Source organism: Neovison vison, chromosome 2, assembly GCF_020171115.1.
Source record: "Neovison vison isolate M4711 chromosome 2, ASM_NN_V1, whole genome shotgun sequence".
Taxonomy (NCBI): domain Eukaryota; kingdom Metazoa; phylum Chordata; class Mammalia; order Carnivora; family Mustelidae; genus Neogale; species Neogale vison.
In genome coordinates, this window is record NC_058092.1 from 213,581,980 (window position 1) to 213,642,927 (window position 60,948).

The 60,948-nt window shown below is 47.2% G+C and overlaps 3 protein-coding genes and 1 non-coding gene across 8 annotated transcripts; all 4 read right to left on the reverse strand.

Annotated features, from left to right (window-relative positions):
* Positions 1-17,840: 17,840 nt before the first annotated feature.
* Positions 17,841-23,493, reverse strand: FGF8 (fibroblast growth factor 8). Of its 4 annotated transcripts, none has more exons than XM_044236653.1 (6): positions 23,462-23,493; positions 23,321-23,357; positions 22,689-22,784; positions 22,278-22,425; positions 19,008-19,114; positions 17,841-18,131 (listed from the first exon to the last, which is right to left on the reverse strand). In XM_044236653.1, the coding sequence occupies exons 1-6, from the start codon at positions 23,491-23,493 to the stop codon at positions 17,841-17,843; spliced, it is 711 nt and encodes a 236-aa protein (XP_044092588.1). The 4 variants fall into 4 exon arrangements, with proteins under 4 accessions (XP_044092588.1, XP_044092587.1, XP_044092590.1 ...); XM_044236652.1 differs by having other exon boundaries at positions 22,278-22,458; XM_044236655.1 differs by lacking the exon at positions 22,689-22,784.
* Positions 23,494-28,831: 5,338 nt separating this feature from the next.
* NPM3 (nucleophosmin/nucleoplasmin 3) lies at positions 28,832-30,956 on the reverse strand. Its single transcript, XM_044236656.1, is given in 6 exon segments — positions 28,832-28,986; positions 29,251-29,374; positions 29,739-29,832; positions 29,957-30,076; positions 30,242-30,327; positions 30,636-30,956. Coding segments are annotated over 5 exon segments (723 nt in total). The 5' UTR covers positions 30,943-30,956; the 3' UTR covers positions 28,832-28,986; positions 29,251-29,258.
* A 1,260-nt stretch (positions 30,957-32,216) lies between these two features.
* On the reverse strand, positions 32,217-58,895 carry OGA (O-GlcNAcase). 2 transcript variants are annotated; one of them, XM_044240350.1, is made up of 16 exons: positions 58,254-58,895; positions 54,600-54,651; positions 53,833-53,930; positions 52,167-52,297; positions 49,530-49,701; positions 48,282-48,380; positions 47,392-47,676; positions 45,384-45,542; positions 44,304-44,917; positions 43,751-43,925; positions 40,464-40,549; positions 39,407-39,511; positions 38,387-38,472; positions 37,934-38,126; positions 35,696-35,855; positions 32,217-34,378 (listed from the first exon to the last, which is right to left on the reverse strand). In XM_044240350.1, the coding sequence occupies exons 1-16, from the start codon at positions 58,450-58,452 to the stop codon at positions 34,242-34,244; spliced, it is 2,751 nt and encodes a 916-aa protein (XP_044096285.1). In that variant the 5' UTR covers positions 58,453-58,895; the 3' UTR covers positions 32,217-34,241. The 2 variants fall into 2 exon arrangements, with proteins under 2 accessions (XP_044096285.1, XP_044096286.1); XM_044240351.1 differs by lacking the exons at positions 32,217-34,378; positions 35,696-35,855; positions 37,934-38,126; positions 38,387-38,472; positions 40,464-40,549 and having other exon boundaries at positions 39,413-39,511.
* Positions 39,216-39,319, reverse strand: LOC122901577. Its single transcript, XR_006383576.1, has one exon. It is a non-coding gene; the product is annotated as a U6 spliceosomal RNA (small nuclear RNA).
* Positions 58,896-60,948: the final 2,053 nt, after the last annotated feature.

The window sequence follows — 60,948 nt, forward strand, 5'->3', positions numbered from 1 at the left end:
TGGAGGCACCCAGTCAATACCACGCAAAACCAGTGGCCAACCAAAGCACTCAAAGCAAGAGCCTGCTGTTTGTTCCTCCCCTGGTTCATTTTTTAATTCATTAAGGTCTTTTTGTCCAAAAACCTGGCTATAGATTAGACTATTGTCTACTCCCTACTATCAGGGAGTCAAGGACCTCAAAGCCAATAAAAATGCCAACTCAAGAGTCTAAAATCCTAAATGAGGTCATGTCTCTGATTTATCCACGATCCGTGTTTCTTTGCCTTGAGTCAACAGAGCGGCTCCTCCAGCAAGAGACTCAGCCTGGCTCCTCCAACACCTCCGGGTCCTCTTCGGCCCCAGGGGAACATCCGCAATGCAATAGCTACATATTCACAGCTATGTGTATGGTGAGCAAATAATTTATGGTCCAATCACTAATTCATGTTACAGCGTGGATGCACCTTGAAAACATTATGCTAAGTAAAAGAAGCCGACACAAAAGGCCACATATTATGTGAATCCAAACCTATGAAATGTCTAGAATAAGTAAATCCACGGGGACAGAAAGGAGATTAGTAGTTTCCAGAGTCTGGGAGGAGGGAGAGAATGGAGAGTGACTGTTTACAGCATGATGAAAATGTTCTAGAATTAGCTAGTGACAATGATACACTGAAAAACACTGAATTGTACACTTTAAAGGGGAAAAGCTTGGGGCGCCTGGGTGGCTCAGTGGGTTAAGCCTCTCTTCTGATCAGGTCATGATCTCAGGGTCCTGGGATCGAGCCCTGCATCAGGCTCTCTGCTCAGCAGGGAGCCTGCTTCCCCCTCTCTCTGCCTGCCTCTCTGACTACTTGTGATCTTTCTCTCTGCCAAATAAATAAATAAAATCTTTTTTAAAAATGAAATAAAATTAAATATTAGGGGAAAAGTTTGTGCTATGGAAAGCCCAGCAAAAAAGCAAAAAAAAAAAAAAAAAAAAAAAAAGGAAGGGGGAAATGCCACCTAAAAAAAGAAAGTTTGGGGGGTGCCTGGATGGCTCAGTGGGTTGAAGCCTCTGCCTTCACGGGATCGAGCCCCGCATCGGGCTCTCTGCTTGGCAGGGAGCCTGCTTCCCTTCCTCCCTCTCTGCCTGCCTCTCTGCCTACTTGTGATCTCTGTCAAATAAATAATTAAATTAAATTAAATTAAATCTTTAAAAATATAAATAAATAAATAAGAAAGAAAGAAAGTTGGTCATCCAAGCCAGGATCAGGACACTGTTGAAGTATTAATAATTACTCTGGGGAAATATGTATAAACGAGGGCCTACACAGGCAAGGATTCTGTGGCCACTAGTGGTCCCAGGGACCCTGTGGATCACTGTTCTCAGCTCCTAAATCCCCCAAGCCATTTAAGATTCTGTTTCTTCTTGAATGTAACTCCTCTTTTGTAACGGGCTTTAAAAGTTTACTCTGTGACATTGAACCTCTTCCTACTCACCTGGGATCTGCCCATTCATCCGTTCATGCCCTAATCCCACAGTTACGAGGTACCGCTGTGCCACTGTACCTCAGCATAGGGCTGAGGAACACAGATGAAAAAGTCAAGTTTCCTTCACTCCAGGAGTTCACTCACTACCGAGAAGGTTGACATTAAGTAAAAGGAGGTGCATTTGAGACCAAAGAATGTTTTGGGTACCAGAAGGCCCAATGAAGGGGAAAGTTAGTTCTTCCTGAAGCTGGTATTTTCTAGATGCCCACCCACTGCTTGACTTCCCAGAGGGACTGTGATGGCCCCACTCGAGGAAAAAGGAATGCCTTCTTCGTCTTTGGTTTTCTCTCCCATTCCCCATGGTCCCTGCTGGCAAATGGCCTGTCATGTCCAGCACACCTTGGGACACCACCACCTGAACAGCTCTGGAAGGTCTTTCCCTGGGGGTGCCCTGTGCTCCAACTCAGACTCCCATTCTCTGGATGTCATCTGGAGCTCTCCTACCTAAGTGCATTGTGTTCTTGCCCATTTTTCTGCCTACTCCTGAAGGCTTATAAGGTTAAACCCCTTGATCAAGGTCACACAGCTGGTTAGTAACAAAAGCCAGGCTAGAACCCAGATTCAGCCCTCGAAGTGAAGCCCTTTTGAGCTTCCATTGAAGGGTTTTATTTTTCTAACAAAGTGCCTATAGCCTGAAGAGGGAAACCCTAGTCAATCCTAAATCAGTTTTTTGTTTGTTTTGTTTTCTAATTTTTGCTTTAGCTGTCAGCCTGGGCCATCCCAGGGGCAGTGAGGGTAGTCATAAGTAAATGATTAGTGACCCCCCCCACCCCCCGCCGCCCTCACCGAAGGGTGCATGTCAAGGTCTCAGCACAAACATCAGGCTGGAGCTTCTGACCCCTTATAGCCACCTGTGTAACCCTAGGTCCTAGGCCTTGCAGCTCAGAACCCACAGGCCATGGGGCACCTGGGTGGCTCAGCTGGTTAGGCAGCTGCCTTTGGCTCAGATTGTGGTCTCAGGGTCCTGGGATCAAGCCCCGTGTCAGGCTCCCTGCTCAGTGGGGAGCCTGCTTCTCCCTCTCCCTCTGCTACTCTGTCTGCTTGTGCTTTCTCTCTCTCTCTGTCAAATGGACAAATAAAATATTTTAAAAATAACAACAAAAAAAAGAACCCACAGGCCAGTGGTGTTTCTTTTCTTTTTTTTTAAATGGATTAACAATTTTTTTTTTTTTGGACAGAAAGAGAAATCACAAGTAGGCAGAGAGGCAGGCAGAGAGAGAGGGGGAAGCAGGCTCCCCACTGAGCAGAGAGAGCCTGATGTGGGGGCCTGACCCCAGGACCCTGAGACCATGACCTGAGCTGAAGGCAGAGGCTTAACGCACTGAGCCACCCAGGCGCCCCAGTGGTGTTTCTAACTAGGCAGGAGGAGCAATGAGATCCAGTTCCCCTTTAATACAGTAGAAGTTCACAGTTGGAGGAGTCAGAGGCAGAAAAGCTTAGAAGTTAAGCAATTGAATTTTAAAGGCCGACAGATCTGGATTTAAATCCTGGCTGTGTAACTGAAGGGAAAATGTTCCTTCACTTTTCTAAACCTCAGTTTCTCCAATCTTAAAATGAGAATGACCACTTATTTAGGGAATAAAATCCTCCTAGGGATAACAGCTACTAAAATATCGTCATGCAGGTGAAATGAGATGAGGCGTATGAAGGACTTAGCACGGTCCATGGGAGATAGTAAGCACTTAATAAATGCTAGCTATTGTTATTACTTTCCTTTCTAAAACTCCCTCTGGTCTTTGAAGGGTTCCAAACTCTAGAGATGGTTGGTTAAGTTTCCTCAAATCATGTCTGCAGCCCTCTTAGTTGCCCCATCAATGGCAAGACCAAGCACTAAGCCAGCAGATGGGAATTCCTTCATTCATTCATTTACCAAAATTAATGAAACACCTACTATATTCCAAGACCACGTGAAGAATTATAGTTCTCAATAAGTAGTTATACCTCGGTGTTATTACCGAATAATGTATAAGACCACACCACAAAGGATTGCCTAGGTGACACAAAAGGGAAGAGACAATTTTAGGTTTTGAAGGGTGGGTAGGAGTTGGTCTAGATAGAGGGTCCATGGAATAGTACATGAGAAGACAAATGCATGGAAAAGCATGGAGAATTTGGGAAACAGTAAAAAGGTCGATATCACTAGACTCTCCCACAAAAGTAGAAGGAGAGAAGCTGGGAAAGCTGTGGCCAGATTGTGAAAGGCCTCATGTTGAGGAATTTGAATTTCATCCAGTGGGCATGGAGAACGAGTAGAGATTTTTAAGCATGCAGGTGACTTGAAACAGTCCTTGGCTTCATTTAGAAATTTTTGTTCTGGCTACTTTTGCACATGAGCCCCAATCTTTTGGGCAAGGAAGGAGATCGTGACCTACCAGCAAGGTGGAAAAGTGCTGCCGCCACTCGAGCCCCAGGGGACAGAGAGGTCGGTTTCCACTCTGCTATGAGCTTTCCATTCAGCCAAATTTCACACAGATTCTGAGGGACTTGCAAAGGCTTTGGAATTTTTTCTTTATCAGAATAGAGTGGAGGGGAGTTCCTCTCAAAGTTCTTATTGTCGGTAGGATTTAAAACCGGTATTGATGGGGTGCCTGGGTGCCTCAGTGGGTTAAGCCTCTGCCTTTGGCTCAGGTCATGGTCTCCGGGTCCTGGGATTGGTATCGGGCTCTCTGCTCAGCAGGGAGTCTGCTTCCTCCTCCCTCTCTGCCTACTTGTGATCTCTTTCTCTCTGTCAAATAAATAATCTTTATTTGTTCTTTATTCTTTAAATCTTTAAAAAAATAAAAATAAATAAAACCGGTATTGACCTTGGAGTCTAGACACTGGAATCTTACCTCTAACGCCTGAAGAACCAACTGTGTGACCTTGGGCCAGTAGGTCTCTGTTCCTCAGTGCTTCCTCCCTTCTACCAGGTGGGAACCCTTCCCGCACCACACAGGTACCTGTCTTAGGTCACCTTTTCCATTATATCCTGCTCTGTGTTATTAGTCATCGGCGCACTTTGCAGAGTGGAAAGACTAGAGTCCACAGATCTGGCTTCTAATCCTGGCTCAGCCACTTGCCAGCTGTGTGGCTTAGAGACATTATTTTACTCTGCAGAACCCTAATGTCCTCCTCTGTAAATCTGGAATATCGATGTCTAACACACAGGGTCCTTAGGTCAACAGAAGGAATAATTGAAACACAGTGTATAAACACAGTGCCTGAACCATAAAGTACTCACTAAAGAACATTTACATGAACATACTACACACACACACACACACACACACACACACGAACCTAAGCACTTAGCTTAAAACATTTATGAGTATGGACTCAGTGTCAATATTGATATTTCATTTATACCTGGATTTTCTTATCTTTAAAAGGTAATGAGGGTGCCTGGATGGCTAAGTAAGTTAAGCCTCTGCCTTCGGCTCAGGTCATGATCTCAGGGTCCTGGGATCGAGTCCCCCATCGGGCTCTCTGTTCAACGGGGAGCCTGCTTCTTCCCCTCTCTCTCTTTTTGCCTGCCTCTCTGCCTACTTGTGATCTCTCTCCGTCAAATAAACAAATAAAATCTTAAAAAAAAAAAAAAAGTAAAAGGTAATGATACTCTCTGACTCATCCCTGGATAGATGGAATAAAATTAAAAAGCACACGCATTTGTAATTGCCTATTTGACATCCAGCTGTCACTTGTATGTGCAGCTTCTCTCACTAAAGTGTGAACTCCCTGGGGACAGGACCAAAACCACTGCTCTCTCTGTGGATGAGAAACTGGGTGGAGCCTAGGGCCTGGTGCATGGCAGCGGAAAGAATCATTTTTAAGCCCCACATTCCACACGGAGCCTGTCCCCAAGCCGGGAGGTACCCTTTTGTCCAGCCCCACTACACATTCTCAGTCACCACCTTCTGCTGACCACCCAGGCTCATGCACAAGCATCACAAAAGTTGGCTTCCTGGGGCACCTGGGTGGCTGTCGGTGAAGCATCTACCTTCCACTCATGTCATGACCCCAGGGGTCAGGGATCAAGCCTTGCATCAGGCTCCCCGCTCAGTGAGGAATCTGCTTCTTCTTCTGCCCCTCACCCTGCTTGTGCTCCCTCTCTCTCTCTCTCAAATAAATAAATAAAATCTTTTAAAAAAAAAAGAAAGAAAGAAAGAAAAGAAAAATTGTCTTCTTAGCCTAAGCCCAGTCACGAGCCAGGCCTTGAGATGGTTGAAGAAGTGAGCAGGGACCAGCTAAGGTCTCTCTCCACCTATGGGGTGGGACCAGACCTCCACGATGCCCTCGGTGCCGTCTGTGCTGGCCCCAGGGGAGAGTCATCAGAGCAGCCTGAGCTCAGAAAACTTCAGGAGAAAGGCTAGCTGGCAAGACCACAGCCTCTGGCTCAGCTCCTGGCCTTCAGCGTGGCAAACGTCCTCCTTCTCAGAGTCCAAAGCTGCCTGCCACTCAGTGGCACCGCAGGGAGTCCCACACCTACGCAGCAGCCGGCCTCCTGGGACCCAGTCCAACTGCCCTCCCTTTGCCCCGCTCAGCCTCATTCTCGGGATCCTCAGAAACAGAGCACTCTGCTGGGTCAGCTCCGGCAGCCCTCAGCACCACACAGGGCAGGCTAGTAATAATAGCTCAGCTAAGTACTTTATTTACGGGGCAGATCTGGGGGCTCAGCCCCTGGAGAACACAGAGCTGCTCTGCAGGTGGGAGCAGAAGCTTCCCTATGGGCTCCCAGGTTACCTGCAAGGCCTTAGCTCTCTGAGGTGCCTTCTAACTTACATCGGAATCCCTAGGGGCCAGCCGGGAGGGGATGGAGGAAAAGCCACCCAGCCTGCCGGGTGTCTTCCTCAGGGCTGCCCAGGCAAAGGGAGAAAGGAATTCCTCGAACAACAATGAAAGCCTTGACTGTTTCCTCTGGGCCCAGCACTTTCTAAGCACTTTATGTGTGTTATCTTTGGCCCTCCACTTCTAAATAGACACTATTATGAATCCTGTTTTACAAACGAGGAGTCCTCACCCCAGAGAAGTGAATCACTTTCACGTGGCTACAGGAGCCAAGCCAGAGAAGGGACCACTTCCTGGGGTGAAAGGACCACTTTCTTTGTCTCTTACCGTGACATGAAGGGGACGACAGGGTTTATTTTAGGGGGAGGACAAAGAGACAGGGAGAGAGAGAATCTTCGGCAGGCTCCACGCCCATCTGGATCCCACAACCCTGAGATCAGGACCTGAGCCGAAATCAAGAGTCGAACACTCAACCGACTGAGCCACCCAGGCGTCCTGAGAGAGTTTATTTTAAACAAACAAACAAACAAAAAACTCAGGTTCTTGGGCTCTAATGAGGCAGCTTAAGCCTGAAGAGTGCATTGTGGCAGAAGCTGCTTCAGTACTTCTGAATCCAAAAGCCCCGGGTTCAGATCCAAGGTCAACCACTAATTAGCTCTGTCTCTTGGAGCAAATGACTTACTGCATTGAGTCTCAGTTTCCCCATCTGTAAAATGGGGCTAGTAGTGCCCCACTTGCCTGGCTGTCAGGAGGGTTGGGAATGACACAGACAGCACACCTGGCATCTGACGGGTGCTTGACACATGGTAACTGTGCCGGTGACCCTCTCTCCCCTCCCTTGGGTGAGCAGGCGGCCCCCTCGCTGACCAATCCAGCAGCCCACTGGAGTAAGTGGAAGCAGCTGGGAGAGGATGGGGGAGAGAGGGGAAAGGCAGGCAGCTTGAGTGACTGCAGGCCAGCCCTGGGGGCCTCACAGGGGATATTGGCCCTAGCCACAGGTGCACCAATTACTCTCCCCTTGAAAAGCCTGGGGGTGCACCTCCCCTTCGTTTCCCGCTCCGCTCAGCCCTGACCTTTGGTTCTGCAGAAGGCAGTGGCAGCTCCACAGCAACAGTCCACTGGCTGGTCGTTTGTCTTCAGGTTTCACGGCCTCCCTGAGGCTCCCAGTGCTTCTCGAGCTTTCGCTCCCTTTCCCAGCCACTTCCCAGTTAGCCTGGGAGCCTCTCAGTGGCAGCTCGGGTTTCATTCCTGGGAGCTTTGTTCCAAATGGAAGTTTCTGGTTGGGATAATCCCTGGGTGTGAGTGGTCAGTGCAGGAAGAGACCGGAGCCTCTCGGAGGCTGTGGGAACAGACCCGCTGGTCCAGGTGCTCTGAGGAGGTGCTCAGCGGCTCCTCCTGGAGGCACCTTCCCGAGGCGGCGGGGCCCAGGGGGCGGCCCTGGACTGCAGGCCTGGAGCCCACCCGGCCCTTCCTCCCTGGAGGGTCCCCACCCCCATCTTCCCCCTAAAAGCCCCAGAGAACCCTGCAGAGCTCAGACCCTCCATCTCCCTCACTCCCTGCCCCAGCTGACATGTCAGGCACGAAGGAAGAAACTGAGGGGACGTCAGTCCCTCGGCTGACCGAAGCGAGTCTTGTGTACATCTATTTTATGAAATAGACTTCTATGCAAGTTTTCCTCAGGAAATTAGGTTCTGCTGCTAATTTTTTTTTTTTTTCTGAAAACAAATACTTTGGTTCAAACCTTTTTACCTTCTCGATGAGGAAATTAAAAAAGCATTTCCCTGAGGATTCCACAGCTGCTCCTCTTGACTCATCTTCTCTGGGATCTGTCACCATCCAGCCAAGTGGAGTAAGCTACGTCCGCACCACTGGTCCGTGAACCCTGGCGCAAGGGGTGAGGCCTGGAGGCTGGACCGCCCCATCTAGGCCTTTATCTCCAGCAACTCCACACCCACCCCACCCCGTGGGCCCTGAACAAGCTGGCGCTGACCTGAGCTGAGCTGAATTCCCCCGGGGGGCCACCCAGGGTCCCTGCTCCCACCCGGCCGTCTCTGAGGCAGCAAGGCCTCAACCCTGAGCCATGGGACCTCCTCCCCAGGAGCCCTCTGTCCTCATACACCCCTAGCTCCTCAGCTGTCTCAGCCTTCCCCATGCCTCATCAGAAGTGACTAGCCAACTCTGGCCATCTGCGCTGGAAGGGAAGCTTCGAGAGTCGGGGGCCTTTCTGACTTGCTCACTGTTGCCTCTTGATACTTGCTTTCATACCTGGCACAGAGGAGGTCTCCGGAAGGCTTGGCAGGTATCAGTTTGAGGCCCCTGGGGAAAGGAAAAGCTTGGCATCAGCTGGGAAGAAAGAAAGCCTTGAATGTTGGTTCTCCGTGTTCTCTCTGCTCCTCTCTCCTTCCCTTCTTCCAACAGATCACTGCCTCCCCAGCCCCTGTTTTAGGGGTTGGAAGAGGGGAGGCAAGGCCGGGTCCGAGGAGTAGGGAGCTAAGATCACACTGGCCTCCGGGACTGAGCCGGAAGACCATCCCCCTTGCAGGACACTGGGACATCTGTCCTCTCAGTTCTCCCAGACCTTCAGGGCCTGGACCTTTGGCTGGCACACCTACCTGGGCAAGTGGGAGGGAGGGGGCAAGGGTAGGCATTCTGTGCACGGAGGACATTGCCCTTCATCTCTCCCGGCTTCCGGGCTACCTTGGGCCATTGAGCCACTGGAGCTATTTCCCCAGGAAACTAACCTTCCTAGAGACCCTGCCTTTCTCCTGGCTCCTCAGTGGGCTTCTTAGATGATGTCACTGGGCAAACCCAGGCTCACTGGGACTTCACTCTGCCAGCCCAACCCCTCCTCCAGAGTCCCTCCCCACCCTTGTTAGGAACCATTGTTAAGGCCATTCTGCCAGATGCCTCACAAACTCCTCCTGACAACTCTATAGGGAGGAGTTTGTGACCCATTTGGCAGGTGAGGAAGTTGAGGCTCAGAACAGTGAGGCGACTTGCTGTGTACATGGTTATGGAGCTCCAGAGCCAGGATTCAAGGTTAGTTCGGTCTGACTCCAAAGCTCTGACTCCTGACATCACACCGAGCCACAGCCCATCTCTGGTGGCTGCTGTCGCCATTTTTCTGAGTCCCTTCACTGAGTTGCTTAGGCCGGGCCAGGAGCGGGGATGGGAAATCAGTGTCAGTAAGAATTCCAGAGCTGTTGGGAGAATAAGAGAAGATTCCTTTACCCTTCCCTTCCCTCTGTCTACCTGCCCTACCGGGGTGATGGATGTGCCCCCACAGGGAAGCCTGCCACCAATGCCATTCCCTCTCTCCCTCAAATGGCACACGATCCTGCCTTACCAGGCTCCCCAGGGCAAAAAATCACCATTCCAGACACTGCTGAGTGCATAGGCTCTGACCCTGCCCCTCTCCTCCCTCTCAGCACACACCTCTGGCTTTAGTCTTCTGGTCACAGAAGTCACGCCTCACTTAGGAGCTTTCTCCCCGGGCCACTAGCACCTCTCAGGACCCCCTACATTCCCCCCCAAGGGAGGATTGGGCCTGGCTTGATGGAAGTGGCTGGAACTTGAGCCCAAGGGAGAGAAGTCAGCCCAAACCCTTGGAAGCCAAAGACCCAGCACCCTCCTGACCCGGCCTCTCCTATCAGACCTGAGATCAGGCAGATCCTACATGGTGTGTTACCCACGATGAATATTTTATGAGTTTGCTCCTCATTACTGAGAGTTGCAGGAGGCAGGGAAGGGAGGGTGTCCAGAAAGCCCAGGAAGAGACCGGGCAAGACGAGGAGATGGGAGGGCATGCAATGGCCCAGCAGAGGCTGTGATGGGTCGGGGGCACTTGTCCATGAAGAAAGATTTAGCAAGAATTGGTGATGTTTGTCAAGTTGAAATGTTAAATATCAGAGACTAGAAACAAGGAGAAGGACAGAAAGGTAGAGGTTCTGAGCCCGGGGGTTTGGAAGCTGAGTGTCTGCGGGCCGACAGAGACAGTGGGATCTGGTGTTGGCCCTGGTCACTCCCACCCTTGAAAGTCACTGGCTGGATCTTCTGGCTGTTGGCTTGGGTCTCGGCCCTGTGCCCTGGCTCCTCGAGAGCTTGCCATTCTGCCACTCCCAGGCCTCAGGCCCAGACATTTTCTGGTTCTCTGGGCTCAAGGTAACAGGACGTTGAAAAGCTCGGTCCCAGCGTCTTCTTACCTCCTCAAGGCAGTGTCCAGTTCTGGCCCCTTGTTCTGAGTACCTCCAGCAGAGCCCAGGCCAGGGCCCATGTGATTCTTCATGACCAGGGGCCTTCATCCCCTAGTGCCAAAGCTGCAGGCCTCCATGGGTGTAGGTTAACACCCTGACTCTCCTCTTGACCACGTCCTCCCTCCACCATCCACAGCCAAGGAAGGAAGGGAGAAGAGACGCAGCTCCCAGACTAGTCCAGCAGCCTGAGCTCATTTCCCAGAGAGGGGGTGGTGAGGGGGGGTAACAGCCTGCAGGACTGAGCGGGAGCCCTTCTCTGCATCTGCCAGCCGTAAGGAGCACAAGGCTCAGCTCTGGGGCCTGCCCAGAATGCCAATTAGCTCTTGAGGGTCGGCAAGAGATCCAGATGGGGAAGCAGGGCAACCAAAAGGACAGACTGGCACAGCCCCTCACAGTTCCATGGGACTTGGGGATCCCCCAGAGTTCCTATCAGCTCCCCATCTGATTCGCTACTTACTCCCCATCTCTCCTCCACTCTCTAGCTCTTAATTCCCATTCACTCTTTCCTTTGATGTCCCCTGGTTGCTATGGACATCCATGGGTGGGGAAGGAAGCAGAATTTGAGGAGGTTCTGATATACCCCTCCCACCGGGCACTGCCTAGATGCTCCTTTGTCTGGGTTTTGGAAACAGGCATTGTAGCTTGAGGATACTGGGGGTGAGCCCATGTTGGACAGCACTGCATCTCCTTTTAGTAAGATTGTGCATGTCTGGATGGGCTTTAGGGGTCACCCATCCCAGGACCACCCTCAAGTCTCCCTGACCTTCGGGCATTTCCAGCCCAACCCAACCCTGGATACAGAGAACCCCTAACCTGCTGTGTCCACTCAACAGCTTCCCAGTCTCCTCTCATTTTATCAGTTGATTGCTTCCACCAGTGTTTACTGAAAACTCACGACAAGGAGGTGCGAGGCATTGGTTCAGCACTGGATATGCTTCAGGGTCCCTCCCTGCTCTCTTGGGGGCTGGGGAGGGGGGGACAGGCAGACCAAAAGCAAGCAAATAAGAAACAAGATAATATCAGATAAGGATAAGGGTAATAAAGAAATAAAGCAGAGAGTGACAGCAGAGATCTACAGAATGAACAGTCAGCCCTGCAAGTTCAAGAAAAACAGCATTGCAAGCAGAGGAAACAATACATGCAAAGGCCCTGGGGCAGACGCAAGACTGTCTTGTTTGAGAAGCTGGAAGGAGGTGTGGCCCCAGTGGTTAAGTGGCTAAGCCCTAAGGTTAGATGGACAGTCATGCCAGAGCAGGCCAGGGACCATGTGGGCCTTGGAAAGGAGTCTGAGTACAATTCTAGATAAGGCAGGAGTACAAAGATGAGATTTGTGTTTTGAAAATTCTGGCTACTGAGCACAGAAAGGATTGTCAGGAGTTATGAGGAGAATCAGGGAGAGCAGTTAGGAGCTGTTGCCATAAAGACAGACTTGAGCTGATGACGGCTTGGAGTAGGGAGAAGCTGGCAGAGAAGTCAAAGAGTAAGTGAACTGGAGTTGAGTTAGGTTCTGGAGGTAAAGACAGTGTGATGAGAGGCCGGGAGAAGCTGAAGGAAGAGTCCAGGAGACTCCCAGGTCAAACAGACCCTACTTGTTGGCTACTTCCTTTTAACCCTGGTGTTGGTTGGGGAGTAAGACACTTAAAGCTTCGGGCCCAGAAATTGTTGTTTTGGTCCTGTATCATCATGACACCACACCGTCTTGGTTTTCCTCCCACCTACCTCATGGGCCACACTTTCTCCAGTCTCCTCCCTTGGTTCCCCCTCTGTCCTGCAGGTGTATCCCGGCGCTCAGACTTGGGGCTCCGGCTCCTCTCTTCTCTAGCTACGCTCACTCCCAAGGGAACCCATTCCATCTCCTGCTTTAAAAATCACCTGTGCGGGGCGCCTGGGTGGCTCAGTTGTTAAGGGTCTGCCTGCAGCTCTGGTCATGATCCCAGGGTCCTGGGATCGAGCCCGCATCAGGTTCCCTACTTGCCAGGAAGCCTGCTTCTCCCTCACCCACTCCTCCTGATTGTGTTCCCTCTCTTACTCTCTCTCTCTCTTTCTGTCAAATAAATAAATAAAATCTTAAAAAAAAGAAAAACACCTGTGTGCTGAATACTCCCAAAGTTGTATCTTCACATTAGACCTCTCCCGAGAATTCTAGACACGTGCACAACTGCTCACTCACCATCTCCCTTTGCGTATTTCTTTAGTCAGCTGAGATAGAACATTTCCAAAACTGAACTTCTACTCTTCCTCTAAAAATCTGCCCCTTCAGGTGCCTGGGTGGCTCAGTGGGTTAAGCTGCTGCCTTCTGCTCGGGTCATGATCTCAGGGTCCAGGGATCGAGTCCCGCATCAGGCTCTCTGCTCAGCAGGGAGCCTGCTTCCTTCTATCTCCCTCTCTGCCTGCCTCTCCATCTGCTTGTGACCTCCCTCTGTCAAATAAGTAAATAGAATCTTTAAAAAAGAAAAAAAAATCTGCCCCTTCTGCAGTCTTCTCTGTGTTAGTGAATGGCCCCTCCATCCTTTCAGTGGCTCAGGCCAGAAACCCTGGAAACCCTTCACACATCCCCTCTCTCTCACTGCCCATATTCAAATCCATCAAGTGTCATCCTCACTTGTAAAAACTGCCCCCAAATCCCAAACTCTTCTCACTGCCTCCAATCCACTACTATCTGTAGTCTGGATTACTTCAGTCACTTCGTGACCGGTCTCCCTGGCTCCCGGGCTGTCGGTTCTCCACACAGCCGCCCAAGTAATCTTGTTAAAACTTCATTCAGAGCCTGTCACTCTACTGCTTGGAAGCCCCCAATGGTGTGCTATCTCATTCAGAATCAAAACTGAAGTCTTTTCAATGGCCGTGTGTGATCTGCCCTCCACCACCACCCCTTTCCATTTCTCTGGCCCCACCTCAGCTTCTAACCTTCTCCACGCCCCTCCCCAGAAAGTCTCACCTTCCCAGAGAGGCGTCTGCTCAAACACGAAGATTTGAGTGAGGCCTTCTCTGTGCACCCTATTTAAGATTGCTGCCCCCCTACCCACCTTTCACACTCATTCCCTTCTCTGCATTTTTCCCGATGTGGTTCTCAGCGTGGGCCATACTATGTACCATTTGCTCTGCACCCCCTTACCCACTAGAATATGAGCTCCATAATGACAGGGCTTTTGTCTCATTTCCTGCTTGTCCCTCTACCCAGAATAGAGCTTGACCCACACCCAGTAAGCACTCAATAAATATCGAATGAATGAATGGAATTAAGGAAAGACCTACAATCCTCAAGAGACAGCCTGGGCCTGGAAATGAACACCTGATTTCCAGTACTAGTTTCGATCCTAGCTATGCACCTTCTGGGCCCTAGGCTGTCTGTCTCTACATGGTGAACAACTCCCCAGGTCCTTTGCTGCAGCGGCTTTCTAGAATGATGCTTGCCCACAGCCTCCCCTTCTGTCACTCAGCTAGGGTAGAAGGAAGGGTTGGGCAGAACCTGGTAGAGTGAGAGAGCCCTCACTCATTCTTTCTCATCAAGGTTTGGGCGGAGTCTTTGCTGGCCTTGAAATGAAAGACAAGGTCCTAGTTTGGAGCGGGCAGGGTTCTGGGAGGCTTTGGGGAGGGAGGAATGGGTGAGTGGGTCCAGCCCCACGCTCTGGGTGGGGACAAGCGGAGACCTGGCCACTAGGCCTGCTTCCTCCTTGTGGGGAGTCAGTCCCCGTGAGGGTCTCATGTGTGGTACTGCTAGGAAAAAAGGAGGGGGCGATGAGGATGAGGTAAGCACTGAGGAGAAGGCCTTCTGTGGGAGTCACCCGGGCCTGCATGCAGGTCCTCAGTGAGTCCTGGGAGGCCGAGCCTGGTGTAAGCCTCAGGCAGCCCCCCAGGGCCCTCACAGCCAGCGCCCACTCTAGAGCAGAGCAGCGGACCTTTTGGCTGAGAAGAGCCCCGTCCTCCTCCCTTTTCTAGGCCTTGCCACGGCTCCCTGCTTGTTTTCCCCGAAATAAATGGACTGAGCATATTGGGCCGGCAATAACCCCTTGAAATCAGTTGTTATCACAGTTAACAACCAGTTTGGCTTCAGTTCAGGCTGTTAACTATCAAACCACTAAGTGCCGGTAATGATTGATTCTCGGCCAGTTGCAGCTTGAGTGGGCTGTAAAACCCCATTAGCGAGGGCTCTATGGAGGCAGCAAGGCGAAGATAAACAAGGTGGTGGGTGCTCTAGCCCAGCCTGGCCCCACCGCGCTGGGCTCTGCTCCCATGGGTCCCTGACCCGGGGTCCTGCTGGATGTCAGCCCCTTCCCAAAGCCCCGGGCCGCCCCGAAGATTCCCACCTCCCAGCCCCCTCCACCGGCCCTAGCCACCGCCACCAGTGCCACTGCCACCACCGCCACTGCCACTGCCACCACCACCCGTCATTCCCCTCCTCTCTGTAAGGCAGGTCTGGCTCTCCGGACAGCCCACCTCTTCTCCGTCATGGCCACCACGGCACAGTTCCATCCACCACACCGGAGACCTCGGGAGTCCCCAGCCCCGGGGGTTGCGGGAGTGGCTTTGGCCTAGCCAGTGACCAGCCTCCCTGCTCCGTGGCCAGGATCACAGGCAGAGAGCCTGACATTCCACCCCCACCCCAGACTCCCTCCGACCCTATGGCTTCCCCCAGGAATTGCTCTCAAACAAATGAAATGTGGGCAATTACTGGGCTGGGGGCTGGACAGGCGGCCGTGCAGATGAAAGCGTTTCCTGGACGGTCTCTTCATTTGCATGGCATCAGAAGCTGCTCAGAAGGTGTGACTTTTCCCACAGTGAGACCCGAGCTTCTTGCACAATAAAGCCAGGCTGCTCACCCAGAATTAATTAAAGGGGGAGGGGAGGAGGCCCTAAGAGCTGGAGGAGCTGGAACAGAGATGTCTAGAGCCCCCTCCCCACATCCCAGGTGTCTGTGCGCTGGGAGACACCTCCTCTATCCAGAGCCCTTCACCCCCACAGCAAGCCAGATGAGGTGGCATAGCCAGAGCCCAGGGTCTCCCCAGCCTCTCTCCTCCAAGGTTTCCCACTGAGCCATGGAGCTCCTGGTCCACCTGGATAGCCTGACCCTGGAACTCGCGGCTTCAGCTCTGAGAGGCCCATGTGATTAGGAAGACTTGGGATGCCCCCCATTCCAAGGAAGTGCCAAGGAACAGGCCCAGAGGGAAGAGGTTTCTGAATTGGCCCAGTAGCTGGGCTGTGGGACCAGCCAGGGGCACTCTCAAAAGAAGACTGCAAAAACAGCCAGAACAGGAGGCCTCAGTGAGGAAGCCCTCAGGAGACCTGCTACCTCTGGGCTTGGGCTGTCCCTCGATGTGGCATGATGCCAGGCTCTCCAGTCCACACCCAAACACACAGCTCTCTGCCCATCAGGCCAGCCCTTATGCCCACACCCTGACATGCTCTGTCATTGCCATAGCGTGGCCTGGACTTCCTTCCTCCACAGCAGGGCCGTCTGGGGTTGGTCCTTCTGACCCATGAGCTGCTGCTTCTCCTCTGGGCCAGAGTCTGTGTCCTGCTCTCTACCTGTGAACTTTCCTCCTGGTCTCTTCCTCTGGGCCGCATCTCTCCAGGGCCGGCAGCCTCTCCCAGGGTCATGGCCCCAGGGCCCTTGCACAGCACCTGAGCTCAGCACCTTCTGCTCACAGCTGTTTAATCAGATCCTCAAAAAAGTCAGCCCTGGGGCGCCTGGGTGGCTCAGTGGGTTAAAGCCTCTGCCTTCAGTTCAGGTCATGATCCCGGAGTCTGGGGATCGAGCCCCGCATCGGGCTCTCTGCTTCTCAGGGAGCCTGCTTCCTCCTCTCTCTCTCTGCCTTCCTCTCTCTCTGCCTACTTGTGATCTCTGTCTGTCAAATAAATAGATAAAATCTTAAAAAAAAAAAAAAATGTCAGCCCTGCTCCATGCCACAGTTGTCAACACCGGGCTTGGCGGTCTCCCCTCCGGCATAACCCCACCTTGGACCCTGGCAGATCCTCTTTTCTTTCATTCACTGGAGCCTGATACTCAGAAAGAACCAGCTCTGGCATCTCCAGCCTGTCTCCCACGAAGATGTAGACACGTGGAGAGGGACTTTTTAAAGATTCATTGAAGACACCTGGGCGCTGAGCCCGTTAAGCGTCTGGCTCAGCAGGGAGTCTGCTTCTCCCTCTGCCTGCTCTGCCACTCCCCCTGCTTGTGCTGTCTCTGACAAATAAATAAGTAAAATATTTTAAAAAATAAAAATAAAGATTCATTGAATCCATGAATGGAGCTCTGGTCCTAGCAGAACCCTCTTTTCTGCCCCAGAGGTGGCTGGGGGTTAGTGTTGGCAATGACTCTCGTTAGGAGCTATAAGGTCCTTGTCTGAGAGCTCCCAGGACCAGCTAAGAGCCTCTTCTTGCCCCTTTCCCTGCTTCTGTCCTATCAGGAGAGCCCCTAACGACAGGCACAGGTCCTAAGTCAGGCTGGAGGGAGGCTCTGGGCAGAGCTGGGGTCAGAGCCTGTTCTGGTCAGGACAGCCCCAGGGCAGCTGGGGAAGGAGGAGGGGCCTGATCCCCACAGGCTTTGCTCTCCAACACACATTTTTAATACTCAAGTTAAATAAATAAATTTCAGGGGTGCCTGGGTGGCTCAGTGGGTTAAAGTCTCTGCCTTCAGCTCAGGTCATGATCCCAGGGTCCTGGGATCGAGTCCCACATCAGGCTCTCTGCTCAGCAGGGAACCTGCTTCCTCCTCTCTCTCTCTGCCTGCCTCTTTGCCTACTTGTGATCCCTTTCTGTCAAATAAATTTTAAAAACCTTTAAAATAAATAAATAAATAAATAAATACTTCAGTCATTTAATAATAATACACATCCACCCCCCAACTGACACCCACCCTTAAAAAACCTGCTCTACGTCCCCACTCCCCACTCTTTCCCCCCTGCCCCCACCTGGGGGCGCGGGTAAGCCGGGCCAGTTTACCCTGCAGGCCCGGAGGTCTCAGGAGTACCTCTGCCTGGAAAAGCCCCCCTCCCACCCAGAAGGAACCCCCGCCGGAATCCCAGTCTAGGCCACTCCCAGCCTTCCCAAAAGCGAAGAAGACAGACACCACCGCCAAGTGGAATACAAAAATAGAGCCTCTCTTTTGTTTAAAAAACAAGACAAAACAAAACAACGACCAAAAAAAAAAAAAAAAAAAAACCCCAACAGCAAACAATTATGGACAGCTAGAACCCGGGGCTCCCCCAGCTCCTCCCCAGCCTTCAGCAGCGCAGACCTCGGCTCCCGGAGTTTCTCCGTACGCCCCCGCGGCGAGCGGCTCGGCGGCGCGGCGGGGAGGGCCGGCGGCGCCTACCGGGGCTCGGGGGCCCAAGTCCTCTGGCTGCCGCGCAGGCTGCGCGTGAAGGGCGGGTAGTTGAGGAACTCGAAGCGCAGACTCTGCTCCGTGGTGTGGTGGCCGCGGGGCAGCCGCTTCATGAAGTGCACCTCGCGCTGGTGCTGCCGCGTCTTGGAGCCCTTGCGGGGCCGGCCCTTGCGGGTGAAGGCCATGTACCAGCCTTCGTACTTGGCGTTCTGCAGGGCCGTGTAGTTGTTCTCCAGCACGATCTCGGTGAACACGCAGTCCTTGCCCTTGCCGTTGCTCTGCAGGTAGTGGGGCCAGACGCGCGGCGTTACCGGGCTCTGGCCGGAGACGCCCCCCGCCCCCACCCCAGCAGAGGCAGAGGGCAGGCGGCCCCAGACAGCAGGCGGGCACCCTAGCAGATGGCAGGGTGGGCACGAGTGACAGCCCCACCCCCGCCTGGGCACCCGCTCTCTAATCCCTCACAAGCCGCAGCCCACCCGGCAACTTCCTGTCCTCCCGGGCAGCAGTGACACATGGCTGTCTCCGGAGGGGCTGGGCCCCAACACAGAGGGCCAGAGAGGGGGCCCAGACCCTGCCTGCCCTGGCCTCCTGCCCACCAGTCTGGCCGAGCGGCTCGCACCCGTTTCCCCAGCTGCACCATCCCCCTGGGCCCCTCAAGACCCCTGGGGCCTCAGGGCAGCCACTCCATGGGGGAGGGGAAGCCTGCGGGGAGACGCGGAGCCCCGAGCCCCAGAAGCCCAGGAAGCGGGGAGCTTGAGGCCGGAGAAGAGCCGTGACTAATGGGGCCATTTCAGAGCTCGGCCGAGGGGCTGGGCCTGCGGCTTACTGAACATTCCAAATGCTGGTACCATGTAATTGGACATAATAGCAAAGCAATTTGGCGATTTGTTAAAAAGATATATGGAATTTACCAACCCCCCCACCAGCCCCTTCCCTAGCCTTCCTTCTTCCTCCTTTGCCTTTATAGCTTTTCATCTCTCAAGCAGTTTCCTTCTCTCTCACCTCCCCCACCCTCCACCCAACCACTAGGTAACCCCAAGGTGGCCCTGGGTCTCTCTGCCCACCTCCTTGGGACCTTAGAGGAGCTATGCCTGCCCAGCCCCCTCCCTAGGACCCAGGGACCCAGGGACCCTCCGCTTCTTCTGGGGCCTCACCTTGGCAATGAGCTTCCCCTTTTTATTCATGCAGATGTAAAGACCGGTCTCAGCTCCTCGGACTCGAACCCGGCTCCCAAAGGTATCTGTCTCCACAATGAGCTTTGCTGTCAGGGAAGATGGCAGGATGGTTATTGGAAGCGTCCTGACCCCACTGTACCACACTGTCACCCCAGCTGACCCTCAGACCTGTCACATCCCAGTAGCAACTGCTCCAAAAGCAGGTACCCAAGAGATAGGCTCCAGCCCCAGCCCAGCTACCACCATGCTAAGCGACATTGGGAAAGATCGACTCTCCTTCCTGGGCCTCAGGCCCCTCACGGATGTACACAGGGGGATGGACAAGAGCAAGAAGCACAGACTGGGCTCTCCCTCTGCCTGCTCTGCTGCTCCTGTGGAGGAATCTTAAAGCCATCAAACTGAACACACCCTCTTTTAAAACCAGATAGTACTGACTTTTCACGTCAAGGCTTCATGACTAGAGTTCTACTCTCATCAGAAGATCTCTGGGAATCCTTCAAACTCAAAGTAGTACATGCACATGCCTCAGAGATCACCACAAACTTCCGGGGTGCAGCAGCAAAACATAAAAGCACTATCTCCTGTTTCTGGCTCCTCAGGTTCTAGCTCATGTCCTTGGCCAACCCCCCACCCCAACCACCACCCTGTTCTGCTGGGATGACAGGGAGGCTGACCACTCTCCGTCCACACACAGCCTGCTACTTTCCCAGAATCTCAGACCCCAGCTGGGAGGCTTCTGCTCTTCTCCACGCTTCCCACTCACCACTGTCCCCAGCCCCAGTGTCCAGAAATCAGTGGCTCAAATAGTCTTTTCTCTTTCAACCCCCATCACAGTGACCAAACACTTGCTGTGGGTGAGGAAGGGAAAAAATCAGGCATGCTTGCCTCTCAGTCTGGAAAGCCATTGAGACAGGGAGCTGAATTCTGTGCCTTCTTCCCTGGTGCCCTCCCCCTAGACAGCCAACTTGCCACAGAAGTCCTGGTCCCTGTCTAGTCCCTGTGTAATTCCTCCCCTTTGTGGCTGTCCTCAAGCAGGGAATGAGGGCTGACTTAGCTGTTGGGGATAGGCCAGGAGGGGCTGAGTCTTCTGTCCTCTCTGCTTTTCCCTCCTTGAGAAAGCAGTTCTGGGATTCCCAGAGCTGTCTCCCAGCCTGCACTAACAAGGCAGCACCTTCTTTATCGCTAAAACTAAAGGGGGAGGATGGGCACCAAGGTCAGCAAGGCAGCCCTTGTTGCCCAGCCTGATACTACCCCCACCTCTTCACATAGGACAGAGCAGGGACCCAATGGCCAACTCTCCAGTCTGGCTTCAAGTCAGCCAGGGAAATGCAGCTGTCACCTCCCCTCCCACCCACCTCCTCTTGGACACGGCCACGCTGCTCATCCCTCTCCTGCTCTGCCTTCCAGAGGCCCGAAGGGACGCTGGCTGGAGAAGGGGCCTGAGGATCCCACTCGGAGGATTCTGGCCAAATGGGGCAGACAAGGATGGCACAATCCCTCTATTCCTTCCTGGGACCCATAAGGAAGCAACTGGGACCTCTCTGTCTTCTCCCCCAGACTCATCTTGTCCCGGCTGCACACCCTAAGTCTCTGCTCTCAGGCCCTCCGGCTCCCACTCCTGCCTGGCAGGCAGGCATCAGCGACCCTGGAAGGCTTCCTACACTTGTAAGGACAGAAGTAGGCATCAGACTTCTGAGGTCTGAAGATGAGCTTCTCCATTACCAGCGTAGCCTCTTCTTCCCTCCCCAGAACCCAAGGATGCTGGACCATTTGCTCCAGTGGAGCAAACCCAGGAGGAGCTAAGCATTCGTTCCCTTTTCTTGGAAGCTGAGAAGGGCAGCAAGCAGCCAGTTTGGAGGGACAAAGGGACGGCAGGCTGGCCCTGCCAGCCCAGCGGGGGAGCTCGGCCACCGGGCAGGCCACCCCCCACCCCCACCACGGAGAGCCCCCACTCCCCTTCCTGGATGGAGCTGGGGAGCTGGGGCCGCAGTTTACTGCGGCGGCTTTCCCGACCAGCCTTTTGGAAAGCTTAACATTTTCAAACCTATTCTTCCACCCCAGTGACAGATTTATCCCGGGAAAATTATGTCTCCTTCTCCAGCTTTGAAGGGAAGTCAGCTACGTCGATGCAGAAAAAATGCAGTGAGACATACTCGATCCCCCAAACTGGCTCGAGAAGAGGAGAAAGTATTCAGGAAATGTTAAAAAAGGTGAAAGTAAGAAGAGTTTTAATCGCTCTGCCAGACGCGGGGGTCTCTCCAGAGATTCATAGAGAACAATCTTGAACCTCTTTTTTAACATTTACAGACTTGCAACTCCTTTCAAACTCCACATCTGAAAAAAGGCTCGTTCTTTTTCTGTTTTATATCATTCTTCATTTTTCTTCTTAGCTCTTAAAATGCCTCACCTTTTTATTACATTTTAATAGAGTCTTCCCCTCTCCTTTCATGCTTGTTTAACTTGGTCATTATTTAAAGGTTTTTAAACTCACAATAATCGCTCTCTAAAAACAACACCAGCCGCCCAGAGGGCTTGCTTTTCTCTTGGTACATCCAGGACTCTGGAAATTGGCCTTGTTTCAAGGCAGGAATATTGAATGTTTTAGAAATCAATCAGTCCTCAGCCTCTCTGCCCCGCAGTAGCTACCCGGACTCACCGCCCCACGGGGAGTCAGAAGCCTGGCTCTGACCACTACCTGGGTTCCCAGGTCAGTGGGGTGGAGAGAGGGCCCCTTCCCAAGCCTAGTGCCTATGTACAGTTGGCCCTTCTGGTCAAAATATGTAAAGGTTCATGGCACCCCCTGTCCAAGCTGGAAGGGCTGGGGGGATTTTTCTCCCGTCTCTTTCCCAACTCTCCTTTTGTGGACCCTGGCGACATATCCTCTTTCAAGAACTTCCCTTAAACCTGGGGCCCCTCCCGCAGAACCCTCTGTCTCCACCTGCAGCTGGGGAGGGGTGTGTGAATGGGGGAGGTAGAAAAGGAGATGCCTGGCTTCATTCATCTGCTGGGTAGAGAAGGGGCACCTGTGGGCCAAGTACTCCCCAAGGTCCCTTCCCTAACCCTCTTTTCTCCAGCTGACCCCAAAGATGCTTTTTTGCCTTAACTCCTTCCCTTCTGAGCTGGGGAGCCCAGAGAGGCCTCTGGCCAGCACGGATGGGGCTGGCAGGTCCTGTCACAGCAGGCCAGCCAGGGGGAAGGAGGGGGTATTCTACAAGCTACCTTCACCCTGTCCCGTGCAGCTTGCCTTACCGAAGGGGTCCCCGTCTTCTGCCATGGCGTTGATGCGCTTGTTGGCCAGGACCTGCACGTGCTTCCCGCTGGTGCGGCTGTAGAGCTGGTAGGTCCGGATGAGGCGGCGGCTGAGCTGATCCGTCACCAGGCTCTGCTCCCTCACATGCTGTGTAAAATTAGGTGAGGACTGAACAGTTACCTTTAGGAAATTGAAAAATACACAACACGCCATTATAATGCTACTCTGCCCAGGGGCCCAAGTGGCCCCCATCACCCTGCACATGCCTCCACTGCCCCAAGCAGCCTACAAGGGCTTGAAGGGGGGGGTCCCCCCACAACAAGCCAGCTCAGGCCCCAGCACCCAACCCAGGAAAGTGGAGCAGACCCAGCCTAGCAAGGATGAGCTTGGACCGATCTGGATGGACCTACCTGTTGGGAAACACCCTGGGACTCCCGGCCAGCTCCGATCAGGGAAGCAAGTTCTCTGCCCAGAGCCGCCGCCCCTCGCCCCCTCCCTACGCCTTCCTAGAAAAGCAGGGCGCTTCTAAGTAGGGAGGCAGCGCTACCCAACCGCTGACATTTATAAAGACAAATTTACAGAGCAAATGTTGAAAGCGCAGAGAGCCTAGGCACCTGATCTTTCGGCCAGACCCGCCACAAGTCTCCCAGAGAGCCACGGAGAGAGTCCCTTCGGCCGTCCCCGGGACTTGTGACAACGAACGCTCCCTGGCCCCAGCTCCCCCGCCTTCCTCGGCAGCCAGGTGTGGCTGCCCGTAGAGTTCCCCATCCACCCTCACCTGGCTAGGAGGTGTGAGAGACAGCGCTGGAGCCCGAAACCTTGGGTTCGAGCCTCGCCGCACACTAGCTGTGTTACCTTAGGCAGGGCGCTCCCTCTCTGTTCCCCGGTTCCCTCCTAGAGCAGGTTCGGGGCTAGATTTCTAAGGTTCCTCCCAGCCCTGCCGCGCTGGCCGCAGGGTCGGTCCTTGGGCCCCTGCCCGACCTTGCCAACTCGCGGCCCCCGCCGACCCGCCCGGGCCCCGCCGCCGCGCAATGCGCCTTACCTGGGCTTGGAGGCAGAGAACCAGCAAGTGCAACAGCCTGTGGGAGACAAAAGCGGGCGGGAGAGAGAGGGCGCGGGGTGAGCCGAGAGGGCGCGGCGGCGCGGGGCCGGCGGGGACGCGGGGGGCGGCGGCCGTACTCACAGGCAGCTCAGCGCCGAGCGGGGGCTGCCCATGGCGCGCGGCCCGGGGAGCACCAAGAACCCCGGCGGGATCACGCCGGCCCGCGGGCGGCCGCGAGGGACTAGCCGAGGGCGGCGGCGGCCGAGGAAGGCTGGAGCACGGGAGGCGGGCGGCGGTCCGGACGCGGCTCCGCGGGTCCCGTGGAATGTCGAGCTCGCCGCGCCGCGCCGTGCTGAGTGGCTCTGCGCCGCTGCCGGAGCCGGTGGCCGCTGGCTGCTCAGGAGCCGGAGCAGGCGGGAGGGTAACGGGCCGGCAGGGTGGGTGGGTAGGTGGGAAGGGAGGGGGAGGGGTGGGGGCGGGGGGCGCCGCACCGGGAGCGAGGGGGGGAGCGCGGGGCGGGCGGCCGGAGCCCGCAGCCCCCGGCTGGGAGCTGGGGCCCGGACGCAGCCCGGGGCGGGGGCGGGGCGGGCCGGGGCGGGGCGGCCGGCGGGTCTGGGATTGGGGGTCTGGGCTAGGGGAGGGGTCTCAGGACCGCGGGAGGGGCGGGGGGCGGCCGGTGGGGGCGCCTCCCCCATCCCCGGGATGACCCCCTCGCGCGCTCTAGGGGTCTGGACCCGCGGGGATGGGGGGGCGCTTCGGGCTTGGTCTTCCTGGACCGCGAGTGCGCCGGGGTCCAAAGGTGCCAGGTCTCAACCGTGGGGCGGGGTCCGCTTTTGCCTCAGGCGAGGCGGCGTGTCTCTGAGCCGCCTACTGTGTGCTTCGGCCCCGCGTGTCCCCTGGAAGTGGCCGCCGACGCGGGAGTGAATGGCTGTGCGCTCAGCGGTGCGTGCGTCTGCGAAGGGGACCCGACTCCCACCCCCACCTTTCTGAAGAGTAACCCTTCCTGCGGGCGTCTCCTGTCTCACCCGGTCTCCCAGAAGACCCAGAGAGCGAGAAATGTCCCCTCCCCCATTATCACCGTCACCGCTGCCTGCGTCCCACAGATACTGACCTGAAGCTTGAGAGGAACCATGAGCCACCTATGTCGGAGAGTCTGGAGGTCCCTGGTAGGACCCAGAGTCGCTGCCGCCCTCCCAAAGCAGCAGGCCGAGGGGGCAAAAAGAACTACTGTCAGCGGCTTCTCCTGGAGTAGAGTCTTAGTTGCAGGCCGCCTAGCCTTTCCCTCTCAGAGTCTCATTATTTGTGCCCTGAGGCATTTACACACCTACTGGACTAGATGTGCACTGGTGCTTTGTGTCAAGCACGGGGAGGTCGCCAAGGAAGTAGTGTCTAAGCCTCTCCCAGACCCTCCGTGCATTCCCCCAAGGGCTTCTGGAAACCCTGAGCCATGGTGCTTCTTTGGGAGGGGCTTGGGTGGTTGACCCTTCATGAGGAGCAGGTAGAGCTCCTGATGCCCTACCCAGCTGCTTCCTCTGCCCATGACCTCCCCTGTCCCACTGGCACCCCATGTCCTTGAGGGTTGGACTGGAGGGGTTGGGGTGGTCCTGGGAAGCCATTAGGCCAGGGGCAGTAGGCAGGTCCTTGTCCAACAGTACAATCAAGTTCTATTACCTCCCCTTTCTCTGTGCCCCACTTGTCCCCATGCCCCACCTTTCCCCACTCCCAGCCATAAAACTAACACTGAGCGGTGCATAGATGGGAAAACAGGGTCAGAGGACTTGTCTCAAGACCTCATCCCTCCTCAAAGAAGGAGACTCCCTGAGCCTACCTGTTCCTCCCTCCAGGAGTCTGTTCACTCTTCTGGCTCTTGCACACACAGATCTCCAGGCAAGGACCATGTCTTTTAGATCAGAAGTTGTAGCTCATGGCACCAAGCTGGGCTGGGTTGTTCTGCAGTTGGCACTTGATGAATGAATCATGAAGAAACTGGCTGAGCATTTAGACCTCAGCCCATGAGTGGCTTTTCCAGGAAGACATGCCTTCAGATAATAATTATAAGCACTACTATTTATTTAGCACTTATATTTGCTAAAGGCTGAATTTGCACTGTCTCCTTTCAACCCCACTAAGTGGTGAGCCCATTAGAAGGGAGACAGGTGAGGTGGGCTCCAGTGCCCACAGCCCAAACCAGCCTTTTTTCTTACCGTCCTCTGTCTTAGAGGGCTGCAGTCCACTCCCTGGGTCTCTACCCTCTTCACTGTACTGCTTCCAACAGGCAGAATGCTCACCATCTTAAACACATGTCTGCACATAGTAGGCCCCTGAAAATGTTTGCATGCATGAGTGAATGAGTGAGTGGAGAGACGGAGAGCAGAGGGTGGGAAGGGCCTTCTCCCCACCAGGGACTCAGGCCTCTGGAAACTGTCTGATGAGAACAGCATTGGGCTGGACCCAGGCTGGTGTCAGGGCAGTCTTAGTGTGCATAGTCTTGGAGCCACAACTAGAGTCACTCTGGGCGCCAGCCCTTCCCTGGAATGGGGATGGAGGCCAGAGAGTATCTGACTCAAAAAGTCCAGCCCTGGTTCTGGAGCTCCAAGAAGGTTCTGAAATCCCCACGCTGAACTTCAATGGTCTTAATCCACTCTGTGCCCTTCACCAGAAGAGATGGGCATCCTGGGACCTAAAAGCGAGAGGTCAAGGTTTTAGTACTACACTTTAATTTCTATCAAGGGGCCTTTCTATAGGGCAGAATTCCTTTACATTTGGAGAACTTCCCCCAAAATGAACCCTCACCAGTATGGGAGATTGTTCTCATCTCCCCAGAAGGCTATGTTTTGGGGTTGGGGTTTGGAGTGGGGGAGGAGATGGGGATACCCTCACAAAGGGCGCTGGGTCCTGCTCGGCCTGCCCCCTGAGTGACAGATGCAAATATGCCGTCGGGGCCCCAGCAGGCCACTCTCTCCCTCCCTCCCTTGCTCGCTTCCCGGCCAGCTCGCTTCTTCCTTTATCTTATCAAAGCCCCGTAATTACAATTGCTATTTTGTTTCCTCGAATCTGCAATCAGAGCTCCCCGGCCCTGATGAGCGAGCGCCTGTCAACCTGATCGCTGAGTGACAGCCCGGCCACCTTTCCTGGCCGCCCCCACACTCCGCAAACACAAACACACACACACACACACACACACACACACACACACACACACACACACACAAAATCTCTCTCTCTCTTTCTCTCTCGCCTGCCTCCTGAAAACACAAACACACGCTCCTCGCCAACACAAACAGCCCCTCTCTGCAAACACGCCCTCGCCGGGACCCAAACACACACCTTCAGCCTTTTTCCAAACGCATCCCTCACCCCGGGCCTCTCAAATCCACACAAGCCTGCGCGGGGCCGCCGGGTCTGCCGCTCCTCCACTGAGCGCCTCCTGCGCCCGGCGTTCAAAGCGCCGCAGACTCTCCACCGACTGTTCAAATGCAAATCGCCAAGACGACGTTAAGCACTTCGGGCCTCTGCTTGGGAGCCGTTTCCCCTCACCCCGCAAATACAGGCCTGCTCATCCTCCAGCGCTCTGCAAACCTCGGCGTGCGCCGTCATCCCTCAGTGCTCGGGGCCAAAGTGAATCGGCAGCGCTCCTACTGTGCGCTGAGCCGACAGAAGGAGCAACGAGGAGAGGCGGGGCGGAGAGGGAGAAAAAGCAATTCCCCGCTCTGTCTGCCCGGCGCCCTTTCGGGCCGGGAAAGCCCTGGAAGAAGCGGAAAATGTGGATTGGGCCCCCACTGCGGGCAGGAGGGCGCTTGGCGCCTGCCTGGGTCCCGGGGAGAACCACCCAGGAAACAGGGCTTACAGGGAGCGCTCAATCGCTTCGCAGCGGTAAATAGCCGAGCTGGGCCACGCACAGGGGCTAGACGGCTGGGTTGGGAAGGCTTCCCCCAAAGTTGACTTTTTGCTGCATTCAGCCAGTCTTTCGCGCCCCAACCAAGCACGTGCCGAGGACTCTGGAGGTTATAGGTGAGAGGAAGAAGAGAAGGGCTCTTATAAGAGCTCTTCTAGCGAATGAATGAATCAACGGTCAATCAATCAAAGATCGAATGCAGTCAGCCTCAGTAACTTAGTCCTTGCTTTCTGCCTAAACTTCGGCACCCCAGGCCACTCGCGGGCGAGACGAAGTCGCTGCTTGGGGAGTCGCTCGGCCACTGGCGGTTTCAACCTCGCCCACCAGAGGGCGCCAGCTGCAATTCTCCCCTCCATCGGGACCCCGGCCACAGAAAAGTGAATAGTCTTGAGCCTGGTTGGCCCACCGCGCTGGCTCCGCATGGAGGCAGTTCAGGAAACCCCTCCTGGAGAGGATAAAGGGGCCTGCGACCCCGGATCACTGCAACACAGAGAGAAATCACCTTCCTTTATCCTCATCTTGAGAGAAAAGGAAGGTTAGAACTCCTCACCACCAGGAGGGGGGAGCCTACTCCAGGGAAGTGTGAAGTGGGAATGCCTTTCCGTGTTGTGGGACACTCCCCAAAGTTTACCTTACCTGCCCCAATACCAGTCCCTTCGGGTTACCTAAGGACCTCTCCCACTTGCACATCCATTTGCCCAGCAGCCAGTGTGGGAGGGAGTGGGCCTGGCCCCACCACCCCACACCCCACCAGGCACTGTACTCTGTCCATCCTCAGCATGTCTGGCCCCAGGCTGTCTCAGGAGTTAACCTTTTGTTTGTTTGTTTGTTTGTAAGGGGGACACTGAAATACGCTCCCCGCCCCCCCATCAACACAGCTGCTGAACTGCTGACCCCAGAGCTGGTCACATACACACTAATGCTCACACCAGGTAGTTTCCTTTCTCTTCCTGGCATAGCAGCAGTCAAACCTCAGAACACCTGATTACAGGCACCAGAGACCCCCAGATCAGGTGATGTGGGGGGGGTCAGGAACCCTTTAGGCCAGGAGGCTGAATCCCAGGGGCCTCTCTCTGCCCCCATATGCCAGGCCACCCGGATTCTGGTTTCCCTGTCACCCAATCTGGCCAGCCTCCTCCATCTGGTCCCCGGAATCAGGTTTCTAAGGGCCCAGACCGGCTCAGAGACAGCCTGTAAGACTGGAAGGAGGAGCCAACAGTGGCCTCTGCCTTATACCTCACAGGCCCTCTCAGTGCCTGAGCCCCTTCACGGAGCTAGGGATGCACATTCCTCGGACTGCTTAAGTCCCCTTATCTGCCCCCCTGCCCATCAGCCTGAGTGCTGACAGAGGCCCAGGCCCCTTGTTTGGATGCTGATAACCTCCTGGGATGGCCCTCCCCCACCTGTAGGGACTGGGAATTGGTTTGGTGTTGGGAGGTCCTCTTTTAGCAAGGCAGTTGGGACCCAGGCCTGGCCCCGGGGTGTCCTAGGGATAGCAGGACCCCACATTTCCTCACCCTCCCCAGGCCCAGGGCCACTCTCAATGCTGCCACAGTGCCACCTGGTGGTCCCAAGGGGAATGCCACACCGGCAGGTAAAGAAGCCACACAAATGAGTTGCAAAAAAACTCCACATCACTTTATTTGAACCTTTATCCAAAAATGTAAAAAGTATTAAAAATGTGTAGTCCTGAGCTTCAGAGGCTGATCTCCAATCCCAAAGGCAAGGGGGAAGAGAGGGTGAGAACAGAAGTTCAGAGTTCCTCCCAATCCTGGAGAAAAGAGAAGCCCCGGTAGGGCCCAAGATTAGAAAAACACCAGGGCTCTATAAGGGATAGGACCACCCTCTCTCCTAGCACCAGCCCAAGACCCCACCTCTCCACCCTCTTCAATGGAGAAGCCACATTTAAATTTCTTAAAACTTGTATAGGAACATGGTGCATGTCACATGGGCAGGCAGCTAGCCGACCAGAAGAGAGCAAACAAGGGGTTAGCATCTACGCCTTCACCTGCTCGGCACACTTCTCCCAACTCACCAAGAAGGCTAAGGCCTACCCCCCTGCTTCTTGGCAGGCAGGATGGAGCACAACTCGGCTTCTTCCTCCTCACTACCTTCTTCCTCACTCTCTTCTTCCTCAGAAACGTCATTGCTTATAGTAACTGGTGGAAACGTTAAGCAGTAAAGGAAGAGGAGGTTAAAGCCAGACCCTTTTCATACCACGTATCATTTACTCATGCCCTGTGATGCTAGACTTGCAGGGACCCTGACCTCTCAGAGCTTATGATCTAGGTGGGAAGAACCTCAGATACTAAGATGACAGAAAGCCAAAGGAGACCACATTACCGGGGGTGGAGAAGTTGGGGCAGGTTTCATGCAGGAGATAGGCTTGAGTAGGACAGAAAGTGGAGGGTATAGCCTGTATGGGAGCTGCACTGGGTGATAAGGCTGGGATGGGGCAGGACTGTGGAGCCGTGGGGGAGACCTGATGGAGAATTCACCAGAGGCAAAGTAGAGGACTCTCACCAATCTGGTGCCTCCCAGTGATCCGCACAGGGCCAGAACCTGATTTCAGGCGGAAGGTTACAGGTGGTTGGAGCTGGAAGTCATCCAAACTCAGCTGGAAGAAGACAAGGATGAAGGCCTGGCTGCTCCATCTTGTGATGAGTCAGTTCTCCAGACCTCAATTCCTCACCCTCACCCTCATCCCCCACTTCACCACCCGGCCTGGCAGGGAAACTCACCATGGGTTGGCAGGACAACTTGAGGTTGGCCACAGGGACTGCAATCTCTTGGTGGTCATGATTCCTGGCCACGACTTCTACCACATTACACTCATCTTTGGCCCCCTCGGTGAGGCAGAGCTGGGAAGAGCATACAGGGCCTCTGGGTCTCCTCAAACAAGGCTTCTACCCTAAAACTTGCCCCGCCCCAGTGGTCCCTGTATCACCTAACCAGGGAAGCGCCCATGTAGGGGCCAGGCAGAGAAAGTGACTCCCAGCTATTCACAACCATTCCCCGCCCCTCACCATAGTCAAAGCCAGCACATGCTCCGCATCGTCCTCTTCCTCTACCTTGAAGGTGAAAGAGCGGGTGTGGCCGGAGAGCTCACAGCCTGGAAGAGGTAACAGTGTGAGTGTGTCTGAGTGTGCGTGGGGGGCGTACCACCAAACCTCTGTCACGTGTAGTAGCCATGGTCGGACCGGCCATTTACGCGCCTACTTCTCAAGAACACCTGGGACACTCGGCCCAGGGCCCACCCCTGCATGCTTGGAGCAGGGGGTCGCACCGCCCCCTTCCGCTTGCGCTGCCGCGTGCGGGGTCCCCTTCGCTCCCACCCACGTCGTGTATCCATTTGCATTCCTGTTCAGCCCTGCCCCTGACCGCCCCAGGACCACCTTCATCCCCTCCTTTCTTCAATACCGAAAAAAAAACTGTCCATGGTGACCGGAGCCGGGACCCGCAGACCCCCGATACCCCCGGTCCGGGCTCGGCTCTCCTGACTCAGGAACGCTAAAGCGGCAGCGGTGCCGGCGGCCATGCTGCAAGGGCTGTCTGGGAACTCCGCCCCCGACACGTACAAAGCGGGGGACTAGCCGCTGGTTCCGGCCCCGCCTATTAAAGGAACCGCAGGTGTTTGAGAGACGGATCGAGGTGCAACCTGTCCAGGGCAGCCCGCTGGGCCTGTGGTCAAACCCTCCTTTGGTCCTACAAGGACAAGGAGGTACATCACAGAAGCATGGATTTTTTTTTTTTAAAGATTTTTATTGATTTATTTGACAGACAGAGATCACAAGCAAGCACAGAGGCAGGCAGAGAGAGAGGGGAGGAAGCAGGCCCCCGCCGAGCAGACCCGAAGCGGGACTCGATCCCAGAATCCTGAGATCATGACCTGAGCCGAAGGCAGCGGCCTAACCCACTGAGCCACCCAGGCGCCCTTTTTTTTTTTTTTTTAAATATGAACACCCTTGCTTATTTCCATGACCACGGCTCTCAGGGTGGCTCCTGCCTCCATTTTCTTCCTCTCCCCCTCTTCTGTCTCTACTCCCCCAATCCAGGGTAAGCTTTCATTAAAGGGAGAATAGATATAAAAGTGGAAACCTTTTCCAACTCTCCTTGTTAGTGCGAAATTCAGGGTAGGGTTTTTTGGTTTTTAAGATTTTTTAAAAATTTGACATTGGTAAGAGACAGCGAGAGAGGGAACACAAGCAGGGGGAGTGGAGAGGGAGAAGCAGGCTTCCCGCTGAGCAGGGTGCCCAATGCGAGTCCATGCAAGGCTCGATCCAGGTGACCTGAGCCCAAGGCAGCGCTTTTCTTATAAAAGCAAAAGAATTATGCTTATTTGCCTTTGCTCCAAGAGAGCCCCTCAAGGATTCTTTTCAGCTCCGGATATTTTCTATTAGAACCAAGGAACCACTCAGTCCTCTTCCTTGTATGCTTCCTGCTCCAAGGACCTTAAGTTTACTGTCCAGAAGGCCTACCTATATGGAGCTTTAGATGCTGCTTGAATGCTGGCGCTTGTTAGCAAAGCATGTCATTTCGGATTTGGAGATGCTCATCCTTGCAGACACATTGTGGAGTTTATTAATTCCCAATCAACCAAAAACATCCTTCCACCTTACACTCCTCAGTCACATAGTTTTGTTAGGGCAACTCGCCATCCCCTCCACCATTCACCTTTTGACCAAAGAATCTGATGAACTGTTAAGGCAGCTAATTTGAATGAGTTCCTTATCCCACTAGACAGAGGGAACTCATTCAAATTAGCTGCCTTAACTCACACCCAGGCTAACTGTGGGGAGGGTGAGCTAGTCTACTTTTGTCTTTTACCTTGCCTTGAGGAAAATCTGGAAGTCTTTTTACTGAAGATGGGAATGGGAAAGTGCAGCCCCTAACTTGAAATAGGTGTGGAGAGTACTTCCTTGTAGGTGAGGCATGAAAGGCAGGAGAAAAAGTACCAGGTAGAAACAAGAAGTAGGTTTACAGAGTACACCACCACACACATTCACTTCAAGTTTTATTTTGCCTCTTGCATGGTCTTCAGATAGTTTTACAGTTCGTTTTCTATAGGAACTTGAGCTGTGATCTAAACAATCAACAAAATGTCATTCCAACCTTAATAAATATTCATAACCACAGAAGAGAGCATAGCACTTTACCATCCTAGAGTGATCAAAGTACAGGCCTGGACATCTGTTGCACAGTTAGCATCTATGACGAGAGGACCAGCCAAATGATTATAAGCCAAGAGAAAACCACAAGCAAACTTGCTAAAAATCCTGATTCCATAGGTATACCCTGAAATCCTCCAGATAAATGCTACAATTGTGTACTAGCGTACAAAATGTACTTAAAGAGACAACCAAGTGGCACTAAGCTGTTTTAAACAGTATCTTCTAGAGATCTTCCCTTAACCCTTTAAAAAGCAAACTTGGTTCCAGCTTTCCAACATCATACCCTTCTATCAATGAAAGGTTTCCACCCTGAAAATGAAGGTCTCCTTCTTCCCCCTCCCTTCATCTTACCATTCAGTGCACACTCACAGGCCCTGGTTCAAAGTCACTAGATACCACTAGGTATGATGCTTTAAGACTCAAAAGCCCACACTGATGAACTTCATGAAGGAAAATGTTTCAAGTTTCCTTCTCCTTGCCCCTCCCACCTCAGCTCAAAGTAAAACTGCTGATAACAAAACTGCAGGGAAACAAGATAACAAAATCCTGTTCTGAATTCATGGAAGTCAGCCAGCCATGATGAAAAAATGAATCCTGCAGAGATTACCTGCTAGCCTCATGCTCAAAACCCCTAAAAACACCAAACCTAAATTAAAATACATGGAGCTTTCATAATCTGTGGTTAAAGAGGGGAAAAAGGGGTAGCCTCTAAGTCACCGGTTAAAGTATGCTCATTTGTTTAAAAATTAGATAAAAACATGCAAGAATTAAAGACTCTGATTTAATAAAACCAGTTGTAACAGGTCTTGAAATTAAAAGACAACTGATCTCAGGGCAAATGGGACCAATCAGTCCCTGAACCCTACTTGACAGATGTCAAAACTAACATTTCACATGCTGACCTGCATCGAGGTTAATTTCCAGAAGTGACTGCACGTTGCAAAAGATTGAGTCCCATGAAGTTAGGCTCGTACCCAAAGTGGTCATGGCCTAGCCCTAGGTGGGAGGCACTTCAAAAATAATACAACTTCTTAAAAAAAAAAAAAAAAAAAAAACCAAAGGGAAAAGTAAAGAAAATCCATCTTCCACTGATTTACATTATTCAAAGTGCCATCCTGAACCACACCCTTTCATTTTTCAAAAGGAAAAAAATTACAAAAACAGTGAACACAAATGATAGTCAGGTTACAGCTAGTTTATATACAAAAATTTACAAGTTTGCCATTTTTAAGCTTTTGCCACAAACAACTGCACATTTGTCCCTACAAAAGCACAACATGCCTGAACCAATGGTCACTACAAGAGACAATTGGTCATGGCTTTACAAAGAGCAGAAAAACTGCCCCAAATTAAAATCATTTATTCAGCTTAAAACTATGCCACAATCATCCCACTTGGAATCTCTACCTTGAAGCCTCTGAAACCTACGAAATCTTTCTCATTTCTGCCATGTCCCCAAAGAATGAAAGACATTTCATTCAATAAGCCAAAGAGGATGACAAATGATTTTGATTACTATCAGATGAGAAATGCAACCACACTGGATGCAGAACACAGTGCTGACTACCATTTATTGAAGACCCCCTCCCTATACGCCCATGTAAAGAGGTCTTGGCACCTAACACAAGACCCAAAAAGGAGGCCCACATCTGTTTCAAACAGGATTTGCTTCAATACTATCTTCCAACCAGTGAGTAATCTCAAAGTGTGATGGGTGAGTTTTACACAGTCTTCGTTTCTAATCCCAATTGGCTGATTTGTTGCCATTCCAGAGGCTGAACTGTATGAAGACCCCAACCACCACCCACCAGGTTAAGTTAAGAGACTTTCGGACAGTTCAAAGTGCCAACAAGTATCACAGGCTTCGACCAAGTATAACCACATCCTTTGGAAATCCTTCCATTTTTGCAATTTCAAAACAGCCTAACTTGCTGTAAAATTCCAGAATTCTTTTATCATCTGGTCTCACTTCACAGAAAGCCCCCCGGGAGCCTAGAAATGAAACAAATATTCAAAATGTCAATGTCAGAATCACAGACAGGAATTGTGAAGAATCCTTATTATACTTCAAACAGATGATAACAGGACCTTGTCTACAACAGCCCCTAAATTTCATATAATTTTTAAAATCCCTATTAATATTCAATGAATATTAATATTTATCAATACCAAATATTGCAGTGGCAACTATCCTAAGTGATGGATATGTTAAACTAGCTTGAATGTGGTGATTACTCATGATGTATTTCAAATCATCAAATTGTACACCTTAACTATATACAATTCTTGATTGTCAAAAATACCTCAATGTAAAAAAAAATTCAACTGTCAGTGAAACTCTTCCCCAGAAAGAAAATCTTCTGAGGAAAAGGCTGTAAGAAGCCTCAAATTAAAATAAATGGAGCAAAGCAAAGAATACCTCTGTTTAATGTTTTTAATATAAAGTACCTCTGAAGGGTCCATAGGGCAAAGGCCATTCCAGCCCATGTCACAAACTAATATAACCAGAATATGTTGTATATTCTAAGACATACCTCATATACCTGGCACGATTCTGTCCCAAGAACACTGAGAATTAGGCTGTCTTCAGAGAGTTGTTTAAATTATTCCACAAAGGGGACACCACTGACTTAAATGATAACAAAGATGCAAACAAGTGTATTCCCACTTATCAACAACCCTCAAAGGATTGGTCTCAAACAAGCTGCCCATTTTTGTACTGCAGAAGAACTAAAAATAGTTTTCTACACTTAAGGTTTGTGTAAAAAAAAAAGAAAGAAAAGAAAATATAGGGGCACCTGGCTGGCTCACTAGGCAGAGACATGTGTCTTGATCTTGGGGTCATGACTTCAAGTCCCATGTTGGGCACAGTGTACTTTAAAATAAGTAAAAAATAAAGTCTAGAATATTTATTATCTAGTCCTTTACAGAAAAGTTTCATACCACTAATATAAAGAAGTATATCCAAAGGTTGAAAATGGCAAACAAACTCAAGCTCCACATTCCTAAATGTAGTTTCTTCCAAAGGTTCATTTAATTTTCAGTTATCATAGTGAGTCTCCTGGCAAAATAAAGTTAACCTCATGTGTTCACTTCTCATTTCAATGGAGCTCAAAATAAGCATTTGTAGTGTAAAAGAGTGGCATTTTCCAACTATTAATACACATACAATTCTTACACCACTAATAATTCAGAAGCCAAACCATAAATGATGGGGAGGGGAATGTAAATTCACTGTAATTTACTTCTTTTTTAATCCTGTCCCCACTTAGCTCAAACACCAACAACTACATGATATGTACTACTCACCATTAGCCTTCAGTGAAGACAGGAGGCAAGCCATCATGCTTTTGGCTACGCTTGGATCAGTTACTTTTTTGTGAATATCCATCTTTATCAGGGAAGGGAAGTTGGCAAGGAAAGTTTCTGGCAATACTTCCTGCTCTTCATGGAAACTCAACATTATTTTCTGTAAAAATTTGAAAGAGTCTCTTGACTTTTAGCAGCAGCTACTCATTATATATCTATACCCCAACTACAGAACCCAGCAATAGGAAAAGGAGAGTCACATTCAGAAACTCTTCCAGTCATCATGTAATTATCACATGAAGAATTAATTAGCTTATAACTCTAGCATTTTCACTCTTAAAGTTTGTCTAAAGGTAATGTGGTGTCCTGGATTGGATTCTGGAACAAAAAAAGGACATTAGTGGAAAAACAGGTGAATAAAATGTGGAGTTTACAGTAATGCACTAACACTGGTTTCTTAAGACTTGGACAAATATAGAAAATGGGTGAGGGATATTATTATCTTTGCTAAATCTAAAAATAGTTAAAATTTAAACAAAATTTAAGTTTGTATTGCTTGGGCACCTGGGTGGCTCAGCTGGTTAAGCAACTGCATTCCGCTCAGGTCATGATCCCAGAGTCCAGAGACTGAGTCCCACATCGGGCTCCCAGCTCCACCAGGAACCTGCTTCTCCCTCTGCCCTTCTTCCCTCTCATGCTTTCTCTGTCTCTCTCTCAAATATAAATAAAATCTTATTAAAAAAAAGTTTGTATTGCTTGCACAAAATGTACATTTAAAAAATATTGGGGTGCCTGGGTGGCTCAGTGGGTTAAAGCCTCTGCCTTCAGCTCAGGTCATGATCTCAGGTCCTGGGATCGAGCCCTCCATCCGCCTCTCTGCTCAGGAGGGAACCTGCTTCCTCCTCTCTGCCTGCTTCTCTGCCTACTTGTGATCTCTGTCAAATAAATAAATAAATAAAATCTTTTAAAAAAAAAAGATGTTGCAGCAGACACCTTGGTAATTTTTTTATGTTCCTATGCTGCGAACTATAATGATCAGGTATACGAAACAGTAAAACATCAAGAGCTCAATCATCAGCATGCTGTGGTTATAATATCATCTATGTAATCCCGAGTAAGTGAGGCTACTCCACACCATCCTCTTATTACACAGCCATATGGCTAGGGGCAGAAGGTAAGAAGTAGTAATAAACTGTAAGAGAACATAAGTAAATTTGTATGGGGAAGAGAAGTAAAGAATTTCAGAAAAGGGGAAGAGGAACAACATGGAAGAAAAACGATGTCACAAATCAAAGGGTCCAAATATATACCTAAATGTATTTATTTTGAGCATAAACATTATCAAAAAGGAACTATTTTTAAATATACATATGTGATGTATAAACCAAAATAATTAGAGAGAAAACTGCAGAGGATAAGAAAAATTCACTGAAGTTGGGACAGGGCTGAATGTTCCTCTTTGGGGGCCCCTGGGTAGCTCAGAAGGTTAAGCATCTGACTCTTGATCTCAGCTCAGGTCTTCATCTCAGGGTTCTGAGAGCAAGTCCTGCACTGGGCTCAATGCTGGGCACAGAGCTTACTTGGGAAAAAAAAAAAAAAGTGCTCATATCTGGAAACGGGCTCTAAGCAGCTCACCTCTTTTATTTATTTACAATGAGAAATATAGTACTGAGAAGGCAAGTGAGCCTCCTGACAAGCAAATGAGAGATTTTAATTACCTAAAGTTGTCCTGAATCCCCAAAGGGACCATTTAAGTCTGGTGATGCAAAACAGGGAGGAAAAAAGAAGTCTATTGTTTTATTTTTACTTGAGGAAGTATTGTAACACTTCCAAATTAAAAAAAAAAAACTCCATAATGCTGAGGGAACAATGGAAAATGCCATGCTTAAGGGGGGGTGCCTGGGTGACTCATTTGGTTAAGCATCTAACTCTTGATTTTGGCTCAGGCTGACATCTCAGGGGTCTCTGTGGATCCAGCCCTGTTTCAGGGTCCACTCATGAAATAAGATCCACTTGTCCCTCTCCCTCTGCTCCTCCTTCCAACCCCCACCCGCATGTGCTCCCTCTCTCAATTACAAATCTCTTAAAAAAGAAAAGCTGATGTTAAAAAAAAGTATACTTAAGAATAAGCAGCAAGAATTCTTTTTTATAGGATATCTAGAAAGTACTGAGATTTTTAAGATATATCTGCTTACTTTAAGAAAAATTACTGTATTGTAACTCTAAACCTGTTATTACCTCAGCCTCAGAGAGTTCTTTGTCACCATTTGGTTTGGTATACTTCTCCTGCATGAAGGGAATCCAGGAAATTTTACATTTCTTAATGAAGGGGGTAACATCTACAGTGCCCAGGGCATAACCACATATGCCATCTTCATCTTCTAGGACAAAACAGTAATCCAGGCTGAGGGAAAGTAGCCCTCCTACTAACCTGCTCAGAAGAAAAGAAGGCAGAATAAGTATAACACAAAATTTTAGAGTTCAGTGATGTAGCTCTAATGTACTTGAATGGCAACCTATGGAAACTACATCTAGTTTAAGAAACTGAAAATGCACATTAATATTCTAATTTTATTAAAACTAAAGTGGGATTTCTAGAAAACCTTATTTCTAATCATCACCTCCCCTCAACCTATTAACCTATGAAATGCTACTCCCAAATTCAACAAATTCAAATACTTCATAACATACTTGTCTCCAATAAGGTCAGGCTGACTTTGAAAAGGTAAACCCACTCCATCGTCATACATTTCTCTGCAAATCTTGTACACGGAAGCCTGAAAATACAATCTAGTTAAACAATGCATCAAGAAAAATAGCAACAGAATTTAGTACTAGGACTCGTGAATTAGACTAGACTTCTAAGACAGGGAATAACAAAACACCTGGCCTGTCATAAATATCACCGCTGTTAAATAAAAATTTATTTACAGAATCCTGTTTGCTGTATCAGTAGAAAACAGTATGGTTATAGTAAACATAGAGAGTTGCTTCCCAAGGGACAGTTTTAGGTAGTTAAGCAGTGGATTCAAAATGCAGCATATAATGTTGTTGAGTCTCTCCATTCTGTACTGTCCAAAATGTTTTAAACATGCTGTCTTTAAACAGACTTGCTGCTTTCTGTAAGCTGATTATCTAAACAGCCTACTGACACTTCACAACTGAAAACTACAGAATACTAATAGAGAAAATCAGTGAAAGACAACCTATCTTTTGGACACACTAATTATATTAATTCCAACTCTAAATACAGTTTAGCTGATCTTCATAAAGGAAGACTTGAAGGCCTTAGGTCAAGACGTTATGAATCTAAGTTCCTTATCAGGTTCTTCCTCAAGTATTACCCCTCGGGTGTTCAATGTCTGCTAATTTTTCCACCTAAAGTACCTATTTGAAGACAGAAATATTTTCTCAGGAAAAGAAGCTGGAGTCCTTGGATCAACCCTCATTGGGTTCCCTGCTCAGCAGGGAATCTGCTTCTCCCTCTGACAATCCCCCCTCTCATGTTCTCTCAAATAAATAAAATACAAAACGCTTCATAATTTGCATGCCATCCTTGTAGAGGGGTCATGCTAATCATTCTTCTATCATTCCAATTTTAGCATTATAGCTGCAAACACACCAGAACCTATTTTTTTGAAACAGGGAGTTCAAAGGAAAGTAGTAAGTGAGCACCATAACCATATACCAAGTGGGTAGGCAGACAATTACCTCATCTTTAGGAAAATATGGTCTGATAGTATAAACTTTGGAGGTAGGAGTCAGTGGGGGTGGTTGAAAAAAGAGATCATTTGCCCCATCAATAGGCAGCAAACGCTGTGGGAAGAAACAAAAAGGAGATGGTTTAGTGTTGGGAAGATATCCATTTCTTTAAATGGGTGTGCACTGCAGATTACCAACTTAACATTAACTGGCTACTGCAGGCAGACCTAAAGAAGAGGGGTGTACTATGCTTTACTAAAATAAACACCTCTTTGCTGGGGGAAGGGGATGCTTCTGAATAGAAATTACCCAAATTGAGTTACATAGCTTTAGTGGCATATTAATGGAGATTTAAATTTATAGTTTAAAAAAATCTATTCCAGTATCACAAATCTATTGTTTTTTAAACCAATCTTATATAGACCATCTCTGTACTAAAAGATGGCAGAACAGAATGTCAGGAGGAGAGGTTTGGTCTGAAGAGGGTTATCTGTCCAGGAGACGCTTTATCCCCAAAGCAATGCGCTTCAGTTTGCTGCGCGCAGCAGAGCACCTGTTGGGGGGAGAAAAGTAGAGCACCTGAAAAGTCCATGAACAAATTCCAACACCAAAAAGCTTATTTTGTTCATATTTTCATTAACAGATTGTTCGTTAGAGTACAAGTTTTATTTATAAGGTAACTGGGAAAGTATTCAAAAGTCCTTTCACCATTCACTTGCATATTATTCATCCTTTTTGCTCATGGAGTTTCCACTGGCAGACAAGCATGCGCGCATTGTGCATTGCGGGCGCAGATTAAAATGGTGTGCGACCTGCAAAGAAACAATGTGAAGTGTATACCTAGAGCCGCTGCGCTTCGCAGGCGCGGGGGGAATTGGCAGCATCTCCTTCAGAAATTACTGTGAAAGAGGAGGAAAATTTGATTTAAAATCCAGCTATGTAACTAAATTGAATTTGGGACTAGAAAGCCTTCGGCAGACCAATCCTTCCAGCCATCTGATGCGCAACATAAGGTTTCTCATAAAACAAAGAAAATGTCAATTCAGTTGTGAATTCATATTGATACCTGGAACTCTCCTGCTAGACCACCTCTAAAGGCCCAGGGTTCTTGGTCTCCAATTAAGAACTGTGCTGAAGAATGACTACGACACCCTGTTGAGATCAGATCCAAGCGGAGAACGTTACGAGAAAGGGGATTTCCTGGGGTCTCAAACGTCCAACACACTAACAAACACTTTGTGGAAATAGCTCTCTAACAATAATAATCCAGGGTTTCAGGACAAGGCTGTGATAATAATTTTTTTTTAATTTGTAATGTAATTTCAATACCAATGTTTCTTCCTTTGATTAATGAATAATCACTGTAAAGAGTTCTACCCTTTAATTATTGGAAGGAAAGTCAGTCTCAAGTCTGGCTGGGTCATCAAGTTTATATATTCCCTAGATACAGCTGTTAAAAAAAAAAAATCAAGCCAGCTGCTTGCTCTGTAGTGAAATTACAGTAATCATGAAGTGAAATGAATTAGATAAGACATTTTATTATCACAGCCCATGAAGGAATTAAACCTGTCTGAAGTCACATTTTACATTATGAGGAAGGGTACAGGAAGGGAAAAAGGGGGAGGGACGGGATTAATCTTGTCAGAAAACTAAGGTCAGCAGACTAAACAAAAGAAATTGTTCAGTAAGGTGACAACAAAACACAATGAAAATTATTTTTTCTAAGAAAGATAATCCAATTCAGACGTGGTTAATATTAATAGCAGTCAGACAAATTCTAAGAACTAAGGAGAGCCAATTGATGCTCCTAATTTATCCAGAGCTAAAACATACTTTTCTTAAAAGTATGACAGTATCTGGCTCTTCTGATTGACCATTATACTCTTTGCAGCACACTGAACACATGCACAGAGTGGCAGGGTTTGAGGTCCAGAAGTCAGCACTAAGGTCACCATGACTTAGCCAACTTCAGAGGCAATAAAGGAAACTAACAAGAAATAATGGAAAGCAAATTACTTGGAGGCCAAATCAAAAGCACCTGCCTAGTCTTCTGACAAGATAAAGCAGCGCAATATAGTTCTTTTCCATTTGAAGACAGCATTCTACCTCCTGTTCAAGTTAACAGTCTCATCAGTACAAGATATAATGTGCTAGTCAGACAGTCCCAAAGCAAACCAGTTTTTTTGTTCACAATTCAGGCCCATTAAGAGATTATATCCAGGTTTGTCATTTTTTTAGGGGTAGGGGTGCTTTAAGAAAACATATATAGTATATAAATTTGTAAAATAAATATGAAATAGGGTCAAAATTGAGGTTAAAAGAACATGCCCCATTCCATAGCTCAGTGTAAATTTACACTGCAGGAAAAAACTAGACTCTCAAACTTTAAGATCAGCCAATTTATCCTACCCCCCACTTTGAGACTACAACATAACTAGCACTTCCAACTATTACAATAAAAAGCTGCATGTACGAAGAGCTGTGTAAATGAAAACATGGTTAATGCCTCAGTCGCTGCGCAAACGTGACTTCAGTTCATGTCTACTGCCCTTAAATCTGAGCTACCTCACAGATAGAACCTTTCAATTTAAACTAATTAATCATGACGCGCTGTGAACATCTGCCGCTGTCCATCCAATAGTAGTAGACACTTGTGCTGAGGATTCTCCCATCTGTACACAATGGGGAAGAAGATAATAGAAGTCGTTAGTAATCAAAAGAACTGCATAGCCACATTCTTTAAAGGACTGAATGCCAGCTGGACTGGAGAGAAGAGGAAAACAAAGGGTTCTACTCAGTAACTCCCTGAAATTACTATAGATCCAAGAAAATATTCTCCTTGTCGTGAGCTTTTTGTAAAGCTATGTGGATGGCAAGACAATTACTTAAAACTTCTAAGATGCTCTGACCTTGAATGCACAATAGCTAGCTACACATTTTGGGAAACTGCCCCCGTATTTGCACAGTACAGAAATAAAACTGGAGAGGAAGCAGAAACAATACTGTATATAATCAAAAATTTATTTTTTAGTAATTCCTGAATTTAAAAACTCAGTATCAAATGTTTTAAATGATACTTTCCCAAGCTCAAGAATCCAGATTTCAGATTAGAAACTTAGGATTTAAATCCCTGTAAGAGATTTAATTTTAATTCCCTGGCCAGAAGCCTGGAAGGCAAATGTGATCAACCAATAACCAATATAGAGGTTTTTCCTGAGCCTAGACATAGATATCACAAAAAAGAGGAGTCCTGGAGCCTTTTAACAAGAGTTAAAAATTCTCCATCTGTTATGCTAAATATACAGAAACCCAAAGTTCTATATTTTCAAAGTAACAGGGACACTCCTTTTAACTGCTAATTAGTTGGGTCAAAGGAAAGCTATTTTTTTTTTAATATTTGAGAATCCCAAAGTATATAGGCAGGAAGTGAGAAATCTCACTGCTACTACTCCTTAATCTAAGCTCACAATGTTCAGACTCATCTGTTTCACAACCAAGACCAAGTAACCCATCAAAGTATTTGTGACTACTATGAAAACTATGACATGTCAGTTAGCCTTGCTGCCTGCTGTGTGCTGTATGTTAAGTCCATTACATATTCCTTATAGCTGGATTGAAACCTGGAAATGAAATGAGGTCCCTGGAGAAACTTGGCCATGCTGGTGCTTTTTACCAAGTTTGTTGAGAATTTCCCCAAAAAAGAAAAAAAAAAATCAGTTTTCAAGAGACACACAGAAGTCCATTTAATGAAGGAGAGAATTTTTAGGGGATTGCAATTTTCATCCCCTGCTAAAACCAATTATTTGGTAGAGGAATAAACAAAAAGCCATGTGAAATAATACCAAGTAGCACCAGAATAGCCTACCACTAAAGCTCGCATGCGCACAGGGCTGGGAGGATAGCTTCCTCTTGCCAGGCCCCTTAGATCATTTCAGCAATTGTTCTGTTAAACACAGCAATTAATGTTATCAAGACACAGCAAGCAGCAGAGAGCTTACAGTCACAATTCATAGTGTCTCATCTCCAAATCAGATAAAGCCCTAGACAGGGTTCCATCCAGGAAGCATTCAGTCATAGCAAGTTAAAGTCAGTACTTTTCTAACACATTTTAAAGATATTTCTGCTGAATTAGCCCAAGGGAGAAAAATCAATTTGATGTATTTACGGAGACTTGCACCTCAAGTTTGCCAACAATGGCTATACCTTTAAAAGAAATCTAAGCAAAGAAAGTTGGAAATTTGCCAATTCCTTACATATTTTTCTCCCTGTGGGATAATCTTTTTCTTTTTTTTTTCTTTCCATTTTTAAGGGACAATATATCTGAGGAAGAGAGATTATTCCTGGTGCACCTACCTAACCACTGTACAAAAGACTTCACCATAGACATTATACTCTTGATATCCCAAACATAGGAGTACATGTCATAAAGGATTGTCCTGTTGGCACAGTTGGAGAGCCGAGTGAACATTCCCATCACCAATCCGCACATCTCCTCAAACTTGGCTGCTCGTGACCGCCATTCTTCAATCTATTGAAGATCAATAAAAATAGGACTCAAAAAACTGCTAAAAAACAAAATAACCTAAAACACATTATAAACTGTTTGTATTATCAGGTACCTACAACTTACCCTAAACATTAAAGGATCACTGGGCTTAAACTCTTTAGACAAGCAATAAGTTTGCTTCTCCCCAAACCGACAAATATTTCTAAAATAATCAACTCTGACTTTCTTTCATTCTATGAGATTCTATGCACCAGAATCAGCAGAGTCCACGTCCACTTTACAGAGCATATTCTAAGATGTGGTCAATTTCAGAGAATTACCAACATACTCATTAAACAAACGCTTCCTCCATATCTTCACAGCATGGAGACCCACCCAGGATAAATTAAGCATACTCACTTTTTCAGAGTCTTTTCCTTTGCAATTGACACTAACAACACTGCTATTTGCTCGAAGCCACTGGAACTCTCTTAACATCTGTGCTCCTTTGGGTCCATGCTCATAAGGAAGGTAGAACAGGTCAGCAAGCAACTGCAAATCCTCCAAAGTCACTGGTTCCACAGTGTACAAAGGCTTTTCATTTGGACCTGGCACAAACTGCTCCTTGTTTGTCTGTTCATCAGTTTGCATAGGGGCAATATCACTAATGCAATCTTCCTGCATAGACATCTCTGGGGATTTTGATTCAGCTATGCTCTCTTTATCTGTGTCCATTGGTTTCAATTCCTCAGCCATTTTAGCTTCAACAATTTCAGTTAGTATTTGACTGTCATTCTTGTGGTCTGTTTCTTCTTGTTTTTCCACTACCATGTCCATGGGTTCCTCATCTGGCTGTTTCTTTTCTTCTTCCTTGGTCAGAGCTGTAGGCTCACCACTCAAGGCTGCTCCCTGGCTCATAATGGGCTCCTGATAAACTGTTGTAACTACAGTTGTGGCATTTAAAGAGGGCGCTGCAACTAAGGGTGTCCCATCAACTACACTTGCTTTAGCTCCACTGTGTGCAACTTGCCTACCTACAAAGACAAATCACCACAAAGATAATCAGAGTTAGAAAACAGAACAAATCAGATCTAGAGAAATGTTTTCTTGTATCTATAACTGAAGCCTCAATTTGAGATTCTAAATAATATTGAGCCCTGAGAAAAGCACAATTTCTCTAAACCACTAGGGAGGTAGAGAGGGAAGAGAGAAAAAAGGAATATAATAAACATCCCCTAAATACGCCAACATGTATTATCTTCTCTTTTGAAGATCTAGCTGTAAAAACAATTATTACAGAAGAGGTATTTTTAAAACAAATTAGCATTCCATCAAGATTAAAAGCTACTTAAGACCAAAAGTTAAGATTTTAAAGACCTTATTCTCTAGATCCCTTCCTAAATAATATTTTGTTTGGTGGGCCTATGACAGGCACATCAAATGTTTACTTTAGGACTCAAGCATGTAATCTAACCCCCTTAAAAGAAGGGCCCAACTTACTGCTATACTGATGAGGTACACCAAACTCCTGCAACCATTCTGTTAAAGCTAACTTTAGAGCCATCTGTGGACTATAGAGCACATCAGTTTCAATATCTTCATCACTGCCTTCATTTTCTAGCTTTATTTGGATTGATACAGTACTGTCTTCACTATCAGCTGCAAAGAAAAAAACACAAAAAACAGTTTTGATTACAAAAAGCCTCCTGATGAGAACAACAAATGCAAACAACAATTATTACAGTACAACTAGAGAAACAAAGAATAGGAACAAGAACAAACCTTAAACATAAAAATGCAAACACAATCTTAACCACTTCACCTGTAGTCATCTAAATACACTGCTAAATATAACATCCCACTTGAAACACTATGTTTAGAATCACTGGAAAAGTCATTCATAAATGTTCACTGAGTACCAATCATTGGGAATGTGAGGTTTAAGGCACTATAATTTCCATAAAAAAACATTCCCAAGCCCTTCAAGGGGCTTATAACTATAATAGGCAAATCATGAAAAAATAAGCAAATTAGTACTGTATTGAGTAGGGGGGAGAGAAAAATCAACAGAGAACCCAAATATAAGCACAGATAATAAGCACATAATGAAGTTCTCTGAACCAGGATGTGTTAGAAAAGATAAGGTCTGAATTCTGGATACTAATATCCAAAACCTTCCTATTCTTAGCTTTCCTTCCTATTTCCCTGCATTTGGCCCAGTTTGGCTAATTATCTACTACTCATTTAAGTGCTTCATGCTCTGCCTTAAAAGAGAGAGGACATAGAGTGGTGCCTGGGCAGCTCAGTCCGTTAAGCACCTGACTTTGGCTCAGGTCATGATCCTAGCATCTTGGGATCAAACCCCAAAAGTCAGGCTCCCCACTCAGTGGGAATCCTGCTTCTCCCTCTCCTTCTGCCTGCTGCTCCACCTGCTTATGCTCTCTCCAATAAATGGAATCTTTTAAAAAAGAGAATAGGTGCCATGTATACAAAGACGACCGAAATCTTATTTTTTAACAGAGAGAGTCCACAATGAGCCTTAATGGAAGGTATTAACCCAATAAACAGATCTGGAAGTAGGAGTACATAACTCTGGAAAAAACAACTATACGACTACATACCACACTCAAGAATCTTAGTGTGACATCTCCATACTTCCTAAATGGACCAAAATTCAGTTAACTTCAAAATTTTCAGTGTCCAGTGTTTTCATCCCTTGCCCACCAACCCTTACTCATACTCTGATGCAGTTTAAGTATTCCCTCCTCTGTGAGATTGCTTAGCTAAGTAATCACTTTTTCCTCTGTATTCCCACAGCCTTTTGCAGACAGGTACCTCCGCATTTATCAAACCATAGCACAGCCACCTATATGCTTCATTCAAAACCAGACTATGTCCTTCAAAAGTTGGGACTACTTTATTCTTTCCATCTTAGTGCCAGGAAGGTGCATTTGCCACATCCTAATATGTGTTTCAATGTCAATGAATGTGAGGCACCCAGGAGGCTCAATTGGTTAAGTGTCTGCCTTCAGCTCAGGTCACGATCCCAGGGTCTTGGGATCAAGTCCCGCATCGGGCTCCCTGCTGAGTCTGCTTGTCCCTCTGCCTGCTCCTCCTCAGGCTTGTGCTTGCTCTCTCTCTCAAATAAATAAAATATCCCATTTAATAAAAATCACCAGAAAACACCAACTGAATGAGAGTTATTCTAGGGATAACAAGAACACTCAAAAGACTACTTTGTCTAGTACTCAGATTTCAAAGACTAAGTCACATTTTAAAAGCAAAGAACCGGGGCAAAGGGGAAAGCAGAGAACCAAGGCCAAGAAATTAAGTAATCTGTCCAAAGCCACTCAGCCTATCATATCGTATGTATCTCATTCACAGAACTAAAAAACACACTTTAAAAACCTTTCAAGGATTATGACGGCAAAGGAACACACACTTGCCAATAGCTCTACTTAACTCCAGCTCTCCCCCCCAAAGTCAGGGATTAAAGCAGTGTACTCACTCATCACTACATCTTTTCTCACTCCATTCATGTTTGATTTGTACCAGGTGGCAAGGGTGTGGATGGCAACATAGTTAGCTTCAAATTCACAATTTGGATTAGTAAGGACTCCTTTTAAACGTGGGATGAGTTCTGTGGATCTTCCCTTGTATGGCCCCAGAAATAGTCTCTTCTGATCATAATCATTAGCATGAATGTTATCCCAGATTACTGGAGCTCTCTTAATAATTTTAGAAACCTCTTCAATGGACTCCACCGGAATTTCTTTAGAAACAACTTTAGGACCTAGAAACAATGATGATCATTTGTTAAAAGACCCTCAAAGTGATTCCTCAAAATATACTGCATTCAACTTTTTACTGTATTTAGTTATATATACACTTTGTGACAATTTTTCTTTTAAAAGTAACACAATGTGTCTTTTAACTCAGTTTTACCCAACCGACCCCCCAGTATTTCCTCAAATCACATTTCTAGAATATAGAATAGTAAAAAGAGGTTTGTGCAGGACCTTCCTCAAACTGATACATTAAGAAATAAATCTTCATGTAAACAATTTCTTTTTCCATTATAATACAGCATGGTGATTACTAGCTGACAATCCAGCATGATGGCTTTCATTTGATAAAACTCTCTTAAGGCTGAGATCAATACCCTTTAGCCCAGTTCCCTATTGTTTATCAACAACCAATACTCAGATTCACTGAAAAATCCTCAAAGATGTTTTTTATACTAATAAAGAATGTATACTTCATAAAAGAAAGAGAATTTTAACACAAAGTTTTCTGGTTCAGGCTCAGTTTTCAAAATGTATCCAATTAACCAGAATAACCAGTTTTTTAAAAGTTCTAGCTACCTAAAGTTTTACTGTATAAATCTTAAAGACTTACCTGTCCAAAGCACCTCAATTCCAGGTAGAAGCTTTTCACCCACAGTCCTTAAATAAGGAGACTGAGACACATTTGGATAACAGAAAGTGCCACAATATTCTGAATGTAGGAGGGAAAATTAAATAAAATAGTCAGGAATAAAAAGGCCATGGGTCTTTAAATGGGGAAGAAAAATGTCTACCAATTTTAAGTTCTTTTCATCCAAATAATAAACAACCTTCATGTCATGTCCCAAAGGAAGTAAACTAAAGTGGGTAGTTCACTAAAGAATCAACTCAAAAAAAGACTGAATTCATAAGTCTGATATTCTTCCTCTAATAATACAGATCAATCCTTATGATCTTTACAGTCACTAAAAATAAAGTTTACTAAAGAAATAATTGGAATTTTTAGCATTTTCTACATACTTCTGAACTGCTTACATTTCTCAATAACAATTACAGGCCAAATAAAAACAAACTGATAATATCCTAACAGAAAAAATCCAACATTAAGTCCATGACTATTAGTACTCAACTGCAAGTAAACTGTAATTCGTAATGAATTAAATATTTCCCACTATAATCTTACAAAACATGATTTGAGTATTCATGTAGTATCAGACCACTGAGATAAGGTTCACAGCTCAGTACTTGAAGAGAGACATACAAAGCTAAATTCAGACTAAAAATTCTTTGACTAACTTATCTCTTCCTGGAAAAAAAAAAAAATCGAGTCAGGGGAAATTTCTTATAAGCCAAATTTTGAGAGGGAACTAAAAGAGGCTAATACATTTTCAATGGAAGAGAGGGGGAGGGGGAGGAAAAATTAGCAAGTTTTCTATGCTGACTACTGGATATAAGAGCCCAGATGGAAGTGGGAAGAGTGAAGAGGATACAGATATGCACAAGCAGAAAAAAGGAACAAGTAGGAGGAAATGAGAAGTGACTAAGTTAAAAGCAATGTTAATTTGCCTTTTCCTAGTTTTTCCTTTGGATAATACTATCCTTCTTTCAATCCTGAAAATGTACTGCTCAGATACTTCCAGTACTAAAAATACATGGTATCTTTCGCTTGTTCAGTTGCCGTTTATTAGTCCCTAAAAGTTCTTCAATGTAAGGTCTTGAGAAATGTCTTCTAGAAAAATAATTCCTAACTTTATAAACCACCAAAGGGAGAGGGGACAACACAGTAAAACCCATACATGATTCTTTGAAAGTGATGTATTTCAAGAAAACTAGTTAAATGTAAAGCTATTATATACAATACCTGTGGGACAGAAGAGGAAAGTTTCTGGCTCTCCTAAGTACTGATAAATTTCATTTGTGATGGAGACCTGGGCATGAGCAAAAGAACTGAATACCTCTTTGTCTGCTGCACACATATTATGGTCAATATCATCAAAAAGCAAGGCAAATGACCTGCACCCAAACTGAGAAACCTAGAAAAGGTAAAACAAACAAAACAAAAAACCAAGATGTTGTAAAAGCTCATTTTTTAAAAAAAGATTATTCATTTATTTGAGAGAGAGCTCGTATGCATATGCAAGCAGGGGAAGGGCAGAGAAAGGGAGAAATAAGCAGATTCCCTGCTGAGCAGGGAGCCCAACACAGAAATGGGGCTCAATCCCAGGACCCCAAAGTCATGGCCTGAGTTGAAACCCAGAGTCGGGCGCTCAACCAACTAGAGCCACCCTGGTGTCCTTTTAGCAGCTCATTTTAGAGTTAAAATAAAAGGGGCGTCTGGCTTAATCAGTAGAGCATGCAACTCTTTAATCTCGGGATCTTGAGTTGCAAGCCCACACAGGATGTAGAGTTTACATAAATAACACGATTCCAAACATTAAAGCAGACAATAGTTGTACCTAAAAGTCAAACATTTTCCTTAGAATGTTCAAAGCCAAACCTATTGTTTTTATATTTTCTATGTTAAACAGCTAGACAAGTTTAGGAAACATTTTATTTTCGGTTTGAATGCAGTATGCTCCAACAAAGCTTCAACAATATGGCCTATCTTACCTCCTTGGCTGATGATTACAGAAGACCAAACAGAGAGAAAAATACAAAAACACAAATGACATGAGAACTCAAGAAGCGAAAAAGCAAGGCCTGTTCTAGTCCCAGAGACACAATGATCTTAATTAATCTCTGCACATAAACTTAACTAATCCATGAATCTGAAGCAACACAGTAGTAGTATTTGAACAAACAGGAAAAAAGCCTCTTAAAAAGCCTGACTGGCTCAGTCAGTCGAGTGGTGACTCTTCTTGATTTCTGCTCAGGTCATGATCTCAGGGTTGTGAGATCGAACATGAAGTTCTGCACTGGGTGTGGAACTTAAGATTCGTTCTCAAAAAAACAAAACAAAACAAAACAAAACAAAACCTCTCTCTCTGCCCCACGCGCATGCACACACACACAGTCTCTCTCTCTCAAAAAAAAAAAAAAAAAAAAAAAAAGAAGGTGGCATGTTCATGGAAACTTAACCCCCTTATTAAATTTTTAATTACCTTAATGCCATCAATAATACAAACTTTTGCTGAGGTGCCCGGGTAGTGCAGTTGGTTAAGCTTCCAACTCAGTTTCAGCTCAGGTTGTGATCTCAGCATCATGAGACTGAGCCCCAAGGCAAGCTCTGAGATCAGTGTGGAGTTTGCTTAGGACTCTCTCTTCCTCTCCCTCTGCCCCTCCCCCCACAAAATAAATAGAAAAATCTTTTTAAACAAATAAATAAATAAATAAACCTTAGCCGAAAGAAACATGCACAGGTCTGTATATATTATGTATCAGAAAATTTACCAGAAAATTAGGCAGGTTTTTTGTTTTGTTTTGTTTTGTTTTAAAAGATTTTGTCAGAAATAGAGTTTGCTTGCACACGCACATGCACACACACAAGCAGGTAAGTGGCAGGCAGAGGGAGAAGCAGGCTCCCTGCTAAGCAAGGAGTCTAATGGGGGACTTGATCCCAGGACCCTGTGGTGTGCAGCTTTTATGTTAAGCAGAATGTAGATTCCAATGAGCTTTACCAACAGTTTTACAGAGGTAAACCTCAATGGTAAACCACAGTTTACATGTCTACCCAGTCCGTTTTCCTTCTAATCTTGGAAAACCAGCCAACCATTTCCAGACTGAATTACACTTCTTGTCTATATCAACCGATGGAACTTATGTCTAACAGGTAAAAACCCTGCTGCTATAACCTTGGTCACAAATCCAGTCAAGTACTCAATACGTACAGAGCTTCTCAAAATGTGATTCTGGACAACCTGAATTCTGAGATAAGTCCCCATTCGAAGTCCATATTCCTACCCCAAGTCAGTTTAAGAATCTCTGGAAATGGACCCTATCAGCATTCTTCTAAGCATCACTTCCAAGCATTTTTTAAAAGATTTTATTTATTTATTCTACAGGAAGATAGCAAGAGCCAGAGAGCACAAGCAGAAGGAATGGCTGAGGGAGAGGGAGAAGCAGGCTCTGTACCAAGTAGGGAGCCTGATGCTGGCTCAATTCTAGGACCCTGGGATCATGACCAGAGCCGAAGGCAGACGCTTAACGACTGAGCCACCCAGGCACCCCAATAAAGCTCTCTTGATTCACAAAATATCCTTCTATGAAGAGCATTAAAATTAAAAAGTTGTACAAAATCAAAGAAGTATAAATTGGGTTCCTCTTTTTTTTTTTAAAAAAGCTGGCTTCATGCCCAGTGTGGAGCCCAACAAGGGGCTTGAACTCATGATCCTGAGATCAAAACCTGAACTGATATCTAGGTTCAGACACTTAACCAACCAACCATGCCACCCAGGTACCCCAAAATCTGGTTTCCTTTTAACGTCATAAAAGCAACTCAGAAAATGTTTAGTTTCAAATACTGATTTAGGGGAAAATAATGAAAAAGTAATGAAGTTACCTGGTCCAGTTTGCGTTTCAATGTAGATACTTCCTTGGGGTTAGAAAAGGTAATATCCAAACCAGGTGAGATAGCATAGATGAACTCTATCTCGTATTCCCGTGCAGCAGAGATGAGAGTCATAAGTTGCTCTAAAGAAGAGAGTCCATGTATTTAGAAAGCAGCACAGAAAACTAAAAGAACCTTCACCTTTCATCTAAAGAGAAGAGTTCATTCTCTTCAGTTTGCAATAGCTCAAGAAAAAAACAGTTCCTTAAGTTTTACAGGACTGTCATATCCATGTGACAACAGGCTATATAAAATGCCACAAATCTCATGTGACTTAATGTCATCCTAAAATCAATAAGCATTCTCTTCCTTTCGCTGCCATTTCTCTTAATATTAAATTAAGCACTTCTCTTACTGGAAAAAAAAAAAAACATTTTTATTTCCTACAGCATTTAATACGGTTTCTGTTTCTGCAGTCCCTAAACAACTGAAATTCTTAAAAAATCTAACATAACTACTTTATAATTTGGAAAAAAAGAAAAACATGTTTTTAACAAGCAGGGTTAAGTAATGGCCTTAATGATCCTTATCCTTTAAGTTTTTAAAATGTGATAATTTTCCTAAGTAAAACAAAATTCTCTTCTATATACCACAGGATGTATCTTTACAAAACTTTCAGTGGTTAGTCATTTGACTATATTTTGATTATTGATCACATAAAATTTCATTACCAGCACCACCAAAAAATAATTAAGTTGAACACACACTTAAATTAGATAGAGTAGTAAGCAAAAACATTAGATGGAGATGGAGTACGTTTTAATTGCTTCTTCATAATTTAAGAAAACTTTCTGCCTTCAGTGCCTTGGCTGCTCTGTGTAACCAAGTATCTTGTTAGCTTTATGTGTATACCATTTAATTCCAAATATAAAAATGTTTCTCCATTCACATGTCCCCAAAGAAAAGTACCACTTATCTAATTTATAAGGAGATGCTGTGATGTATTACCTTATTTACAAATTTTATGTACTTAACGTAAGATGACACATAGCAAGGATAATTTGTGATGGCTTTTCACTTCAGTTAAGCCTAGACTAGGGGGAAGTCTTTATTTTAAAGAAAGGCAGAACAAGTAATCAAGTGGTCAAGACCAAGCTATACTTGCAGCTAAAGCAAAAGGATCAGTAATACTGATCTGTCTTTACTTAAGTAAATTCTGGTATCTTGTTCATGGATTTTTTTATTTTTATTTTTTTGACTTAATTTTGGCTTAAAACTTGCATAGGATATTATTTATCTTGACCACTGATTTCTTTGGGGGCCCCTTAAAATGTGCATCCAAGGCAGGCACCTCACTTGCCTTGCCCTAGGCCTAGCTCTGTTTCAGCACCTCTTTGTCCAGTGGCCCACTGTTCAGACCACTGATAAAAGTTATAAAGTATAATTTATGATTACAGAACAGGTGGGAGTCAAACTGGCATAACCATGAATCACACCATGGCTGTGCAATTAGTGCTACTCTTTCAAACTACACTACAACTCACACAGAATTATCAGAAAGAAAAAAAGGAAACTACCTGCAAAGAGAAAATGAAATAAAATTTTTGTACAACTACATCTGAAATATAGCTGTTTTCTTACACATTATGAATTTATGGATTAAAAAGAAAAAGATTACCAGCTTCCTCCACAGAATACATCTCTCGCCAAAACATCCTATGTTTGTAGTCATCTTTTGGGGCATATAAGTATGTATTTAATTCCCACTTCTGGAGCCTTAAGGGGAAAGAAGATTATATATGTATAAATAGGCAATAAGTATAGGCTATAAATCACAATTTTTCTCTTTTCTTGGAGCATCTCCATCTCTTAAACAGCTAACACTACTCTAGGGCAGCAGCTTTTAACCTTTCTGTAATCCAGTAGAAAAAAATTCAGTATTCCAAGAAATTTAACATATTAAGTCTTTTTTTTTTTTTTAAAGATTTTATTTATTTGAGAGAGAGAGAGAGATTGAGATCACAAGTAGGCAGAGGCAGGCAGAGAGAGGGGGGAAGTAGGCTCCCTGCTGAGCAGAGATGCAGGGCTCAATCCCAGGACCCTGAGATGATGACCTGAGCCAAAGGCAAAAGACTTATTAACCCACTGAGCCACCAAGGTGCCCCAACATATTAAAGTCTTAAAAACTGAGCCACCGAGGTGCCCCAACATATTAAAGTCTTAAAAACAGCTCTGAGTGACACAGGTGAAGCCCAAAACCTACTGCTTCCCCAGGGAACTTTGAAAATCCCTGGCATAAGTGAAGAAGAGGGAGCAGACCAAGGCAAAATTAACTTCTGCAACTAAGAAATCATCAAAATGCACCCGGCCTACTCGTTAGTTTTTCTTCAAACAAAAGGAAACGTTAATGGTTTAAGACTCTCCTTCAGAAAGTAAAAAATTTACCTTCTAAAGAGTTCTTTTCTCTGTTCCATAACCCAAGGTCTTCCATAAAATCCTAGAGTCAAAGTAAGAATGAAATTATTTTCAAGTTTCAAAATGTGGTAAACTGTTGAGTAAAGCACATTACAAAACATACAATTCCATTTTGTAAAAAAGCATGTACAATATACCAGCATCTGAAGGCTATTTAATAAAACATTAAGGTGTCTCTGACAAAACGACTTTTACCGCTTTTTGCTTAGATAAATTTTCTAATTCTTTTCTACCATTAACAATTATTACTTATACAACAGTCACTTTAAAAATGCCTAAACGTCATCCCTTTTCACTGCCAAAAGACCAAATAGGTTTAAATTTAACTTTTTTAGAAAAATTTTTTAATCCCTACATCCAGTGTGGGGCTTGAACTCACAAACCCAAGAGTAAGAATCACATGCTCCCCAGACTGAGCCAGCCAGCTGCCCTTGAAACTAACCTTTCATTATTTTAAGTAATCTCCACAACTCATGACGAAGATCAAGAGCTGGATGCTCTAATGACTGACCCAGTTAGGGTTAGATGCCCCTAAATCTAACTTTTTAAAAGATCTCAATCTTACAACAGTGGAAGAGGGGAAGCAAAGAAATCCCAAACCACTAGTACTGACAATTACTACCTGAGAGATTTAAAAAGTTAAACTGCCTTTAGAGTGGGGGGTTGCAAGAGTAAAAAGGCAGGGGGAAAAAAATCAGAAAGAGAATTAGAAAAAAATCTGATTGAACTAATTTAATTATCACTTTTTTAAGTTCCTGATATAATAAAAGGGTCCAAAATGCCTTAAACTATTTTCACAACAAATTCAACATTGGAGCTGGCCCAAATAGGAAAATCTCAAGTTGTCTCAATTCCAGAGCAAAGGTTTGCACGACTGGAAATTCAAGAATGTGACTTGCTCCACTGTCCCAGAAGGGGGCTGGGGGGAGGGCAAAGCACTACTAACACATAACTGCAGGAAACAAATCTGCAGAGGAATGACTTAAGTAGTGTTATAAGCACCAAACTAGTATTTGCAGCTCCCTTGTGTGCTAATCAGACGTAACAGTTCACCTAACCTTTATTTTCCACCTCAGTCTAATCACCTACAAGAGGCAAAGACAACCTCTCAAGAGTACCATGAGGATGGTTAAGATTGTATGACGAAGACAGTGCTGGCTTCAGCAGCACATATACTAAGATTGTATCGTGAACACAAAATGCTCTACACACACACACACACACACACACACACAGTCTACTTAAGAGACTACCTAAAACTGAAATTTCTATAACGCATTAAACTCCAATCGCTAGACAGGATGGTTATTCTGCACCACAAACAAGAATAATGACAACCAAACAAAAACTCCTCGCATACTTACGTATGAAACTGCAGCACTTTCAATCTTGACAATTCGGTGTTCCCGCTTACAAGTAATTTGAAACATTTGGTAAATATATGTATTTTTTATTTTTTAAGACTTATTTATTTATTTGACAGAGAGAGAGACAGAGAACACAAATAGGCAGAGACCAGCAGAGAGAGAGGAGGAAGCAGGCTCCCTGCCGAGCAGAGAGCCCGATGCGGGGCTCTATACCAGGACCCCAAGATACCCCGAGATCATGACCTGAGCCGAAGGCAGAGGCTTAACCCACTGAGCCACCCGGGCATCCACATTTGGTAAATACACAAGTCTTTCTAGATTTCCTACTACACTTGGCTTTATCATTTTTCTCTTAAAGGAACAGCCATTACATGCTCCTTCAGAGTTGTTCCAATATATAAAAGAAACATTTTGTCTTCAGAAACCCTAACTTTGCTGACAGGTTCATGGTTTCGGTTAACTGTCACCACAAAGAGGAAATAGTGCTATTACATGAGTTATGACCAACAAAAGGTCTGTGAGGGAAAGAAAATTTTTAATAAGGAATCCTGCCAGTGCTTCCAGAATTTCCTTTCTTCACTCATTTTAAAAATGGGACCAACCAACTATCCCTCCCCCCCAAATCAGGTGCTCAGTCACCAAGAAAAACATACATACAGAGAGAGGAGGAACAATAGATGACAGACAACTCTATTCTGAGTAGTTCCCTTTCAATACTGTTCTGGGAAAAAAAACAACTTACTTACTTAAACCACGAGATATTCTCCGTAATCACTTAAGATTTAACAGGTAAGCTTCTTTAGCTTCATTCTAGCCTAGCTCTAAGATTTCTATATATTCCTTAGCACTCCTTCTCAACCTTCCACCCCAAAATCTGTGATGACAAAATACAGACTTTTTCTAGAATCTCCCTGCACGGAAACAAGCCCAAAGAATACACCAACAGATTAAGTCACACAAAATTTTAATCATGTTTTCAAAAACAAGGACTCCAATCAAATATATATAGTTTTCCATTCTGTCTTTCCCCCAAATTCTGCAAGACCTTTAACTTGTGAATTATTTCACTTTACTCGTAGCTACATATTAATCTGTTCTCCCCTGTAATTAAGCTTTATCTAAAATACCACAACCACAACCACCACCCATCCTTCAAATGAATATACACGCTAACGTTGGAAAAGCTGAAGCTTTCAACCAATAGGGCAACCCTTCTAATTCTCCATACCTTTTTGGTTTTTTGTAAAGACTAATTTTTATACAGGGTTACCCCTATGCACACCATTATATATTAGAGACAACAAATAAAGCAAACAGCTAGGAAAGTCTAGGTAGGCCCAAAGACTTCTAAAAATTAAAATACGTTCTGTATTCAAGAAAAATCAATAACGCAAGTAACTGGAGATTTCATATAATGTTCTAATTTCATAAATGTAGATCATTTATGCACTATATTCATAAACTGTGTTAGTCTTCACGCCATTTTCCCCAACGACCAAGAAAAGGAAAAAAAAAAAAAAAAGGTCGGCATTTTTTCTAAATGGGACGGGAGAATCAGAAGGGCATTTTTAATCCTCTTCTGCAGTCCCTAAATTCAAATTCTGTATCTCTGATACTATTAAAGCCAAAGCTCCATCCCCCAGAGCCAAAGCACAGCAGCTGGCAAAGGACAATTTTCTAGGCTGCTAAAGAAACTCCAAAGGTGGGGGCATGCGGACCGGCCAGCAAAAAAACAAAAAAAACCCTGAGCAATAGGAATTTGTAAATCCCTAGGCCCGACCGTGCGTCTCTTCACTCCAGGAATATAAGCACATCTGTGTAGGTTGATTTTTTGTTTCTCCAAAGGGTGAGGACAGCAGCACTACATACGTTTTATCATTTGAAGAGACCACTCTAGGGAACAGGATCTCGAGGTACAAAGACGTACAGCTCAGAGCCGAGCCTAACACCAGGCTCCTTACCACCGCCTCCGCAGGAGCAGGCCTGGCTCCAGCCCAGGGCGGGTGGGGTCAGGCCAGTTAATAGCCAGAGGAGAATTCAATGCTGCATAACAACGTGAAGGGAGAGGCGAGCGCCAGGAAGATTTGCCCACCGTCTCACCTCTCCCCTCATCTATGGAAGGTCAAGTTTCGGAGCCAAAAAAGTGACCCCCTTTTAAGACCTCCTAAAGCACCCCCTTCACGAAGAGAGGTTGTGTTAGTATTGGGGCGAAACCGGAGGGAGAACGCCGTCGCCCAGCCCGTGCCAGAGCGCTCACCTTCTACGACGCCACATAGGAACCTCCGAGCCCCTCCTGCCGCCCCGACCACCGCTGCTCCCCCGGCCCCGGCTGGGTTGTCTTCTCCAGGGGCCGCAGCTGCTGGCGGCTCCAAGGATGCCCCCGCGGAAGCGGCAGGGTTGGAGTTGAGCTCGCTCTCCCGCTCCTCCAGCGCCGCCTGGCTCTCCTTCTGCACCATCCTCCTGCCCGCGGCCGCCGCCACCTCTGCGGGTCCTCCTCGGCCTCCGTCCGTTGGGCCGCCGGCCCGGAGCCCTGGAAAGGGCCTCGGCTCCAAGCGCGCGCCCTTCCTGCTCCTTCCCCTCCCCCTCTACCCTTCCCCCTCCCTCTCCGCAGGGACCCGAATGCCCGGATGAGAAGGGCGGCGGCACCGGCGCTAGCCCTTTGTCAGCCGCTGCCTCAGCCTAAGCTGGGGAGCCGGAAGCCTAAGCGGAGAACGAGGCCGCGACCTCTTGTCCCCTGGAGGCAGATAGCCAGACCTCCGTCTCTTGCTTGCAGTTAGCCTCTAGTGCCTCCGGAAAATCTTAGTTCTTCCGTCGTTTGCCCCCTTAAGCCCTTAGGTCTCTTCCAACACTGCCTCCACCGCCCGCTTCCTGTTTATCCGCACTGCGCCTGCGCCGGAGACCGGCTCAGACCGGTCCTCTCAGCCCGACTCCCCCTCCTCCTTTTGGGCTAGCCTATTGAGCTTCACTTGGTAGGGGGAAATAGAACAGAGGAGCCGAGAAAAGCGGAAGGTAATGAAGGTAATGGAGCGTACCATTTATGTTTGCCTCCCTCTAGAACAAGCCTGGCGCTCTGGAACGGACCATTACCTCTTCTGAAGAAGGGGAGTATGGGAGGAGGCTGCAGCCAGTTGGGGCAATAGGGTTGGGACAGAAGGGTGAAAAAGAGGTGTTTACTCTCTCAATGCGCAGGCGCGGAAATGAAGCCTCTAATTCTTAAAGAGATAGGAAGAAACTGACCTATTTTCTGTTGAGATTCTTCTAATGGGTTGTCTCATTACATCAGCCTGACCCAGGATCGGTTCTCTGAAGACAACATTCGGAGGAGCTCAGCTCACCCCTCTGCCTTGAGTCATTTTCCCCTACCCACAGCTGGGCTCTAACCCCTTTTAAAAATTGTCATTAGTTCATTCCGTCGCTCGGCGGAGACTAGTTGAGCTTCCCTCTTCCTGGGCTCTTGGGCCACTGTGAGCTCACAGTATGGTGGTGGTGACAGGCAAGTACATGCACAGCCCCCACACGGTGTACCCAGGTGTTGCGGGAGCTCAGAGGAGGAACTGACTTAATCCTCCTTTGGAGAGAGGTGGCAGCCATGGCTTTCCTTTTGAGTTGGAATGTAAAGGATGAGTAGGAGTTAGACTGAGTAGAGAGGAAGCGAAGAGAGCACTCCAGGCTGGTGGGACAGATGGTACAATTGTGGCGAGGGGTGAAAAGACCTGACATCTTTGGGATTGGGGAGCATGAACTGTGTTTAAGGAAGAAGTGAGATTCTTGGGCCTTAGCACAAACATTATTTCCTAAAGGAATCATTTCCTGGGCCCTAGATGGGCTCGGGTCCTCTTTTGGCCGGCCGTTTGTGCTCAGAGCTCCGTGTAGTCCTGTCATAGACACTTTATTTACATTTATGTCGGTTAAGAGATCTGTTTCAGCTTGTGAGGTATACATGTGAAAGGAGCATTAGTCACTTTCGGATCACTAAGATTTAGTATTGTCGGTATCATCTTCAGCTCCTCCAGCGGTAACCCAACTTGTAGCTCCAGGGGCTCTTATAATCCCTCTTTCTTTTTAGTCATGAAGTGTTGAGATGGGGGTTAGAGGCAAGTATTTTCTTAGGGGACCTCTTGTGATGCCAGCTGAAGCCATAAGAAGCTTGAGTGGATATTGTGGTCCCTTGGAGGATTTGGGGTTATCATTCCGGCTAATCTCAGCCCTTAGTCTCATGATGCTTTCATCTTTGCGTCACACTTGTCAACTGCTAGCAAATCAGCAGCCACTATTTCATCTGCTGTCCACACTCTGGAATCCATGGCCCAGGCAAGATCCACTTTCCGTATCTACACCTCTCAAACTTAAATTTCTGCCACACACTCTCTCTCCAAACCATACCTCTACCCCTAGTACCTCCAACAGGAACCAGAGGTTAGTAGGCCTTTGATAAATATTTGTGGAATGAATGAGATAGGGCCCTACATTCACAGAGTTTAAATTCTGGTTAGAGAAACATACAATAATTCAGTACATACACAGGGTCTCAGTTTTTAATAAGTGCCATGAAGGGAGGAAATCAAGTGATGTGATAAAGAGTAACCACAGCAAGGAAGGGCCACCTCAGATGGAAAAAAAAGAAGCAATCTGCGAGTGAGCCATGATAATGGTATGGCCTAGGAGTGGAGACAGAGAGAGGCACTGTACCTTTGGTGGTGGAATCATCATTGATTAAACGAGTAGAGGGAGGGGGTGCCTACCTGGCACAATTGGTAGAGTCTGGGAATTGTGAGTTCAAGCCTACGTTAAGCACAGAGATTACTTTAAAAATAATAAAATAAAGGAGTAGAGGGAAAGGAAGAAATGAAGACTACTAAATTTTGACCTGAACAACCAGGTAGATGGTATCATTTATTAAGTAGGAAGACTGAAAAAGCATGAATCAAAGCTCCACATTTTTTTTTTTTTAA

Bases quoted from the DNA above. Each gene is read 5' to 3' on its own strand.
- FGF8 (XM_044236652.1), bottom strand. From the start codon at position 23,493: ATGGGCAGCCCCCGCTCGGCGCTGAGCTGCCT. The intron at 23,358-23,461 runs GTGAGTACGGCC...TGTCTCCCACAG, and splicing joins CGCTCGGCGCTGAGCTGCCT to GCTGTTGCACTTGCTGGTTC. The intron at 22,459-22,688 runs GTAGGTCCATCC...AATTTCCTAAAG, and splicing joins CCCAGGGTGTTTCCCAACAG to GTAACTGTTCAGTCCTCACC.
- OGA (XM_044240350.1), bottom strand. From the start codon at position 58,452: ATGGTGCAGAAGGAGAGCCAGGCGGCGCTGGAGGAGCGGGAGAGCGAG. The intron at 40,550-43,750 runs GTAGGTGCACCA...TGATCTCAACAG, and splicing joins GTCTTTTGTACAGTGGTTAG to GGTGTCGTAGTCATTCTTCA. The intron at 34,379-35,695 runs GTGAGTAGTACA...TTTCATTTCTAG, and splicing joins GTCTTCACTGAAGGCTAATG to GCTCCCGGGGGGCTTTCTGT.